This window comes from Elephas maximus, chromosome 1 (genome assembly GCF_024166365.1).
Source record: "Elephas maximus indicus isolate mEleMax1 chromosome 1, mEleMax1 primary haplotype, whole genome shotgun sequence".
NCBI lineage: Eukaryota > Metazoa > Chordata > Mammalia > Proboscidea > Elephantidae > Elephas > Elephas maximus.
In genome coordinates, this window is record NC_064819.1 from 113,430,842 (window position 1) to 113,502,930 (window position 72,089).

Below are 72,089 nucleotides of genomic sequence, written 5' to 3' on the forward strand. Positions count from 1 at the left end.
TTCACCTTTTGATTTTCTGTTTATTTAGGGATGTAAGTCATTATTTCCCATGGAAAAATCTTAGGAATTCACTTGAAAAGGAATTTGAAGGGACAGAGAGCTGCGGTACCCAAGTGACATCTCTTGGCATACCTCTAGTTCAACCGCAACTCTGTGGGGCTTAAATTTGTCTTGTATTGTCAATGTTCCACCTTAGATTGAACCACCTATCTTCTTCCCTCATGTTGCCTTAGGTTGTTCTCTGATACCATGAGATACTCTTGCATGCCAGAAAAGTCCAGAAGTGTAGAGGAGTTACGGCTTCCAAAGATAACTCTTGAACAATTGGAGATGAGAGACGGGATAAATGTTTCAGCCTCCTGTCTATCAAGCAAACAATTCTGGGTGGCACTCTATACATTTCTCAGAGGTCCTATCAGAATTGAGGACTCATTACCTGCAGCAAGAACCTTTTTTATGCAGTTGTTCTCTCTTTCTGTCTTTGAATGTTTCTTCTTTGCTTCCTTACTTTCTCAGATTCCTTATTCCTGCTTCCTGAGATCACATGCCAAATAACTTTTCTGCATCCAGGCCCTAACTTCTGCTCTGCTTTTGGTGGGATCCAAACTAAGAAAGTGCCCTGATATGACATCACTCTATATGCCAGGGTTATATCTTTTCATCATTCCTATTCAGCCTGCATGCTGAGTAAAGAATACTAGAAGCTAGACTATATGATGAAGAACTCAGCATCAGGACTGGAGAAAGGCCTGAGTTATGCAGATGAGACAACCTTCCTTGCTGAAAGTGAAGAGGACTTGAAGCACTTACTGAGGAAGATCAAAGACCACAGCCTTCAGTATGGATTACACCTCAACATAAAGAAAACAAAAATCCTTACTACGGGACCAATGAACAACATCATAATCAACAGAGAAAAGATTGAAGTTGTCAAGGATTTCATTTTACTTGGATCCACAATCAACACCCATGAAAGCAGCAGTCAAGAATTCAAACAACTCATTGCATTGGGCAAATCTGCTGTAAAAGACCTCTTTAAAGTGTTGAAAAGCAAAGTTGTCACCCTGAAGACTAAGGTGGGCCTGACACAAGCCACGGTGTTTTCAGTCGCCCCATATGCATGTAAAAGCTGGGCAATGAATAAGGAAGACCAAAGAATTGATGCCTTTGAATTGTGGTGTTGGAGAAGAATATTGAGTATACCATGGACTGCCAAAAGAACCAACAAATCTGTCTTGAAAGAAGTACAGCCAGAATGCTCCTTAGAATCAAAGATGACGAGACTATGTCTCACATACTTTGGACATGTCATCAGGAGGGATCAATCCCTGGAGAAGGACATCATGCTTGGTAAAATAGAGGGTCAGCGGAAAGGAGGAAGACCCTCAACGAGAAGGATTTACACAGTGGCTGCAACAATGGGCTAAAGGATAACAATGATTGTGAGGATGGCACAGGACCGGGCAGTGTTTCATTCTGTTGTACAAAGGGTCACTGTAAGCCAGAAATGACTCGATGGCACCTATCTTAGTCATCTAGTGCTGTTAGAATAGAAATACCACAAGCGGATGGCTTTAACAAAAAGAAGTTTATTCTCTCACAGTCCAGTAGGCTTGAAGTCTGAATTCAGGGCACCGGCTCCAGGGGAAGGCTTTCTCTCTCTTTCGGCTCTGGAGGAAGGTCCTTGTCATTAGTCTTCCCTTGGTCTGGGAACATCTTAGCACAGGACCTCAGGTGCAAAGGAAGCGCTCTTCTCCCAGCACTGCTTTCTTGGTGGTATGAGGTCCCCATGTCTCTCTGCTTGGTTCTCTCTTTTATGTCTCAAAAGAGATTGGCTTAAGACACTATCCAATCTTATAGATCTCATCAATATAACTATCGTTAATCCATCTCGTTATATTATAGTGATAGGATTTATAACACATAGGAAAATCATATCAGGTGACAAAATAGTAGACAATTATACAATTCTGGGAATTATGACCTAGTCAAGTTGATGCATATTTTGGGGGGACACAATTCAATCCATAACAAACAACAAGGAGATATTTTCCATTATTCTTAAGTCTCAGTTCTCTCACTGATTCAAAATTCACAGCGCTTACAGCGAAGTCATTTTTCAGATAAAAATGAGAGATTTTTCATGTAGTTATTAATAATTCTTCTTGACTCCTAATGACAAGAGAATCACATTTTAAATTTCTAGCTGAGGTTAAGGCAGCAATATATATATGTCCGGATCACAGTTGACTAAATCTAAGATGCCAGCCTCACTAGCACTACACTGGAAATAACTGAAATAAGAAGTCTGGGTATATATACCTCCTCCACACACCCCCAGCCTTACTGTTATGATTCAAGATTTAGTCTGTTGGCTAGGGCCACCACTAAACTTGATAAACATTATTATTGCCATTCATATGGTCATATGGACTCAAGCTAAAACTGATGGAAAATGATGTTTTGAAATTTAATTGAAAATAATAATCAAATAATGGCACATTCTATAATCTATAATCATATTAGACAACAAATACACTAAAATCTGGGCCCCAAATCATACAATTGTGATGAGTTCATCTGAGCTGAGGAGTAAATAACATCATATCCAGTCTAAAACCAAATTTAAACTATCTCCTTCTTACACAACAAAAATAACGGCCATCAAAATGCTGAATTTTGTAACATGTTATTGTTGTAGTTAGTTGCCATGGAGTCAGTTCAGACTCAGGGTGACCACACGTGTGCAGGGTAGAACTGCTGTATAGAATTTTCAAGGCTGTGACCTTTCGGAAGCAGATTGCCAGGCCTGACTTGAGAGGCACCTCTGGGAGTGTTTGAACTGTCAACCTTTAGGCTAGTAGTCTACTGCTTAACCGTTTGTGCTACCCAGGTAAGACAGGAAGCAAAGGCCCTGAGGGCAGACGGTGCCCATTTGAGAAACAGTGAAGAGACTGGTGTGGTTAGAGGAGAAGCAAGTAAAAGAGAAATAGACTATACTATCAGGGAGGTAATAGGGTTTGAGTGTGGAACCTACAGACTTAATAAGACAGAGAACAGAGGGGCCCCCAAATCCACAGAGTAACAAGAAATGGGCCGGAGCACAGAAACAAAGCCACTCCCCAGAACAATGGGGCAGAGTATCTAAAAACAGCATGCAAACTTCTTTCAAGTTGCCTTTCAGAAGCAGCTAGAGAAAACCAGGCCCAGGGACACGGGCAGAACATCCACCTATGAGCACTGTGTGACCTTCCAGCAGGGGCAGTGAGGGGCTACAGCCCCAGCCAGGGAATCAAACCCAGGGAGCGAGAGACTGTGTAGGCACAACACCCCATAATAAGTCCTCCTATGAATCCCAGAGGCCTCTGGGACAGGAGCCATCTTGGAAAGCTGCTGCTCCATACACCTTAGTTAACATATCTCTGCCTGTGTCTGTGAATAAACATGAATCTTTCCCCGCCCAAAAGCTTTTAAAAACTCAGGCCTGTCTTTTGTTCTGTGAGACAGGAGTATGTGTTGCTCTAGGCCCTCCTTGTCTCCACTTTTAAGCCTCTTCAATAAAGCTTTGCTCATGTGGAAAACTCTATATGCCTTACCTGCTCATTCTTGACCAGAGAGAGGCAAGAACCTTATTCTGGTAACGCAAGGACCTGCATTTTGCAGCATGCATCAACTTAATTAAAAATGTTTAGGAAAAGAAATGAAAAACACCTCTCTCTGTGCAAGGGTCAGACAAATGCTAATTTACCGGCAAAGGGCATAGGTAGGAATCAGTTAACTGACTGAGCAGAAAGCTCCTAAAAGCCCTTCTGTAGAAATCTTTCATTACTAATAAGTTTTTTTTCCTCCAAAAAATATGAAGGAAAACCTCTACATGTAAATATATATCAAGTTTCCTGTGGTCAGAACCTACTATCTCTGAAATCTCCTAACCTCCCTGGAACCACAGATTCATCTAGCTTGATGAATAGCTTCATCTGAGTTTCTCAGAAATGAATTGTGGAAACAATAAACTCACATTAAAATTCCATTGGCTTTCAAGAGGAAGTAAGGAACTTGCAGAAAGAAGTAGAAGTGTTTTTATGAACTGTAGACCTTACTGTGCTGTGCAAAAGGTCAGTTCTCCTCTGAGAGCAAAATATCCTGTGATACTCTCTGGGGAGCAATCAATTGTAGAAAGTGATGGGGGGAAAAAATGTATGTTTGTGTACATGAGGGTGTGTAGTGGTTGGAAGGGAGAGGGAAGAGGCTCAGAGAAGTTAATTATATTTGATAAATTATCACAAGATAGCAAAGACATTATGTTCATGACTTAATATACCTATCAAAGCAGCAGTATGAAATAGGTGCTATCATGTTAGTTTTCTTAATGAGAAAACAGAGATTCAGTGAGATTTAGAAACAATAGAAGTTACAAAACTGTTAAACTATAGAAGCTAGGTTCAAATTCTTGCTCTGTATTCTACAGCATGCAACCTCTACTCAGTTAAGGCAAATCAGTTTTCAAATGACATATTTTCAACTGCAGGGCACCATTTCCATAAGACAATTTTTTTTTAGCTGAGCTGCAGTTCTTTATAAATTAATAGGCACTATCTATATTTTAAGGAAATATATGGAAAATTAAACCAGGGGGGAGAGGAAAAACTGTACTTTTTTTTTTTTTTACATGTTAACATTTATATCTAATGATGAAACATTGCAAAGGGAAAATGGAGTAAGCAAAAATAAACAAATAATGAAAAGACTTGGGAGAGTAGAAGCTTGAGGAAAGCAAAGATTCTCTGCCTGGTGTTCCCCTTGATTAAAATTGTGAGTTTCCCCAAAGGTCTCTTGACTCTTGGTTCAGTACTAGAGAACTGACACAGTGTTCAGCCAACTAGCTCTTTCCTGTTATTTACAGATAATGAAGAACATTTATCATACAATGGGGAAGATGCTCCCGCCTAGAAAAAAGGTTGCTAAGAAGAAAGAGTTTGTTTCTCTTTGCTTTTCTCCTCTAAATTATTACATGACCTTGTATCAGCCATGAATCTCCTTACTTCTGGATTGCTTTCCATGCTCAGTCTTGAAAGTGGAGATTCTGTCTGCCCTTCCTCCTCCACCAAGTACTGGTAAATTAACAATATATTGCTACATAACAAATTCACCACCTGCCTGTCAGTTAGTTGTATTAACTGGTAACTGGTAACTTGCGCGTTGCTATGATACTGGAAGCTTTGCCACTGCTATTTCCAATACCAACAGGATTGGACGGGTTTTAAAAGAGCTTTCAGACTAAGACAGACTAGGAAAGAAGGTCTGGTGATCTACCTCTGAAAATTAGCCAGTGAAAACTTTATGGATGACAACAGAACATTGTCTGATTTGTTTGCTTTGGAAACATCACTAGGAGGGATCAATCGCTGGAGGAGGACATCATGTTTGGTAGAATAGAGGGCCAGAGAGGGCAAGGTAGACCCTCAGTGAGATGGACTGGCACAGTGGCCGCAATGATGGACTCAAATTTGTTGGCAATTTTGGGAATGATATAGGACCAGGCAGTATTTCATGCTGTTGTACATTGGGTCACCATCAGTCAGAGCTCAGAAATGGGCTTCAGATGTTCAAATGTATGATAAATGTTCAACAACGACAACATAACAAATTACCACAAACTTGCTGTTGTTATTAGGTGCCCTCGAGTTGGTTCCGACTCACAGTGACCGAAACACTGCCCCATCGAGCGCCATCCTCACAATCATTGTTATGCTTTAGCCCATTGCTGCAGCCACTGTGTCAGTCTTTCTTGTTGAGGGTCTTTGTCTTTCTTGCTGACCCTCTACTTTATCAAGCATGATGTCCTTCTCCAGGGACTGATCTCTACTGATAACATGTCCAAAGTATGTGAGACATAGTCTCACCATCCATGCTCCCAAGGTACATTCTGGCTGTACTTCCGAAACGGATTTGTTGGTTCTTTTGGCAGGCCATGGTGTATTCAATATTCTTCCCCAACAGCTTAATTTTAAGGAATCAATTCTTCTTTGATCTTACTTATTCATTGTCCTGGTTTCACACGCATTTGAAGCAATTGAGTCTCATGGCTTGAGTCAGGCATACCTCAGTCCTTAAAGTTACGTCTTTGCTTTTTAACACTGTAAAGAGGTCTTTTGCAGCAGATTTGCCCAATGGAATGCATTGTTTGAATTCTTGACTTCTGCTTTTATGGGTGTTGACTGTGGATCCAATTAAAATGAAGTCCTTGACAACTTCAATCTTTATATATCATGATATTGCTTATTGGCCCAGTAGTGAGGATTTTTGTTTTCTTTATGTTGAGGTATAATCCATATTGAAGGCTGTGGTCTTTGATCTTCATCAGCAAGTGTTTCAAGTCCTCTTCACTTTCAGCAAGCAAGGTTGTGTCATCTGCATAATGCAGTTTGTTAATTAGTATTCCTCCAATCCTGATGCTCTGTTCTGTTTCATATAGGCCAACTTCTTGCATTATTTGCTCAGCATACAGATTGAAGAAGTATGGTGAAAGGATACAACCCTGACACACGTTTCTCCTGACTTTAAACCATGCAGTATCCCCTTGTTCTGTTTGAACAATGTACAGATTCTTCATGAGCACAATTAAGTGTTTTGGAATTCCCATTCTTCACAATGTTGTCCATAATTTGTTATGATCCATACAGTCCAATACCTCTGCATAGTCAATAAAACACAGGTAAATATCTGTCTTAGTCATCTAGTGCTGCTGTAACAGAAATATCACAAGTGGATGGCTTTAACAAATGGAAATTTATTCTCTCACAGTCTAGTAGGCTAGAAGTCCAAATTCAGGACATCAGCTCCAGGGCAAGGCTTTCTCTGTCGGCTCTGGAGGAAGGTCCTTGTCATCAACCTTCCCATGGACTAGGAGCTTCTCTGTGCAGGAACCCCAGGTCCAAAGGATGGGCTTTGCTCCTGGAGCTGCTTTCTTGGTGGTATGAGGTCCCCCATCTCTGCTTGACTCCCTTTCCTTTTATCTCTTGTAAAATAAAAGGTGGTACAGGCCACACTTCAGGGAAACTCCCTTTATGTTGATCAGGGTTGTGACCTTAGTAAGGGTGTTATAATCCCACCCTAATCGTCTCTAACATAAAATTACAATCACAAAATTAAGGACAACCACACAATACTGGGAATTATCACTAACCAAGTTGACACATATTTTGGGGGGACACAATTCATTCCATGACAATGTCTTTCTACTATTCTCTGCATTCAGCCAGGATTCATCTAACATCAACAATGATATCCCTGGTTCCAAGTCCTTTTCTGAATCTGGCTTGAATTTCTGGCAGCTCCCTGTCAATATACTGTTGCAACCACTTTTGAATGATCTTCAGCAAAATTTTCCTTGCATGTGATATTAATGACATTGATAATTTCCATTTTTGATTGGATCACCTTTCTTTGGAGTAGGCATAAATATGGATATCTTTCTGTTGGATGGCCAGGTAGCTGTCTTCCAAATTTCTTGGCATAGATGAGTGAGCACTTGCAGTAATGCCTCTGTTTGATGAAACATCTTAATTGGTATTCTGTCAGTTCCTGGAGCCTTGTTTTTTGCCAGTGTCTTTAGTGCAGATTGGACCTCTTCCTTCAGTACCATTGGTTCCTGATCATATTCTACCTCCTGAAATGGTTGAATGTTGACCAATTCTTTTTGGTATAATGACTCTGTGTATTCCTTCCATCTTCTTTTGATACTTCCTGCATTGTTTAATATTTCCCCCATAGAATCCTTAATATTGTAGCTCAAGTCTTGAATTTTTTCTTCAGTTCTTTCAGCTTGAGAAATGCTGAGTGTCTTCTTGTCTTTTGGTTTTCTATCTCCAGGTCTTTGCATATGTCATCACAGTACTTTGTCTGCTCAAGCTGCCATTTGAAATCTTCTGTTCAGCTCTTTTGCTTCATCATTTCTTCCATTTGCTTTTGCTAGTTGATGTTCAAGAGCAAGGTTCAGAATCTATTCTGACATCCATTTAGGTCTTTTCTTTCTCTCCTGACTTTTTAGTGATCTCTTGCTTTGTTCATGTTTGATGTCCTTGATGTCATTCCACAACTCATCTGGTCTTGGGTCAGTAGTGTTCAATGTGTCTAATCTATTCTTGAGATTGTCTCTAAATTCAGATGAGATATACTCAAAGTCATACTTTGGCTCTAGTAGACTTGTTTTAATTTTCTTCAGCTTCAACTTGAACTTACATGTCAGCAATTGATGGTCTTTTCTGCAGTTGGCTCCTGGCTTTGTTCTGACTGATGATATTGAGCTTTTCCTTCATCTCTCTACACAGATGTAGTCGATTTGATCCTGTCTATTCTATCTGGTGAGGTCCATGTGTATAGTCGCCATTTATGTTGTTGAAAAAAGGTATTTGAAAGGAAGAAGTTGTTGGTCTTGCAAAACTCTTTCATGAAATATCCAGCATCATTTCTATCACAGAGGCCAAATTTTCCAACTACCAATCCTTCTTTTTTATTTCCAACTTTTACATTCCAATCACTAGTGATTATCAATGCATCCTGATTGCATGTTCAATTAATTTCAGACTGTAGAAGTTGGTAAAAATCTTCAATTTCTTCACCTTTGTCTTTAGTGGTTGGTGCTTAGATTTGAATAGTAGTTGTATTAACTGGCCTTCCTTGTAGGCATATAGATATTATCATATCCCTGACAGTGTTATACTTAAGGATGGATCTTGAAATGTTCTTTTCGATGATGAATGCAATGCCGTACCTCTTCAAATTGTCATTCCCGTCACAGTAGACCATATGATTGTTCAGTTCAAAGTGGCCAATGTTATTCCATTTCAGCTCTCTAATCGCTAAGATATTGATATTTAGGCACTCCAATTCATTTTTGATGATTTCCAATTTTCCTAGATTCATATATTCCAGTTTCTGATTTTTAATGGATGTTTGCAGCTGTTTCTTCTCATTTCGAGTCATGCCACATGAGCAAATGAAGATCCTGAAAGCTTGACCCCATCCATGTCATTAAGTTCAACTCTACTTTTAGGAGGCAGCTCTTCCCCAGTCGTTTTTTGAGTGCCTTCCAACCTGAGGGGTTCATCTCTAAGCACTATATCAGACAATGTTTCACTACTATTCAGATGGTTTTCACTGGCTAGTTATTTTCAGATGTAGACCACCAGGTCCTTCTTCCTAGCCTGTCTTAGTCTGGAAGCTCAGCTGAAACCTGTCCACCATGGTTGGCCCTGCTGTTATTTGAATACCAGTGGCATAGTTTCCAACATCACAGCAACATACAAGCCCCCACAGTAGGACAAACTGACAGATGCATGGGGGCCACAAACTTAGTGGCTTAAAATATACATTTAGTATCTCACAGTTTCTGTGAGTCACAAGTCAAGGCATTGCTTTGATGGTCCTCTGCTTTAAGCTCCTCACAAGGCTAGAATCAAGGTGGCGACCAGGACTTGAGTCTCATTTGAAGTCTTGATTTGGTGAAGGAACTGCTACCAAGCTCCTGGAGTTGTTGGCTTAATTCAGTTTCCAGGGGTTGTTGATCTGAGGGTCTCAGTTCATTGTTGGCTTCTGGCCAGGGGCTGCCCTCGATTCCTTTTAGCATTGGCCTCTCCAACTTGGCAGCCTGCTTCATCAGAGTATGTGAGCTTCAAAAGTAATAGACCCTATTAGCAAACAGAATTCACAATCTTTTGTAGCCTAATCATGGAAGTGATATCCCATCACCTTTGTTGTATTCTGTTGGGTAGAAGGAATTTGCTAAGTCAGCTCACATTCAAGGGAAGGGGATTACAAGAGGCCACAAATACCAGGAAACAGGGGCCATTGGGGGCCAAATCATTCTGTCTTTCACATCAGGCAATTAAAAAAAAAAAAAAGTTGATCTTTTGCTTAAGGTAATGGTTGAATAGTTGATGTGATTGTCACAATAGATGTATAAATATCCTGCAAATTGAATAATCTCAGGGGGACATAAAAATCAAAGGGACTGAAATATGCTTTGAGGTTCTTTAAAGAAAGAAGTTTCAGAGATTCTATGTACTGTTTGTCTGTAGTTTTTAGTGCACCAGTAAAAGAGGGCTTATAAATTGAAAGAGATACTGTCTCAATTGTTCTTTAGCCTCACATATGGCACATTCATTTCAATAATCAACAGTATTTATCAATTATATTTTGGGCATAATACAAGTGAATTGAAGGATACAATCACCTATGAGATTAGAATTGGCCTTTAGGAACTAATAACATAATAGCAGAAATAACACAGAAATATAATCACAATGCGAGGTGTAATGTGATAAGCACTGCATGGGTGGTAAATGCACGATAACACACAGACACACACCACACACCACACATGCTTTCTATCATAGTTCCAAGGATGGAGAGACCGTGAGGGCTGAGGCATTCAGAGAATACCTTAAATAATAGGTAGGACTTCAAACTGATCTTGAAAAATATTTAAGTGTGCAGTGGTTAACCAAAAGATCAGCAGTTCAGATCCACCAGCTGCTCCTTGGAAGCCCTAGGGAACAGTTATACTCTTTCCCATAGGATCTCTATGAGTCAGAATGGACTTGATGTCAACGGGTTTGCTTATTTATTTATTTATTTTAATAACAGGTATAGAAAGGAAAGGCAAGCATTTAGCCAGAGAAAATGGCAAAGGCAAGTGTACATTGATATGAATTCAAATGTCATGTTTTAAGGAAAATGAGAACACTAGGCTACTGAAGTAGGATTGTTTGGGGAAGCAATAATAATCACTTCTATTCATTGATTGCTTTCTATGTGCCAGGCATGCTTGAAGTGCTTTATGTACATTAACTCATTGAATCCTCACAATAACCTTTTGAGATATGTAATATGATTTTTTTTTCACTTTGTAAGCAAGAATAGTAGACCCTGAGGGCTTAAGTGAATTGCTAAGTTTATATAGCTAAGAACTGACAGAAACAGGCTTCACATCCAGGTATCCTGGCTCCATAATTAAAGCTCTCAAAGCAGGTTAAATTCAGTTATGTATTGCCATGAATGCAGAATCTTCTCGCATTTCTTCTCTGACTTTGTTAGTTATTAATCATGTGACCAGGGGAAGTCACAGAACCTATAGTCTTTGGTTTTCTATTCTGTAAAAGTAAGAAGTTGGAATAGATGGTCCTTAAGATCTCTCCAAGTTTCAAAATTCCAGGATTCCAATATTAAAAGAAAAACTGGATTTTAGCCTGAAGACAGAAGAAAATTATAAAAGCTCTCTCCATCTTCCTCTTTCTCTCCCTTACACACACACACACACACACACACCAGAGTTTAATCAGGGACCACAGGTATATCCTAAGCACACTGAATCAACCTGAGTCCCTCAGGTTTCAGCTAAATGTCATAGATCTGGTTATTTAGATTTGAAGGAGTGATAAATGCACTGGACTGCTCAAGTCATTCCCTAAATTATAACCTCTTTGATTTGTTTTCTTTCTTCTGGTATTTTTGCGATCCAGAAAATCTGAATTTAGTTCCAGATATGCTAAAAATACTTTCTGACATTCCACATCTGTGGTTATCAACTAGAGGACTGTTGGCATTTTAGGTGGAATATTTCCTTGTTGTGCTGGAATGCTGCATACATTTCAGAATGTTATCATCACTGACCCCTGCCCTAGTGCTTCAAACCCCTTTTAATCATCAGGACAAACAAATCGTCCCTACATTTTCCACATGCCCTTGCTTTTGGAGTACTGTGTTGGTTGAGAAATATTATCTAAGACTATGAATTAGGCTCTTCATAGCTCCAATACTCTGTTGTTAGAATGGATAGTTATGCTGTAAAAGAGAAAGCAAAGCTGTTGTTGTGGTTGTTAAGTGCCATCCAGCCCATTCCAACTCATAGAGACCCTATAGGACAGAGTAGAACTGCTCCATAGAGTTTCCTAGGAGCGGCTGGTGGGCTTGAACTGCCGACATTTTGGTTAGTAGTGGAGCTCTCAGCCACTACATGATCAGGGCTCCAGAAAGTAAAGTAGCACGTAAGAAACATCAGATATTATAATTTCAGCACCCAGATCCCTTTTCAGTTTTAACTAGATCAGACAAGAGATACTTCTCTTATAATCAAGAAGAGGTCTGCAGTGATTGGAGTATATACCTCCTTTTAGAAATGTATCTTAGGTATTTTAGGCTTGAGCATACTTTGTTATTTATTAATTCACTCATTCCACATATACTTATTAACACTTTGTACTCTGATAGATGCTGGAGTAACAAAGGTGAAAAACAGTCAGCCACAATAATACAAAAGCTTCTTTTGAACACAGATACCGTCTGAGGGAGAAGAAGTGGTGAGTTTAGACTATTAAGCCTTAAAATGTCTTAGAAATCACTGAATTTGTGTGAGTTATCTGAAAGTGATCAATTTATTGTATTCTTTTGCATCAGACACAGTGCATCTAATGTAGTAAGGAAATCTAGTGATAGAAAAAAAATACAGCAATATTTTTGCAGTTGAGTTTGTAGACTGAATCTTTTGACTGCGAAATTTATTCTCACTTCATAGAATTCTAAGTAGTCTGATTCTGTGCACTCTGAGCAACCTACTGATTGTTTGGCTTCCCATGAAACCTAATAAAGGGAGAAATATAAGAGTCAGACTGAAGAATGTTAAGTGTAGTTGATCATTATATTTTTTGTAACTTTGTACATTTACATTCCTTTTATGTACATTGAGTTCTTAAAATTTTGTTAATGTGTGTCAGCATTCTTTAGTCTCATCGATACTGGGTCCCTGAAGAAGTTACATCTTTGGGCCTGTAATGCTGAGGACCAGACATCAGACTAAGAAGAATCCAGTAGGGAGATGCTACCTCATAAAATGCATAACCTCTCCTTGTGAAGCCATGGCCTGCCTGCAGGAGTTTTCTTTTAGAATGCCTACATCTGTATTAGCAGACTCATCTAGGGCTATGGAACATGTATCTAACAGCCCCACCACACAGGTTCAATTGGACATTCCATAGATAAGTCAAACACTTGTCCAAACTTGACTCGATCTCTTCTCCTAAGTTGATTTTCCCTTAGTATCATTTGTATTTTTTTATTTTATATATATATATATATTTATCATTTATATTAGTTGTGACCACAAACTGTCTTCATAACCAAGGCAGAAATTTTAGAATCAACCTAGTATCCTCCTTCTGACTAATTAAAGCCAGCGTCAACTGCCATCTAGTCAGTTTCAACTCATGACCACACAATGTGTGTCAGAATACAACTGTGCTCCACAGGGTTTTCAATGGCTGACTTTTCAGAAGTAAATCACCAGGCCTTCCTTTTGAGGTACCTCTGGGTAGACTTCAACCTCCAAATTTTCAGTTAGCAGCTTAGCACATCAACCACCTGTACCACCCAGGGACTTTCACTAATTACCTAATACACAATCAACCAATTAATCAATCCAAAAATTAGCTGGTGAATCTATTAAACATGCCAAGAATATGTCTCCTTTACTACAGTAATTCAGGCTGTGACTGTTGTGATGGTCTCCTAAACTGGGTCCTGAGCCTCCAGATTTACTTTCTTAAATTTACCCTCCTCACAGCAGGCAAAGTTATTTTTAAAAAAAAAAAACAAAATACGACCATGCTATTTCCCAGCTTGCATTATCTCAATAATCCTGAAAGCTTTCAGCAAAAGTTTCAAACATTTTAGCTTAGCACTTGAGAACCTTCATAATCTGGCCACTGCCTTTCCTTCTTACCTTAGCTTCTACCATTTCGGCAGTACGACTGCTTCTTCACCTGTAAGGTCCTATGCCTATATCCTGTGCCGATGTAAAGCGTCCCTTCTAGTTAATAGCCTCCCTCCCAACTGTACTTGCTGAGGTCACCTCTGGTCATCTTGTCTGTGAAATCTGCATCCTTTTATTTTCCTATTTGTGAGGCTGATTGAAGATTACCAACATTGTTTTAGTCATTCTATGATGTTGACCACAGGAATTCTCACCTTCTCTCTCTTCACCATGTTAGAGTGCAGGGACTTTGTAAGGCTGCTCTCAAACTTATCACTTGCCATATCTTGAGTTCAAGGACCAGAAGTAAAAATTGCATATCTATCATAAAAGGGCCTGTGTATTTCAAACTAGACCATGAATGCATGAAACTGAAAATAAAATGTTTTTTGCTTTGACTGGATTAAAAAAAAAGTCAGATAATTTTTATGCTTTAGAATCTTAAGAAAGTCTTTCAAAAATGGAAATGAGTGTTTTTTAAGAATGTCTTGATTGCTATGTAGTACCTTTCAGTACATACAGACATGATAGATTCTCCTCTGTGAGAGAGAAAAGGTAAGCCCAAAATGTCTTTATAAATTGACTTGACAGTTTACCTAAATAAAGATGAAAGAAAATTCAATAAGATTTCTACCAAATTTTTTACAATCTACATTGTTTGAGATTCTGAAGTTTTTTTGTTTTTTGTTTTCTTTTGCTGTGATAATATATGACCATTGTCTGGAAATAAACATTTTAAAATAAGATTATATAGTCCTATTTTGTACAAAAGCACTCCCTGGTTGCTCAGTGGTTAGTGCTTTGCTGCTAACCAAAAGGTGGGCAGTTGGAATCCAGCAGCTGCTCTGCAGGAGTTAGATGTGGCATCTGCTTTTGAAAAGATTACAACCTTGAAAACCCTATGGGGCAGTCCTATAGGGTCGCTATGAGTTGGAATCGACTTGACGGCAATGGCAATAGGTTTGGTTATTTTTTTAATAGTTTACAAAAACATAGACCCTTTTAAGTATGCAGAAATTACTGAAGTATGTTGGTATACTCAAATTGGGTATTGGATCCAATTCTGCTAGTATATTAGCTTTGTGGAAAAAACATTGACTTTGGATATGGGTTCAAATTTTGGCTCAGCTGCTTACCAGCTGAGTGACTTTGGAGCAAGCTACTAACCTGTTTGACTCTCATGTCTTCATATCTGTGGGAGTTTTCCTACTTATACGAAGCTCCCTTACTAAGTCTCTTTGTGCTGTTCATGGGTGTATTCTACTGACTAACCATAGGAATGAGTTACAAACTAAATTTGGGTCTTAAAGATGTGTGTAGTAGACTCTCAAACTCTAAAATTTGCAATGCTGGCTACCTTGAAATTTCCTTTGGGTTCTCTAGTAACGTAAAGAGTTTCAATTGTTAGACAGAGACTGTAAAAGTTCATGGGGGTCTCCAGCTAATGCAGGTGTTTAAGCACTTGACTACTAGCCTAAAGGTTAATGGTTTGAACCCACCCAGAGGTACATCTCAAGACAGGCCTGGTGATCTACTTTTGAAAGTTCACAGCCTTGAATACCCTATGAAGCAGCTCTACTCTTCACACATGAGGTTTCCTGCCATGAGTTGGAATCAGCTTGAGGGCAACTAACAACAACTACATAGAGTTCATGGGTAACTGCCCCACTCTTGCAGTGTGCTTTGTTATGGCTGTGCCCTTGAAGAAGGAGTCACCAACCTCTCTTGAAAGGCATTGTTACCATCACAATGAAGTTAAATGGAAGTACCTTTATAGTGTGAATATTTCTGAAGGCTTTATTGGGCTTACCCCTAATTGCTTTGCTTTTTGTGCATACTGATTATTTGTGATGGTTCTCTCCTCTAGTCATCTCTAGGGAATTGCTCAATACTTCATCATCTGATTCATTTGTGACGGGGTATTGCATTCACAATTGAGTCTCTCCCATCATTTTGAGCAACTCTTTTTGGACATCCTACCTAACATTTCAGGTTGACCTCTATGGAAATATTTTTCACAGAGTCATTTTTAATCATGAAAGAATAATAATAAAAAAAAAAAATACTGAGGCTAATATCACTGGCCTTCTCTCTGCAAAGAACTTCTGTGAAGCTGGTAGCATTTTCGAAGATCTAGCATTCCCTCTTTTATCCCTGGAGTCACTCAGTGGCAGACAGTGTAGAGTCCTTCCTTAGGTATCCAGGGTGTACCAGACCACTCCAATGGTCCCTCAGCCCGTAGGGCACTGAAACCACTTTAAGCAAATTAAATAAAATTACTATAAGAGGAACCAAGAGATTCACTAATTGACCTTCCTTCAGAGCCAGTAATGGTAGAGAGTCAAGAGATTCTGAAAGAGATGGAAGAAAGGACACAAATTTGTTAGGAGAAACATTAAAAAATATAAAAGGCACTGTCTGTTCCCAGACATCTCCTATATTTACATAAATATAAATACCCCCATTAGCGGGATTTCAAAATCAGCTATCTAAGAGTCTAAAAATCTGTGTTTTGTTTTTAAGCTACTGTTTTAATTCATTCTATTGCTTTTGGTTTTCAGTTATTTTTTATTTACTCCATTATGAATGGTAGGCTCACCGTATTGCATATGTCTGTGCTTTTGTATGTGATTGTAAAAGTGAAAATGCTTATCTGCTAAAGGCATATTTGTTCCACTTTGTCCTGACCCAGCAAAGAAGAGATAGTGTTGTAACACAGCAGTGATCCACAGAGACGCTCAGAATATATGCTGAAAAATGTAGCCTGGCCCTCCAGCTGGCCAGGAACAGCCACCAGGAAAAGATAGATAAGTCAAAAAGGTTCCATGTTGCCTTTGCCTGATACATATGCTGATGGATTCAGCCAGCATCTCTCCCCAGTTGCTGTAAGCTGGTGACTAAGACAAGAAGCCCTGCAACAGAGGAGTAGCTTCCTGTAATAGGCTATTTTGGAGAGAATTGGTTATTAGGACAATTGCTGAGCTTGACTCTTCTGAAATAAGACAGTATAACTGTGGTTGAGTCAAAGTGGCTACAGCATGAAATTAAGATCCAGGGAGAGAAGTCTTTCCGCTGGTTTCTGGGAGAGCTAAGGAAGAAGCCTGTCGCAGTAAGAATAGTAAAAAAAAAAAAAAAAAGAGAGAGAGAGTAATTAAAATTCTATACAAACCTAAGAGTTCTCTGGCAGGTTCCCAAACTAGACTAATGCTTATAAAAATAACAAAGCTGAGTAGGAACGACTTATAAATTGAATATTTCTGAAAATGCCATTGAATTCTGTGTTCTTGTTTACATAAAACAGACTGTGCAGAGTAAAATAGACAAGAGAATTTCTCTAGAGTTAAAGTTTACTGCAGATTGTTCTGTCTGTCTATTTATTCATCAATTATTCTTTAGTTCTTGGACCTTAATCCTGACTCAGTTTTAAGAATAAAGAGCCAGTAAGAATTTGGACCTAAGTATCTCTGGTAATTATAGGAAATGAATATGCTAAAGCACATTTATAAATAATGTGTATTAAAGCATGATAAAATAGCATAGGGCTGATATGTATTTAATGGAAAGAAAATTCAGTTCCCATTTATTCATAAGACTATGAGTATAATTAAAGTTGATATAGCACTTTGTATTTTACAGAGTTTTTGCCTTCATGTCCCTCACAAGAAACGTGAAAGGGAAAAATGACAGGTTTTGTTCTTAGCTTTGGGATCTGGGGCCTGGGGGCTTATGTGACTGGCCTAAGACACATGTTGTGCATGCAACGAAGCCAATATTTGAACCCAAATTGGCCCTCATCCAAACCTGGTGATTTTCTACCATTTTCCACTGTCATTCATGTAAAGTTTTCAGCAAATATCTATTTCAGTAGGCAAAATGCTGTCTTAAAAAGACCACCACTCAGTATGTCAGATAAGTGTTAATGCAGGGCCAACCTTTCTCTCTTGTTTCAGTAATCAAACCGGGTCTTCTCTAGGCATCAATACTGAATTTGCGGCAACTGGCTGCCCGTTGTAGATTGAAAGGCCCATGTCACTAACCAAAAAAAAAAAAAAAAAAAAATTGCAGTTGAGTCGATTCCAACTCAAAGCAACCATATAGGAGAAGTTAGTACTCCCCATAGGGCTGTAAATCTTTACGGAAGCAGACTGCCACATCTTTCTACCCCGCAGCAGCTGGTGGGTTTGAACCACTGACCTTTCAGTTGGCAGCCAAATGCTTAACTACTGTGCCACCGGGGCTCCTTCCCATGTCACTACTGCAGTTAAATTATACACATTATATTGGGATAGTGCTGATAGAAAAGGGATACTGTTTTAGCACTGAACAAAAACTCTTTTTGTTACCAGAATAAGGTTCTTAACTCTCACTGGTCAAGAATGAGCAGGTAAGGCATGTAGAGTTTTCCACATGAGCAAAGCTTTATTGAAGAGGCTTGAAAGCGGAGATGAGGAGGGCCTAGAGCAACGCATACTCCTATCTCACAGAGCAAAAGACAGGCTTGAGTTTTTTAAAGTTTTTGGGTGGGGAAAGATTCATGTTTATTCATAGACACAGGTGGAGATATGTTAACTAAGGTGCATGGTGCAGCAGCTTTCCAAGATGGCTCCTGTGCCAGAAGCCTCTGGGATTCGTAGCAGGACTTTTTATGGTGTGTCGCACCTATGCAGTCTCTTGCTCCCTGGGTTTGATTTCCTGGATGGGGCTGTAGCCCCTCACTGCACCTGGTGGAAGACTCACACAGCGGTCATAGGTGGATGTTCTGTGCGTATCCCTGGGCCTGGTTTTCTCTAGCTGCTTCTGAAAGGGAACTTGAAAAAAGTTTGCGTGCTATTTTTAGATACTCTGCCCCATTGTTCTGGGGAGTGGCTTTGTTTCTGTGACCTGGCCCATTTCTTGTTAATTTATTTGCAGATTTGGGGGCCCCTCTGTTCCCTGTTTTACTTTTATGCAGAGGTTTATAGTGTAAAATACATCTACATAGGCATTAGACATTTTCTGATTTAGTTTTTACAACCACAGGGGGCAGTACAGTTGTCCTCATTGCACAGTGAGTAAACCAGTAGGGCACAAAGGCAGAAATGAGCCTCAGAGCCCTGAGGCCTCTGGTTTCCATAGTTATCCACCACCCACCAGGCCTCTCCTGTATTTCTCCAAGAACTATTTATTCATATCAAAGCCCTTTCCTTGCTGTCTGCTACAGATGCCGCTTTCATTCCGCTTCCATCGGTGGTTGTGCTCCTGTGTCTGTCACATTTACAGAAGTCTCTTTCTCCTCTCTTCCAACTGTGGAAACCCTACTGTCTCTATAATGCTCAGTTTACAATATGTTTCTATACAGATACTTCACACCACATCTATATATATACATAAACCCATATATATATATCTGGAACCCCTGCTGGTATAGTGGTTAAGCACTATGGCTGCTAACCAAAGGGTTGGCAGCTCGAATCCACCAGGCACTTCTTGGAAACCATCTGAGGCAGTTCTACTCTGTCCTATAGGGTCGCTATGAGTCGGAATCAACTCGACGGCAATGGGCACGGATATACATATATTTGCTGTTGCTGTTCTCTGCCTTTAAGTTGGCCCCCAACTCATGGAGACCACATGTGTTACAGAGTAGAACTACTCCACAGGGTTTTCTTGGCTATAATCTTTACAGAAGCAGATCACTGGGCCTTTCTTCTGTGAAGCTTCTGGGTGGCTTCAGACTGCCAACCTTTCTGTTAGCAGCTGATTGAAAACCCCTTGCACCACTGCACCACCCAGGCTCATGTATTACATGTATTAATGTTTTGTTTTACTATTCTTCCAAATTAAGTTATAAAATCTCCGAAGGGCAGAGTATGTCTCTTCTGAGACCTGAAGAGTCTGGCTCAATGCCAGGCATATCAAAGACAACAAATAGATGTTCGCTTTGAAATGTTTTCCATGTTTTATCTTTCAGAAGGAGGTATATCTTTAAATTCTTCACTGTACAAGCACATTAAAAACAAAACAAAACAAAAAAATTACCTTCGAGTTGATTCTGACTAATAGCAACCCTATAGGACAAAGTAGACCTGCCCCATAGGGTTTCCAAGGCTATCAATCTTTATGGAAGCAGACAGCTGCATTTTTCTCCCCTGGCGCAGCTAGTGGGTTCAGACTGCTGACCTTTTGATTAACAGCCGAGTGCTTAGCCACTGCGCCACCAGGGCTCTATTTACAAGTGCAGAGTTGTTGCTTCTTTTAGATTTAATGTCTTTTCCAGTCCATTAATATTAATTTTATGATATTTAGGAAGCTGTCTGAGAGACTTCATATAGATCTACTACTAAACTTCACTATTTTATGCATACTTTATATTTTTTTTTATATAGTATGAAAATCTATATGGAAATATGACTTTGGTATAATATTGGTGTAATAATATTATAAACCCGCTCAAGCTGGCTTAGTATTAGTTTTTCTGTCACTAGGGTGGGGAAAAGGAGCCCTGGTAGTGCAACGGTTAAGCAATTTGATGCTAACCAAAAGGTCAGTGATTTGAATAGACTTAGCGATCTGCTCTGGTAAAGATTTCAGCCTAGGAAACCCTACTGGGCAGTTCTACTATGTCATACAGCGTTCCTATGAGTCAGAATCAACTCAACGGCACACAACAAGAATAATGGGGGATATGGTACATTTTTATGGTACAATCACAATCTGTCACTTTTTTTTAACATACTCCCTTTCTACCCCAATTATATAAGTTATGTTGTCATCGTGGTCATTTAAGGTCTGGCAACAGAGACAAAAATTTACTTATATCATAGTTTTTAAAAAATTATGAACTATCTCCCTGCTGCTTCAGCCATGGAATGAAGCTGAATCAGAGAAAACAGAGTTCAGAAAGGCCTTGTTAGTGCATAGTCTTATCTCCTTTGACACCATGAGAACTTTCAGGGTAATACGTTTTCTAATGTGATGAGGAAATGAGTCAGCACTCTCACACAGAGGGAAGTGTCCCAGGTCTGCTTTTCTTGATTTACTGTCAGCTTCTATTTGAATTAGACTTTGGGTCAAATACAAAACAGGACCTTATTTTTCCCCCTAATCATTTCTAGGATCTCTGGCAGTCTGCTTACTGCTTAGGGCAAGATAAATGAAATAGAAAAATGGCAGAAAGGACCCTTGACACGTGCACACATATCACCATGAAAACTTCCTTACCAAATCCTAGAGATTCCAGAGGTGTAATAAACTATTTAAGGCGGGGGGGGGGGGGGCGTAAAAGAGTCCCTGAGGAGCCTAGCGGTGCAACGGTTAAGCACTTGGCTGCTAACTGAAATGTTGGTGGTTTGAACCCACCCAGCAGCTCTGCTGGAGAAAGACCTGGTAATCTGCTCCTGTAAAGATTACAGCCTAGAAAACTCTATGGGGCAATTCTACTCAGTCACATGGGGTCGCTATAAAATGGAATCAACTCTAGGGCACCTAACAACAACAACAATAAAGGAGTCTCTGAGTGGTGCAAACAGTTAAGTGTGCCAAAAGTTAGCTGTTCGAGTCCACCCAGAGGCACCTCGGAAGTAAGTCCTGATGATCTACTTCTGAAAAATCAGCCACTGAAAACCTTATGACGTACAGTTCTACTCTGAAATGCATGGGATCGCCATGAGTCAGAATCAAATCCATGGCCACTTTTTTTTCTTGTTTTAAAGGGCAGCAGTCCTGAAATCTACAGGGAGGGAAAGAGTATGTTTACAAGAATTGTTCTGTTCCAAGGTCCTAGGCTACTGCTGAATGTCCTTTCTTGCTGTCCTGTCTCTCACTGCCCTTCTTTATAAAGGAAAGTAGAGTGAAACCGAGTGTGACAGATTTTAAGTTCCAAAAATGGCCACAGTAATATCTCCAGACTCACATGTCCTTCTAGATCTCTGCCAATCTCCTTCCCTCGAATCTGGTTAGGATTTTGTAACTGCCTTCATGACTGAAATGTTGCTGAAGTGACATTGCTTGACTTCCAAGGCTAGATCATAAAATAGGCTTCCACCTAGATCATGCTTGTTTTCTCTCTCTCTCTCCCTCTCACTCATCATCAAAGTCTAGCCACCATGCTCTGAGACAGCCCAAATGGCCCCCACAAAGAGCCCTAAGTTGCGAGAAACTGAGACCCTGGCCAAAAGACAGCATCAACTACCAGACATGGGTGAAGGGGCCCCCACATGATTCTAGCCTTCAGCCTAGCAATCTTCCAGGTGAGGTCAGAGTCAACATAAATTAGAGACAAGCTGTTTTCACTGAGCCCTGTCCAAATTCTTAATCAACAGTAATGTTAGCATAACAAATGGTTATATTGCTCTACTACATTTTAGAGTAACTTATTATGCAGCCAAGATAAAAAAAAAAAAGCAGATTTTGGTACCTGAAAGTGTGGCATTTAGTAAGGAAACCTAAAACATCAGGCTTTGGGACCATGTGACAGGAAGAAACTGACTGACCTTGAGGAGAGTGAAAGCCTAAAGGGCCTCAAAGTGACTGTTAATAGAAGCACAATGGCCTTCAAGAAGACTGTAAGGGGAGCCTTGAAAGAAAGTGAGGATAATGATTTAGTAAGATTGAGCAAAAGGGACTTATTATATAGTGGTCGAAAGTTTATGAAAACTTTGTTTTACTTGCAGTAACAAGGAAAAGAGAAAATGTACCCGGTGAATTAATGAATCTAGCTAAGAAAAATTTTAGACGGAATTTGGACAGTACTTTCTGACTTTTTTCTCACTGCCTATGATGAAATGAGAGCAAAGAGGAGCTAAAAAATGGAATTGTTCTGTTTTCAAAAACATTTTAGAGGACATGTGAAGGAGTCAGTGTTCTTAGAATGGTTTTAGGAAGCTGGATGATGTCCTCTGTCAGATAACACTCTTAAGAAGCTAGATGAGAGTAATGAAAAATTGAAGGCTTGTTCTTCTCTTTATAATTAAAAAAAAAAAAAAATTAAAAGGGAAGGGGTGTAAAAACTCCAAAGAAAACAAAGATTGAATTTAAAAAATGGTTTAAATATAAAGGGTGGGAAAAAAAAGTATCTGTAGCATGATATTAATCAGTTGATAAAATGCATGAAATTTATTTTTTTTAAAGTGGTAAAATATAAAATTCTTAGCATTTAAACCATTTTAAAGTGTATAAGTCAGCGGCATTAAGTACATTCACAATGTTGTGCAACCATCACTCACCCCAGTGCTGTCGAGTCAATTCCGACTCATAACAACCATCACTAGTATCTAATTTTTGTTACAGGGAATATTCTTCATTAAAAAACACAGGTTTGGAGATGTGGAAAACATATCCTTATGCATAGCTCCAATCTCCATATTTACGGACCAAAAACCAAACCCATTGCCATTGAGTCAATTCCGACTCATAGTGACCCTATAGGACAGAGTAGAACTGTCTCATACAGTTTCCAAGGAGCAGCACCTGGTGGATTTGAACTGCCAACCTTTTGGTTAGCAGCTGTAGCTCTTAACCACTATGCCACCAGGGTTTCCTCCATATCTACAGGCCTAATTATTCATTCTACAATAAAAATGGTTTATATAAGTATACTCTTATAATTATCATTAATGGTTTTCATATTTTTAGAATCATTGTAGAAATTGAGAAGATTTTATTATAGTTACAGAACAAAATATCAATGTGATTATATTTTACTTTTAAAAGTAATGCTCTACCTAATATAAGTAGGAGAATTGGGGAGAAGATCTGAAATCAAAGTTTAAGTGCTGTTTCCTCATCATAATAGTAAAAGTGCACTGATATTCTTTAAATTTATAATTAAAAAATAGAGGTTTTAATAAATTATTTAAATTTGAAAGGACAACTATTAGAAGAAATTAAACATAACCAAAAAATGGAATAATGACAGGGAAATTTTTTTTTTTTTGGAGTAAACTAAATTTCTCATCTTTCATAGTGTAAAATCAATAGACCCTTTTTAAACTTGATAGATCAAAAAGAAAAAAGCCTGTACAGTATTGAAAGTAGTACAGGTAAGCATCCTTTTTATAATGGTATGTACTTGGCCCTTAATAGGTATGTGTAGAGTAATCATAAAAAATAAACATTATAGATGCCTTTATTATAGCAACCATCACCATGATAACTAAGTATAAAGCATCAAACAGTAATACATTATATAATCTTGAAGTTTATTGCTTCCTATATGCATGGCAGAACTATGTTATGAACACTTCTATAAGAACTTTTGTTCAAATGAATTCTTCATGTAATTAGCATAGAGTTAGATACATTGGATGACATTTTTACTGCTCGAAATGGAAGCAAATCATATGTGGAGAACGCTTTAGAAATTACAAATACATAAAATTTGAATTTTATCTCTACACTGTGGGGTATGTATTATTATGCTATTCCTATATTTCAGAAAAGAAAAATGATAATTAGAATGGTTTTATCTTGCCCAAAGTCACAAAGTTATTAAGAGGTGAAATCCAATTTTGAACCCAGTCCTCTTTTACCAAATGACTTATAATTTCAGATAAATATACCAGGCACTTTGAAGTCATGATTCTGTTTACTTCACATCAGAGGAAGGAATGTTCTTTGATACTGAGAAGAGAATGTAAATGATATCACAATTGAAGATGCCAAAGTAAAGGACATCTCCCAAATGACAAGAACATCCAAATATTCTATTGTTGTTATTAAACACACATATACAAATATTTAAGTTAATCATTGAGTTAACATTGCCTATTTAATCATGGGAAACCCTGGTGGCGTAGTGGTTAAGTGCTACAGCTGTGAACCAAAGGGTCGGCAGTTGGAATCCTCCAGGCGCTCCTTGGAAACTCTATGGGGCAGTTCTCCTCTGTCCTATAGGGTCGCATGGGAACCACAAACTTAAAATCTTAAAGTTTATTTGTTAACGAGTAAATTGCAAGGAAGAGGTTCAAGACGGTGGAATAGTCAGATGCTTCTTGTCATTCCACTTACAATAAAAACCTGAAAAAACAAGTGAATTGGATATATACATATATATAAATTTAGGAACCCTAAGCATCAAAGACAAGGCTGAAGAATTGGACTGAGTGATGGGTAGAAGGAGAAACAATTCAAAAACAGCAGAAACAGAGAATTACAGATCACCAGCACCCTGCTAGCTGAACCTGCACAGCACAGACATATTGAGACAAAGTAAGCACCCTTCCTAGTTGAAATCCACTTCACCTGGTGCAGCTAAGCAGGAGCAACTCAGCATGTACATACAGATCCAGCCAGGAATGCTTCCAGCCCTGGAAAAGTTAAGTGCACACATTCCATCTACTGCACACACCTCAGCCCCTCCCATGCCAGAGTTCCATGGGCCTGGTGTGTATACCCACTCTTCTCACCCCTTTCCTCTCCCCAGCCATGACTGCAGTCCAGAGGCATTCACTGCTGCCATGCCCCTAAGCCAGGAGCTCACAGTCCAGTCCAGAGGCACCCACCCCTTCACCCAGCCACTAGCCCCAGGGGTCCATGGATTTCCAGCACCTTCTACCTCCTCTGACCACCTGTGCTAGCATTCTGCTGGCTGAGCCAGCACAGCATGGCCATACTGGGACAAGGTGGGCAGCATTCCCAGCTGAAGCCCACTTCATCTGCCACAGCTAAGCAGGAGCAGCTTTGTGTTCAAGACAGGAGCCAAACAAGAGTGCTTCCAGCCCTGTGAAAGTTAAGTGCACGCACCCCTGCACACTGTGCACACCTCAACCCCCCTCCCCAACTGGATGTCCACAAGCCTGGGGTCCACTCCTACCCTCCTCACTCATCCCCTCTCTCTGCTTGAGGCTGCAGTCCTCTGGCATTCAACACTGCCCCACCCCCTAGGCCAGGAGCTCATGATCCAGCCCAGAAGCACCTACCCCTTTGCCCAGCCACTGGGATGGGTCCACAGACTTGCCACACCTTCTGCCTTCTTGGTTACCTGCACCAGTGCCCTGCTGACTGAGACTGCACAGCACGGCCATATTGAAACAAAGCAAGCAGTATTCCCAGCTGAAACCCACTCCGCCTGTTGCAGCCAAGCAGGAGCAACTATGTACTCATGGTCAGAGTCAAGCAGGAGTGCTTCCTGCCCTGCAAAACTTAACTGCACCCATCCCATTCACCATGCTCATCCCAGGCTCCCATGCTTGAGGTCTACGGGGCTGGGGGTTATTCAGATCCACCTCACCTATCCTCCCTCCCTGTTCACAACTGCAGCCCAGTGTCATTCACCACTACTCCACCCCCTAAGCCAGGAGCTCAGCCACCCACACTGGGGGTGGGGGGTCTTAGGACCAGTGGTGCCACCCATTCCAGCCAGCTGCCTGTGCAGGGGCCTAAGGGCTGGTGGCACCCCTAATACTCTCTAAGCAATGGCCCTGGGCAGCCAAGGATCAGCTACACAACCTCCCTCATTATGCACTCCAGTGGACAAGGTCATACCCTCCAACCAGGCACCTGTGGGTAGGTGACATTCCCTCTGCCTTGCACCACACATCCCCCCTCCCCCACCCCAGCAACCAGAGGCTTGTGCCAGCTCCAAACACCCCTGCACAGCCCTGCCTGCCCAGGATTGTTGATGAGAGTCTCTGCACAATCTACCCAGTGACCAATGACCTGGACACCTTGGCCCCAACCGACCAGTAAGAGGCAGAGCACACACACAACACCCAACCCAACAACCAGGGAGAACGTCCTGTGCACCCACAGCCAGGTGACTAGCAGGACAGATACATCACCTCACCAAAAATGCCACCTATATCCTCAGCAGTCCTGTGAGACCAGCAAACAGGGACCCATGCTCACACACCCAGTAACTCTTCCACCCACCTGGAGGCAGGAGGTAAGAGTTTCAATGAGGCCAGATTAGTGACGAGAGTTAACACACATGCCCAACCTACTTGGATATAACAAAACAAAACAAACAAAAAAATCAGGAGTAGCAAACATAGAAGAAAGAAAGAAATATAATAACTTCTGGATAGCTCAGAGGCAACAGACAATATCAAATCACATAAAGAAGCAGGACAAGATGGCTCCAGCAAGCAATCAAAATAAAGAACCAGAAAACCTTTTGGAGGAAGATAAGTCAAAGGAGCTACCAGATAAAGAATTTAAAAGAATAATATACAGAGTTCTCCAAGAAGTCGAGAAAAAGATCAGGGGAAACACAGACAAAACCAAGGAAAACATAGAAAAAAAAAAAAAAAATCAAGGAATACACAGACAAAATAAAGGAAAACACAAAGCAATAAAAGAACTCAGGAAAATAATACAAGAATAAAATGACAAAATAAATACACTATTAGAAACCATACAAAAACAGCAACTAGAAATCTGAAAGAGGAACAATAAAATTTCAGAAATAGACAACTCAGTGGAATACATAGAAGCAGAAGATAGAAGACAGAATTAGTGAAATAGAAGACAAATCCCTGAGCACCAATATGTTTGAGGAAAAATCAGAAAAAAAAAACAATAAATGAAGAAACCCTAAGAATTATGTGGGACATCAAAATCAGAAAAAAAAAAAAAAAATAGATGAAGAGAGCTGAAGAATTATGTGGGACACTATCAAGAAGAAAATCTTATATGTGATTGGAGTTCCAGAATGGTCAGGGAGCAGTGGTAGACTTAGAAAGAATTGAAGATTTGCTGGCAGAAAACTTTCCTAATATCATGAAATACGAGAAGATATCCATCCAAAAATCTCAGTGAGCCCCGTACAGGATAACCCCCCAAAAAGTCACCAAGACATATCGTAATCAAACTTCACAAAACCAAAAACAAAGAAAGAACCCTGAGAGCAGCTAGGGAAAAACAAAGAAGAACCAATAAGACTAAGCTCTGATGACTCAGGAGAAATTATGCAGGCAAGAAGGCAATGGGATAACATATATTAAGTCTTGAAGGAAAAGAAACTGCCAGCCAAGAATTATATGTCCAGCAGAATTGTCTCAAATATGTTGGCAAAATTAGGACATTTTGAGGTAAACAGAAATTAAGGGAATTCGTAAAATCCGTATCAAACTTAGAAGAAGTATTAAAGGGAGTCCTCCAGTTAGGGAACCAACAATATCAACAACAATCCAAGATTAGGACATAGGACAGATCAAATAGATACCAACCCAGATAAAGACTTCTCAAAAATAAAACAAAGCTAAAAGACTGAAAATAAGAAACCAGAGATGTAAAAAATGACAACGTCAAAACACAAGAGGGACTAAACAATGTAGTTACAGACCTTCCACATGGAAAGGAAGTCAAGGTGATGTTAGGAAATAAAAGACTGCTTTAAACTTTGGGAAATAAAGGTAAATTTTGAGGGAACCACTAAGGGAGCTAACGAATCTACCCATCAAAATAAAAAAGAAGAAAATCATAAAGAAAAACACAAAATCAACAGTAATGAAAGAAATGAAAAGAAAATCCATAAACAAAAAGAACTCAGCACAGAAAATTAAGTGGAACAAAGAAACCATCAATACCACAAAAAAAGTAAAACAAAATGACAGCAACACACTCACATCTATTGAAATTATGCTGAATGTAAATGGCTTAAATGCATCAGTAAAGAGACAGAGAGTGGCAGAATGGATTAAAAAAACGTAATCCATCTATATGCTGTCTATAAGAGACACACCTTAGACTCAAAGACATAAACAAACTGAAACTCAAAATATGGAAAAAAAAGTATGAAGCAAACAATAACCAAAAAAGAGCGGGAATGGCAATATTAATCTCTGATAAGGTAGACTTTAAAGCAAAATCCACCATAAAGAATAAGGAAGGACACTATATGATGATTAAATTGTCAATACCCCAGGGGGACATAACCATAATAAACATCTATGTGCCCAAAGACAGGGCTCCAAAATACATAAACTCTAACAGCATTGAAAAGAGAAATAGACAGTTCCACAATAACAGTAGGAGACTCCAACACACCACTTCTGATGAAGGACAGAACATCTAGTGAGAAGCTCAGTAGAGATACAGAAGATCTAAATGCCACAATCAACCAACTCGACCTCATAGACATATGTAGAAAACCTACCCAACAGCAGCAAAATGTACATTCTTTTCCAGTGCACGTGGAACATTCTCCAGAATAGACCACATTTGAAGCCACAAAGCAAGCCTCAACAAAATCTAAAACATCAAAATAATACAAAGTATTTTTTTCTGATCACAATGCCATAAAATTAGAAATCAGTAACAGAAATAGCAAGGAAAAAAATCAAACACATGCAAATTGAACAGCACCTTGCTTAAAAACCACTGGGTAAGAGGAGAAATCAAGGATGGAACAAAAAAAAATTCATAGAATCAAATAAGAATGACAACACATCTTATGAAACTTCTCGGATGCAGCAAAAACAGTGCTCAGAGGTCAATTTATAGCAATAAACACACACATCAAAAAAGAAGAAAGGACCAAAATCAAAACATCAACACTGCAACTTGAACAAATAGAGAGCAGTAAAAGAAACCCGCAGTCACTAGAAGGAAATAATAAAGATTAGACCAGAAATAAATGAAATGGAGAAAGGGAAGCAATAGAAATAATCACCAAGACCAGAAGTTTCTTCTTTCAAGGAATCAACAGAATCGACAAACCATCAGACACACTGAGAAAAGAAAAGCAGGAGAGGAAGCAAATAATGCAAAGAAGAAATGAAATGGGTGATATCACAACAAAATCAACTGGAATAAAAAGGATCACAACAGAACACTATGAAAAATTGTACTCCAGCAAATTTGAAAACCTAGAGAAAACAGTCAAGTTTCTAGAAACACACTGCCTACCTAAGCTAGAACAAACTGAAGTAGAACAAAAGAAAAGAATGAAGAAGTAATTAAAAAAACTCCTCCTCACCCCGTCCCCCCACAAAAAAAGCCCTTGCCCAAACAGTTTCACTGGACATTGCTACCAAACATTCAGAGAAGAGCTCACACCAACACTGCTCAAACTGTTTCAGAGCATAGGAAAGGAAGGAATACTGCAAAATTCATTCTATGAAGCCAGCAGTATCCTAATACCAAAGCCAGGCAAAGACAACACAAAAAAAGAAAATTGAAGACCAATATCCCTCATGGAAATAGACTCAAGCATTCACAACAATATTCTGGCCACTACGATTCAACAGCATATCAAAAAAAATAATACATCGTGACCAAGTGGGATTCATACCAGGTATGCAAGGATGGCTCAACATTAGGAAGTAAGCATAATCCACCATGTAAATAAAACAAAAAATCACATGATCATCTCAATTGATGCAGAAAGGCATTTGCCAAAATCTAACACTCATTCCTGATAAAAACTCTCAGCAAAATAGGAACAGAAGAGAAATTCCTCAGCATAATAAAAGGCATTTATACAAAGCCAACAGCCAACATCATTCTCTATAGAGAGACACTTGAAGGCATTCTTCTTGACAACAGGAACCAGACAAGGATACTCTTTATCACCACTCTTATTCAACATTGTACTAGAAGTCCTATCTAGAGCAATAAGAAAATAAAAAAGAAATAAAGTGCATCCAAACTGGTAAGAAAAAGGTAAAACTATCCCTATTTGCAGATGAGATGATCAAATACATAGAAAACCCCGAAGAATTCACAAGAAAAGTACCGGAACTAATAGAAGTTTTCAGAAAAGTAGCAGGATACAAGATCGACATACAAAATCAGCTGGATTCCTCTACACCAGCAAAGAGAACTTCAAAAAGGAGATCAGGAAATCAATAGCATTTACAATATCCATTGCCACTGAGTTAATTCTGACTCATAGCGACCCTATAGGACAGAGTAGAACTGCCTCATACGGTTTCCAAGGACCAGCTGGTTGGATTGAAACTGCTGACCTTTTGGTTAGCAATGGTAGTTCGCAACCACTCTGCCACCGGGGCTTGCCTTTTACAATAGCCCTTCCCATTCCCCCGCAAAAGATAAAATACTTATGAATAAATCTAATCATGGGTGTAGAAGACCTATACAAAGAAAAATACAAAACACTACTTCAAGAAACCGAGAGGCCTACATAAATGAAAAAACATACCATGCTTATGGCCAGGAAGACTCAACGTTGTAAAAATGTCATTTCAACCCTAAGAGATCTACCGATATAATGCAATCCTGATCCAAATACTAAGAGCATTCTTTAACGAAGTGGAAACACTAATAAAGAGGCCCCAGACAAGCAAAGCATTATTGAAAAAAGGACGAAGTAGGAAGCCTCACCCTACCTGATCTCAGACCCCACTATACAGCCAAGGTAGTCAAGACAGCCTGGCACTGGTAAAACAACAGAAGTATAAATCAAAGGAACAGAATCGAGATGTAAATACATCCACCTATAGTCAGGGGATCTTTGGCAAAGAACCAAACTCCATTAAATGGGGAAAAGACAGTCTGTTTAACAAATTGTGCTGGCAAAACTGGATGTCCCTCTGTAAAAAAATGAAATAGGACCCATACCTCACAGAATACACAAAAACTAACTCAAATGGATCAAAGACCTAAATATAAAATCTAAAAACATCATGAAAGAAAAAACAAGGAAAACGCTAAGGGTCCTAATTCCTGGCATAAATAGAATATAAACCATAACTAACAATGCAGACATACCAGAAGAGAAACTAGACAACTGGGAGCTCCTAAAAATTAAACACTTATGCTCGTCAAAAGACTTCACCAAAAGAGTAAAAAGAGAACCTACAGCCTGGGAAAAACTTGGGGCTACGACATAGCTGACAAAGGTCTAATCTCTAAAATCTATATTGTACTTCAATACCTCAGCAACTAAAAGACAAATAATTCGATTAAAAAATAGTCAAAGGATATGAACAGACCCTTAACCAAAGAAGACATTCAGGTGGCTAACAGACACTTGAGGAAATGCTCTTTAGCCGTTAGGGAAATGCAAACCCAAACTGCAATGAGATACCCTCTCATCTCGACATTACTAGCACTGATCAAAAAAACAGAAAATAACAAATGTTGGAGAGGTTGCAGTGAGATTGGAACTCTCCTGTACTGCTCCTGGGAATGTAAAAGCGTGACTGATTCGTTCAGGATGGAACTCCTGCTGAGGATTTGCATTTCTAACAAGTTCCCAGGTGATGTTAACGCTGCTGGTTAAGGGACTAATTCCGAGAACCACTACTAGAGCAATTGCTCTCGAAATTTATCACCCATAAGCATCACTTGGGGATCTTGCTAAAATGTAGATTGTGATTCAGTAGATCTGGGGTGGAAATGCAAATTTTCGGCAGGGGTTTGAACGAGAATGAACTGGTTTGAAGCCCTGATAATAACTTACAAAAAAGCACTACATCTGAAAGCATTTTAGTGATGTGAAACAATTGCTGTGAAAGTGGTCTTGGCAAAGCAGAGATTTTTACACATGGCTGAAAAAAAAAATGTCGTAACTAGAGAGTCAAGTTGTCGTAGTTAACATTATTGTGCTCTCCCTAATGTCCTGGTAATTAAAAAAATTTATGTAGAGGATACATTACATGTAAAAGCACTTTGCTCTTATAATGAGATCTTTAATTACACTTCAAGTGAAATTCAGATAGGATACAGAAATTAGTACGGAGCTTTCCCAGGCTTGCATGTCCTTAAGATCCTACTTCTATTCAGAAATATCTGACTTTTTTTTTTCTTAAGGAGTTAGCAGAAGGCAAACTCATGAGACAAAATAGTTCAATTTATTTAGTAAGATTTTCCCACACTTCTGAACATCTAGCTAAATGGTTCTTTTCTGTGCATCGTAAAGATTCCCTTACCATAAACCCTGATTGGGCTGTTTGATTCGCTGTCTAGGCACCGCCCAAGGTTGTCTCTGAGGTCCGAGCACCAAGGAATTTGAGAAAATTTTCTCGTTAAATAGAATGTGGAAGGCTTACCTTTCTGTCACAACTGAGTGACATTGTCAGAACCATAAACCAGGAATTTTATAAATTTTATTTGTAATTCTCATCATTATTCTGACAGGTAGTTATAATTTTCCTTATTTTGTAATTGATGGAAATGAGGCTGAAACCTGGACACTTAGCTAATAATATTAGACAGAGCCAAGGAACGCGTCTGTATCAATCTGACCTTAAAGTCCATATGCTTTAAAACAGTACTTGCTTATCTTAATAAAATGAAACACACCTTCGGGGGGGGGGGAATTATAATGTCCCACATGAATTTAAAAAAATCTTCCCAAAGTTATTTTTATGAGGATAAGCTCTTTAACTCTACAGAAGATATAATTGTCTCTTTATCTCTGAGCATCATGGATTTTGCTTGCTGTGCTGAAGGTATTATATGGATAAATATCCCCTCTTCCTATGGATAGCGTGTGTGCAAGGCGGGTTATTAAGCAGTATCTTTATGTGTACGAACGTGTGAGTGTGTATGTGTGTGATAGCTCAAAGGGTGACAGTCGCATGATGGAGGTACCATGGTATACTGAAATCTTTTTATAGCATTCCTGACAAATTTTGATCAACGGATGAAATGTACTTTTGTCACAAGTGAACATATATATTTTTATAGCAACACCTGTCATAACAATCACATCGTTGAGTGAGGTACAGGACATGCTGCAGCACAATAACCACTTGAGCACCTGAGAGATAAGATATAACATCAAGTTGGCAGCAAAGAAATAAGATGTTTGGGCACTCCACCTCCTGATTATATGGGAGAAAATCTTGACATTTGGTTTGTCACAGGCCTCAGAAATGGCTGTGTAGCATGATGACTCTAAATAATTTTTTATGATTTTGTGAATGCTCTGTTTTTTTGGAAGGGGGGCATTTAATTCCTTCAAGTACAACCTCATTTATTCTTATACTAAAATATGTCATAAACACACACAGAATGAGTTGGAAATTACTTCTGTCTGTACAGTCCCTTACTAACACCCTAATTCCATCTTTCAAAAATCCAGGAAAAATTTCTCAGTAGGAGTGGTCACAGCAGTCCTCTTCAAGGAACACAGCAATGTTTGCAGATGCAGCTGCAAAATATAGAGACCTTGATGGCACTTTCTACGCTTAGGGTTGTAAGTGGCTGCCCTCTTGCATTCCTTATCTTTTCATGTAGTACAATTCAATCCTCCCCAGATTTTGCTTTTTAATACCCCTTCGGGCCATTTCTCTCTTCAGAAACCTTGGATGGCTTCCCATTTCCTAGAGAAAAATATCCAGACACCCTAGCCTTTATGAAATTCAAGTTCTTACCCAGCCTGTGTTTTCAGCATAGCCCCTCATTTCTCAGATTAACAAACTACTGTGGCCATCATTGCCACTTTAGGCATGTCCACTATTTTCCCATTAAATTTCCTTATATTTTCCATATTCTAAGCCAAAATTATTTACTGTTCAGGTTCCAGCTTAGAGTCATTCTCAGTTCTAACACGCAGTGCTTTCTTCTAACCCAGTTTAGAATTCTTTTTCTTTGCCATTTGGTATCCTGTTAAGTTCTCCTCAACAGTTTTTTCTTTCTTCTATTGATGTTTAATAGTTTTTCTCCCTAAATGGGAACAGTATCAATATGCTAATTGTCATAGTGGTGGTCTCCAGTTGTGCTCGCTGTGTTAACACAGTGGACTGCACATAGTAGCTGATTAACAAATTAGACAGTTAAGTTGTTCATTCATTCATGTATTCAATACGCTGAGAAACAGGGTGCCTCTTGTGCCAAATGTTACTCAGCCACAGATAAAAATTATTTAGATCAAACGCAAAATAATAAAAAGGGGGAAATGTCATGATATCAGTAGAACTACAGTGGGTATAACCAAAAAAAAGAAAGAAAGAAAATGAGATCAGGAGAGAAGATTCAGTAACCATGGTTTCAGGATACACTGATTCTGTAAATGATAAGGACTGCTATTTTTGTTTGCCCGTTAATCTACTTGACGGCACTGGGGTTTTAGGGATTTATTTTTGGGGTGTAAGGTAATTAGGAAGGGACTAAAGGAGTCAATACCATTTCCTAGATATTAATTTCATTCACCATAGTTTATAATTCATTTTTTTTTTTAAATCACAAAATCACTTTAAGAGATGATATCTGGGAAATAACTAGAAATTTTAAAGCCTTATACTTGGGCCTTTGGAGAAAGGTATAGAAATGGTAAAGAATTTGTGTAGAACACAGAAATTAGTGTCAGAAGTCTTCACCTGTCCACATTAGCAACTCATACCTAATGCAAACTTCAGCAACTTTTGGCATCTCATATTTAAAATGGTGATAACATTAAAATGTTAAAATTTTTAGAATTATATGGTAAACTAAAATCTAGCTATACAAGGATTAATAGTAATATCATTAACCCTTGGTTTAACTTTCTTTTTAAATCATTATCAAAACTTTTAACAATAGTGAAACTGACTCATTTTGGGTTCCTCTTGCTTTTCCCTTAACTTGGCCCACATTCTAGTGGAACTACTAATGCCTTTTAAAGAGCTAGAAAAGAATTTTGCTAACATAAACATGACGTATAAAAAGAAAACAAATGGAGCTAGATTTTTTTTATTACCTTTGTTAGTTACGAGTAAGAATCAACGTCATGGCAATGAGTTTTCTTAGTTATACATTTTCTTCTAAATTTAAAGAAAATATTTACTCCTTAAAGACAATTTGGTAGATAAATTATGAGGAAAAACAAAATCACCCATACTCCTACACTCAAAAGTGAATTATTTAACACTTTAATCCTTTTCCTTCTAGTCTGATATAATGAATTTTTGTGCTATGTTGACTAAGCACAACATATGTCATCAGAAGAATGTCACCCCTTTTTTTCTGTCACCCATTTTTATTTTATTCAGTAAGAAAGATTTTCCCTAGATATTGGATAAAACATCATCAGATCCATGATATTTTTCTCAGTCTAAGGTAATAGTCTTTTCAATTTGCAAAAGAGTCCCTATTCATAATTTCAGTGTTTCATATAATATAATAAACAGAATTCTGAGCTTGATTTACCTCTAATTACTCTTCTCATCCCAAGTTTAGAATTTTGCAATCTCAGAAAGGGGATGTCTTCTCATCCTCCCAAGTAGCTCCTCCAAAGTTGCTATTTGGATCTGAAGCCCCTCTGACACTAGAACTTGGGGAGGAAGGAAAGGAAAAGGAGAAAAAAGGCCCTGCTTGAAGCAGTTATCAACAAAACCAGCTCTATGCTTTGTAGTCTGACGGAGATATTAAGCTGAATCTTCCTCTTGGGAGGCACATTTATGAAATCTCTGAAGATTTCTTGCTGAGTTCTCTCTCTTGTAGATAGATCCCTTGACTTGAGTGAATACACTTCTATCCTTGGCAGTCTCTTGAGAATCTTCCTCAGGCCAGAGTTTTCACCTGCATTTCTTGTTGCTGATGTTCCTTCAAAGATGATCTCACGCTGGCTTTTTGCTGTTGGCCAACATCTGGCCCATGCATCCTTTACTCAGAAGGATGCAGGTCAATCCCGACATAATAGCACTCTTAAAGTTCTTCTCCCAAACCTGCTATGAGCTCTTCTCCTCTCACCTGAATTCATGAGTATTTCTTTAGTACAGACTCTGAAAAGTAAAGGAACAAGGTCACTATTTTGAAGTGTAAATTCGTATTTCTTTTCAATTGCTCATTGAGAATATGACTTTTTCTTTCATTTTTCCGTGTTTTAATTTGTTTGCCTTCATATTTGTTATTTAGCTATCTGATTGAGATGATTTTATTTTTTAATAATCAGATCTAGCTATCTTTGATTTTTGTGGTTATTTCTGCTTAGAAAGTCATTGCCATGCAGAGAACAGATAGACAGTCTTTTATATTCTGGGGTTTATCAAACATTATTTTTTCTTTGCTTCAGTGGCATCACATTCTCCATATTTTCCTTCAACATCTTTGGCTTCTTTAACATCTCTTTTATTTGACCTTAATAATTAATTGTTAGAGCTCCTTGTTCTATTTGAGGTACTCTTTCTGTCTCCCAGGGGAACCTCATCCATTCCCATGAATTTATTTGCTATCCAGATACAGATAAGTCCCCAAGTTTTATCTCCATTGCAGATTTTTCTCTTAACTTCTAACCCATGTATTTAATTATTCTATTTAACCTTATAATCTGGCCAAATCACATGTACAAAATTTAAATAATTATCCCTTCCTTCCAGTTTGCTCTTCCTCTAATGTTTGCCATTTCAGGAAACATCTCAACAAATACCTTTTTCTTAGTGTACCCAGGATTTGTATTTGATACTTTGTCCACATTTAACTCCTAGATTCAGTCGATCGCCAAGTATTAATTTCCTTGTCTATGTATCTCTTGAGTTCATTAATTTCTCTGCGTTTCCTCTACCTTTATTCTAACCCCTATTGTCATTACTTACCTTGATTATTGCACCATCCTCTACCCTAGATCGATTTCATCAGCCGCTCTTTCTCCTTGAAAATAATTTTCCACAATGTAATTAAAACCCAACCCAACCCAACCCATTTCCATCCAAGTCAATTTCAACTCTACAGGACAGAGTGGAACTACACTATAGGGTTTCCAAGGAGTGGCTGGTGGATTCAAACTGCTGACTTTTTGGTTAGCAGCCTTAATTCTTAACCACTGTGCCACTAGGACTCCACAATGTAATTAGAGACTTGAAAAAAAAAAAAATTGATTGTTTTACTTCTCTAAAACCCTCTAATTGTCCTCTGCTTTCATTAGCGTAAAACACCAGATTATTAACATGACCAACAATATGATAATGTCCAAGAACATAAATCAGGTTTATCGCTCACCCATCTCCTCATGGAATACATTCCACCTTTAGAGGGCCATTTTTCTTCCCTTTGTGTTCTTTGTAGTCTCAACATCTTTGCCTTTACTACTGCCTTATCTGAATCACATACTACCAGCATTAAGTTACCCCCTCATTCAACATTTTACACACACAGTTTATTTAAAAACTACTCACACGCTATGTAACTTCCTTAGGGAAGACTCCTCTGAATCCCAGAGAGGTTTGGTCTTGCCATCAGTTATATCCATTTCTCCCTGCACCTCTCATATATACTAGTTTGTTCAGTGTGTCTCTAATGTTGGCTGCAAGGGTATGGACCAAGAGTATTTTATTCATCACTGTATGCCCAAAGCAGCTTAGCCCAAAGTAGATTCTTGAATGTGTTATTGGACAAAATATAGCTTTAAAGAAAAAAGAAAATTTTTTTTTTTTTCAATATAGGCAAAGAGGTGAAAGGAAACAGTAGTTGGTATAGTTGCTGTGGGCTGTTACAGGAACATATAAAACAGTTTCCAGAAGACTTTTTTTTTTTTAACCTTTTAGTATTTGGAAAGCTGACTAGTAAAGTTCTGAAACTAGAAAAATTCAAGTCCACCTTTAGTATACTTTCCTGCAAGACAGCCCACCGCATACCACCAGATTTAATGAACTCTTACATGTTTATCTGGAGTCCCTGGGTGGTACAAATGGTTAATGGTCTCAGGTGCTAACCCAAGGTTGGAGGTTCACCCAGAGGCACCGCAGAAGAAAGACCTGGCAGACTACTTCCAAAAAAACAGCTATTGAAAATCGTATGGAACACAATTCTACTTAGATATGCATGTGGTCACCATGAGTTGGAATCGACTTACTGGCAACTGGTTTTGGTTTTGTTTCTATGTTTATCAATCACTCTGTCTATCTAGCTAGAGAAATAAAGAGATGAGGAGAAAAGAGAACATAGTATTTAACAGATGCTACCTCTGTGTGGTAGAATTTAAAGCATTTAAGAAAATATTCTTTATACATTTGGTATTTTACATATGATTACATACAAATACACATGATTAATTTTATAATTATAAAATGTTAATGCAGACAAAGTATTATTAAACAAAACACTAGACCAAACACAGATGTTTATTTGAATTCAACTGTTGTTGCTATGTGCCATTGAGTTGATTCTGACTCATGGCACCCCTGTATGACAGAGTAGAACTGCCCCATAGGTTTTCCTAGACCATAACTCTTTCCAGGAGCATTTTGCCAGGTCTTTTCTCCTTTGGAGTAGCTAGTGAGTTTGAACTGCTGACCTTTCTGTTAGCAGCCAAGCACTTAACCATTGTGCTACCAGAGCCCTCCTCAACTGTTTATTACATATGTGCTTTGTGCTAGCAATGTGTTAGGTTCTCTATTAGGCCAAATTTTATCACTTTTGTTTTGAATCTAAAATCCTGCCACTATTTATCGCCAAGGGAATCCAGGAGATAGTACAAGAAATTGGAAAATTAATTTTTCTTTTTATGTTATAATGAATTGGAAGGACAAATGTTGCTCTGCAGAGACTTGTAACAGACTGGAAGATTAGAGATTCTGTCACAGAATATCACCCTTGAGAAAGAAGAGTGTGTGGTTATCCCAACAGTTTAGTTATTTTTTAAATATATATTTTATTTAGATTTGTAATAAAAGTTTAAACACAAAGACATCTTTAAGCTGCAATGCTGCTCAAAACAGAAAACAAAAAATGCCTGAAGATTGATATGTCACCACTAATCATTAAGAAATTTGTAACTTCTAAAAAATAATGTGAACTATTCAATTTTAGTTATTTCTGTTAAAAGGGGCATTTTTCACACATTCTCTGCTTTCTTACTTTTTTCCATCCTTCCAGTTAATACGGCAATTGTGTCCTCTGGTGGAGGTTAGAATGAACATAAACTCATTAGCATTGTGTCTATTCCAAATCATAGTGACCCTATAGTACAGTAGAACTGCCTCATAGGGTTTCCAAGGAATGGCTGGTAGTTTGAACTGCTGACCTTTTGATTAGCAGCCATATCTCTCAACCGCTGCACCACCAGGGCTCCAGAAAGAACATAAGAGGATATAATTTTAGGATCCATATACTCTATTTTGGATATAACTCATTTAAAAACTTTGTTGAAAATATCAAATAAATCATTTCTGTTTTCAAGTTAAATCATATTTGGGATGAACATTGAGATAGACATATGTGATGTCATTGCACTGTATCTATTCATATTTTCTCTGGATAAGCAGTATTTTGATTTGATTATTGCCATAATAATAACCCCATCACTAATTTCAGCCGTGGAACTTTTATAGAACTGATGATTCCTCTTGTTTTCAGTGATGTCTCTGTTTGGTAACGTGTTCATCCTTTTTTACTTCTGGGCTATACTTATTGATTCAGGAATGGAGTAATACAAAATTAAGTCGGTCAACTCCTTATCTTCCCCATGGCAGTAGATCCAGTTGTATACACAAGACCTCTGCCTTCCAGTCAGGATAAGTGACTGGAATTTTGCTGGAACTGCTGAGGAACAGACTATCAGCTCTTCCTTGCTGATTATAAACCAAAACCAAACAAAAAACCAAACCTGTTGCCTTCGAGTTGATATTGACTCATGGTGACGCTAAAGGACAGAGTAGAACTGCCCCATAGAGTTTCCAAGGAGCTGTTGGTAAATTTGAACTACCAACCTTTTGGTTAGCAGCTGAGCTCTTAACCACAGTGCCACCAGGGCTCCCTCTACCCAAAGGTAACCATTATTATTAGGATAGGCCAAAATTAAGAGGGAAAAAAAGGTAAAGAGATAGAAATAAAGCATGTTTTGGCTGGCATCATGAGCTATCAGAAGCCATATTGTCTGAAGCCCGACCTCAGTACGTACATTTACATGAATGTTTATTTACCTTTGTTGTTGTTGTTGTTAGGCAGTTTGAATAAGGTAACCTGTTACTTTTGTCTAAAATAACCAAGCTGCTCAGTGAACCAAAGCTGTTCCTTTTATTTTGGCAAATATTAATTCTATGTGGTTAAAGTACAAATGTAATAATCAACTGTCTGCATTTAGCCAACAAAGAGGAACGAAAATGTGTAGAAGCCATACTCACTTAGAAGCCAAGGGCATATTATACATGCTCACATGACATTGTTGGGAAATCCAGATGCACAGCTGCAGCTTAGTGGCAACTCTATATCAGGACAAGGGGGACATGAATTTCAGCTAATTATTTTTGTCAAAGAGTTATTAGTCTGTAGATAGTAGCTGTTGACACACAAATGTGTGAAATAATTTAAAGGGAAAACATAGTTTGAAAATTGAAGGAAACCAAGGACATAGCCTTGGAATCACCAACAGTCAGAGAGGTGAACCAGAGGCCACAGGAGAGGATTTCAAGAGAAAAGGGCGTGACGATCTGTCAGATGCTTCAGAGAAGTCAAGTCAAATAGGACTGAAAAGCAGCCTCTGACTGGCAATTAGGAAATCAGTGGAGAAGTATCTGATTGTAGTGGCTTGACGAGTAAATGGAAGATGGAGAAGTGAAGCAATTGAGGATACTTCTCTCTTAAAACTTGTGTTGACAGAAGAGATAAATATAAACTGGTAGATACAGCCAATATAGGGTTCTTTTCCTTTTTTTTTTTTTTTTAATGTGGAAGAGAATTGAGTGGAGGCAGGGAAAAAATAGAATAAATAATAAGAGCACTGTCAGATTGTGTCAAGAACATGGGAGAAAATCATATTAAAGGCACATACGGAAAACTCAACCTTGAGCAGGTGTAGGTACCCCACTTCCTCTGACACTGCAGGAAGGGTGAGAGGTGCAATTGATTTATGGTGTAATGAATGGATGGAATTTGTGTTTTTTTATGATGTTCTTTATGAAGTAGATGGTTAGAGTCATTTATTGAGAGAAGGAAGGGCATCAATGTGGGCCAGAGGAAAGTAAGACCTGGCATATTGAGTAGGGGAGTGGAGAAAACCAAAAACCCAAACCCATCTGATTCATAGCGACCCTATAGGACAGAGTAGAACTGCACCATAGAGTTTCCAAGGAGCGCCTGGTGGATTTGAAGTGCAGACCTTTTTGTTAGCAGCCATAGCTCTTAACCACTGCACCACCAGGGTTTCCATGGCCAAGACAAACAGAAAGATTGCTGAACAAGGATTGGATGGAATTTAGGCTCTCTATTTCAGTGTTCACTTAAGAAAAATAAGAACAGTGATATTTGTCCTACTGTCTTCATATTGTTATTGAGATAATTATATATAATAAGATATGTGAAAGTAGATCTCTGTTAAGGTAAAGACTCACAGGAATAGGGATACTTGATATAAATTAAATATATGATTAGCTTTCAATCAAATTAGATATCTGTAAAATAAATATTAAATGTTGGATATATTGATCATTAGATAAAAGGGAAATATACTTAGGTAAAATAAGTAAAGTTGGAGAGTAAAACTGTAGAGTTCACAATTAACCTTACCCCCAAAATTTGATCTTTCTCCTTGGTTCCTGAGAGATAATTCTAAACCCTCGGAATTTCCTGAGTAATTGAGGTGCCTTTGGTATCTATGGAAATCCTGTTGGCATAGTAGTTAGCTCCTATGACTGATAACCAAAAGGTCAGCAGTTCAGATGCTCCTTGGAAACTCTGTGGGGCAGTTCTACTCTGTCCTATAGGGTCTATATGAGTCGGAATCAACTCGATGGCCGTGGGTTTTGTTTGGTTTTGGTATCTATAGGCCTCCAGACCAGATCTGATAGGCTATGTTAATGAGGTGGCTTAGGTGGGGACTGGCCAGGCCAGAAAGACTACATTGTCATATCAGCTGAGTTCAGGGGAGGTGGATTGATTCAGTCTATCATGACTATGTAATGGGTACCCCGTAAAGGCTCTGGACAAGCTTCTTGATTCTCAAAAGATATCGATACTGAGTATACCACTTTTTGGTACACAGAAGCTCCATATTGGGAGCCCTCCCAGACCTCACTCTTCTTTATATTGGTCCTGAGTTGAATCTTTTTTGCTGTAATAAAACTGTAATCCTAAGTATAATGCTTTAGACTTAGAACATGAGTTCTGGGAGTCCTCCTCGTGAACTATCCAACCCAAGGGATTAGTGGGAACCACCAGGTCAGAAGTGAGGGATGATGAGAATCCCTAAGCTTATGATTTGTATCCTGAGAGGGCAGAGTTGTTACTGTTATCATCTAATTTTTAAATATTGGAGGAGCTGAATGATAAAATAAAGTGATTTTTTTAAAAAATAAAACTGATTAAGAGTTTGGAAATTAATTATGGCTAGAGTATTACTCCTCGATTGGCACTTCATGCTCAAATTAAAACATTCGATATGGTGTCAGGAAATAATTAGTCTTACACTATTAATTACAGGTAGTTAAAATAAAACAATTAGCATATGCATTTGTCACTGAGTCCATTATGTTATAGAGACAGTTCTATTTCAATCAGCGTAGTCAGAGCCTGGAATAATGCCTCTAGAACAAGCACAATTATTTTAAAGAAAGAATAGATGCCATTTAGATGGTGTCTTTACACTAGCAAGTCATATATTAAGAGTTGGGGAGGGAAAAAGGTGGGCTTATTTCTCATGAAATATAATTCTTTGGCTTTTTCATTATTGCTTCCTTTCCTGAGGCAGAAGCTGTATTTCTCAGCTTCTTTTGCTCTTATTTGCCACTGAGTCGGTTCTGGCTCATAGCGACCCCTGTGTACAACAGAACAGAATACTTCCGGGTCCTGCAGCATCCTCACAATCGTTTGAGTGCATTTTTGCAGCTACTGTGTCAGTTCATCTAGTTGGAAGTCTTTCTCTTTTTCACTGGCCTTTTACTTTACCAAGCTTGAAATCCTCTCCAGGGACTGGTACCTCCTGATAACACATCCATAGTATATGAGACAAAGCTGTTCTTGCTTCTAAGGAGCACACTGGCTGTACTTCTTCCAAGACAGATTTGTTTGTTCTTCTGGCAGTCTGTGGTATATTCAATATTTTCTGCCAACACTATAATTCAAAGACATTAAATCTTCTTTGGTCTTCCTCATTCATTGTCCAGCTTTCACATGCGTATGAGGTGGTTGAAATATCATGGCTTGGGTCAGTCACACCTTAGTCCTCAAAGTGACATCTTTGCTTTTTAACACCTTAAAGAGGTCTTTTGCAGCAGATTTGTCCAATGCAATACATTGATTTCCTGACTGTTTCTTCCATGGATATTGATTGTGAATCCAAGTAAAATGAAATCCTTGACAGCTTCAATCTTTTCTCCATTTATCATGATATTGCTTATTGGTCCATTTGTGAGAATTTTTGTTTTCTTTATGTTGAGGTGCAATCCATACTGAAGGTTGTGGTCTTTGATGTTCATCAGTAAGTGCTTTCAGCAAGCAAGATTGTGTCATCTGCATATTGCAGATTGTTCATGAGTCTTCTTCCAATCCTGATGCCCCGTTCTTCTTTGTATAGTTCAGGTTCTTGGATTATCTGCTCAGCATACAGATTGAATAAGTCTAGTGGAACGATACAACCCTGACCAGGGACAGGTTATCCAGTAAGCAAGGCACACACAGGCTTAATTGTGTGTACTTACTAAAATGTAATACACAATTTCACCACATCAAATATTTCATTTTTGACAGCTTCCAAATTTCCTAGATTCATACCTCGTACATTCCATATGTAGCTTATTAATGGATGTTTATAGCCGTTTCTTCTCATTTTCAGTCTCGCACCGCATTAGCAAATGAAGATCCCAAAAGTTTTACTCCATCCACATCCTTAAGGTTGATTCTCCTTTAAGGAGGCAGCTCCTCCCCAGTCCTAATTCAAGTGACCTCCAACCTGCGGGGTCCTCTTCTTGCACTATGTCAGTGTTCTGCTGCTGTTCGTAAGGTCTTCACTGGCCAATTTTTTTTTTTTTTTTTTTCAGAAGTTGAGGCCCTGATTTTGTAGTCAGCAAGTCATAAGTTAGGTGTCGTGTGGCTTGTAAGCTTATGGCTGGTTTCTGAGGTTTTGGGCAGACTTGGTAGTCTAAAGGACAATGTCCTTTGACTTGAGAGATCTGACCTAGGTGCAGTGGTTAGGCTCACAGAGAGAAGTGCTTCAAGGCGAGCCGGTGTCAGAACAGAAGTGGCAGAGAAATGAAAAGGGGGGATCATTTGTTTCACTGTAATTTGTGATTCTACTTTTGATCCTCTACCTGTACGTAATAGTCCTACAGGTCACAGGGTAGGCTGTATAAAAGTGCTAGCAATTCACATCCATCATCCGCTTGCTAAGTATGATAAAAGAATGTTCCATGAAGTTAATTCTCTATTTTGGCAAAGCCTAAAGCTGTGCAAATAAGTATAATGCAAACTTAATCCATTCTGTTTATAGTCTTGCTGTCATTTCATGGTCCTTTTGGGATGCCATATGGACTGGTTTATTGCTTGGATGAAGTTTACAAATATGAATGAATAAGTAATTTTGGGGGTTTCTGCTGAATTAAATTAACTTGGATACAATATCAAGTAAACAGCAAGCATTACTTCACATAGAAAATTAGGATTTACTATCACTGAGGAAACAAATTCCCAAAATATATTTTACCAGATAAGCAAAAATGCTTGTATCCACTGTACTTTATAATGCTTGTATCCACTGTACTTCATATCTACCACTTAGTTTAAGAGTCATATTTTGTACTAAAACAAATAAATAAAATAAAAAATACACCAATTTGTCATGTATCAATTATCTAGTTATACAACATTTCACATTTATGCCAATAGTAAAAAATCTAGTATTCGGCTAGTTTGCATATTAAGGAAGGGCCCAGTGAGAGGGGAGGAAAGGAGGAGAGCGAGATTTCTGAGGAGCAAGGCCCAGCCTTGCGTTTGGCATTTCCTACTACCCTGGTAGGAAAGTCTGGTGGTATCAGGCTGGTGGAGCCCGGCCTGCCTTCGGCAATTACCGGTGGGCCACACATAGCAGGCAGTGGTGGCCGAGCCTCGGGAGGTGGCAGGACCTGGGGCTGCAGAAGTCAGGCGGGAGGCTTGGAAGTTTCTTCTTCCAAAGAGGCCTTTCTACCACCTCCACAGCGTCTCCTGGTCCGGGCATCACCCACAGTCCTGTGGCCGCCCATTGCCAAGGCTCATCTCTGGGGCTGTCAGAACCGGAAAATGGGGATGAGAGGCGCGGGGGTCCACGCGGAGGCCTGGAGCGCGGCCAGGTGATGGTGGGTCTCTGCTGCTCTGGAGTCAGTAGGCAACCCCGGACCACAACTACCACCACCACTCCCCTACCCCTGCAGGCTTTGCAGTGGGGAGGGAGGAGACGTGGTGAAGACTGGAGGCCCGCCTGGGGGAGCCTGACGGGCAATGAGTGACTGGCGTGGGGGGCGCCAGGGCGGAAGATACGCATAGCCCCAAATCTCCTATAATGCTGATTCTCACATAATGACATGGTATTTGGAACCTAACCATGTCCGTAAATAAAGAGTGGGTGTAATCATTTTCCAGTGAGTTACTCTGTCTTCTAATCTGCTAACAGGTCTTACTTACCCTTTTGAATTAAAAAAAAAAAAAAAAAAAGGCTGTCGAATCATTCCAATTCATAGCAACTTTATCAGAGGAACTGCTTTAACTACAGCACCACCGGGGCTCCTCCTTTTGAATACTCTGTAACAAATGCAACCATTCTGCACTGTTAGTATCTTCTAAAATCAGGTTCTCAAATGGGCGACTAGGTGATGATTGACAGCTCTAGCTTCCTTACTAGTGAGCTATTCAAGACAAGTCAGATGAATATTTTAAAACAAAATTTTATTTTTCATCAAGAAGAAGAAGGGATCATTGGATGTGTAGCTGAAAAGGAAATGTTTGCTCGTCCTAAATGCATACCTTCAGAAAGCCGGGGGCGGGGGGAGGGGGGACACACAAACCAGAAAATTATTCTATAACAATTGGGGAATTATTTTCATTAAATTGGGAAAATCATCCAAGAAAAATACATAATAATAGGTGAGTATCATATTAAAGCATAGATATCTGAACTGTGAATGTTAATAGTGGATTTATCTCTCTTCTTTGTCCACCTAGTGTTACTAAAGGATTAATATGTCGTGAAACTTCTGATTGACCTTTATATCATTATTCAGAAAATTAAATGAGATTTAAAAAAAAAAAAAAAAACCCAAAGCCATTGCCATCGAGTTGATTCTGACTCATAGTGACCCTATAGGACATAGTAGAACTGCCCCACAGGGTTTCCATGGAGCGCCTGGTGGATTCAAACTGCCGACCTTTTGGTTAGCAACTGTAGCTCTTAACTACTAAGCCACCAGGGTTTCTGTCATTATTAAAGTAGTCCCCATTTCTAGAAACTTTTCAATTTACAGTTTGCATTTGGATATACTGCCTCGTTGGCTTAGCAAGAGTTCTATGAAGTTGATGGAAATATGATATTATCCTTTTTGTTTTAAAGATTGGAGAGATGGAGGTGAGAGAGGTAAAGTTATGCAGCCTTGTACATCACAGTCAGAAGCCACAACTTGGTCTTTGAAATCCAGATGTTGTATTCTTCCTGTAGACCACAATTTAAAGCTTATATCTGTTAATGGCTTACAGTTAACAACAAAATACTTTCTTATGCATTATTTTCTGAATAATTATAAAATAACCATCAATAGATCCATTTGCAATTGATACTTTTATACCTAGAAGAATTAAGTTTTATTTCCAAATGAACTCTATAATCAATTTAGGTTGTCCACTGTTTCACTACCATTTTCTGTTTAATTAGTTGATCTGTGATTGCAATGACTCATAGTTTCAACATCTTCCAGGAATGCACCTCCCACTCATAAACCAAGGTTTTCCATTAGATAAGCCTGAGGCTATCAATAAGATTCAACACTACATAATCTAAGAAAACCCTACTCAGTAAAACATACTAAAGTTATATTATTTTTACCTTGAATAATTAACAGTTGAAGAATTAAGTACATGGTAGAATCTATCCTATTTAAGTTAAATGCTTTAGTTATATCCTACTATTCAAATCTAAAAATTCCCATTGTACGATGCTTAATCGTTTTTATTCGCCCTCCATTGTGTGGGAAGCCATTAAGGATTTGCATGGGAACAGGGAGTAAGTATGTAACTGAGTTTGTGTACCTTCTAGGCATTCCCATTCACAATATTTTAACATTTTAGTTGTGGAAAGCAAGCAAGCAGTTATCAGTATTGGAGCTCTACTAACTAGCTACTTTCTAAGGAAAGTTAACTAACTCTTATGATAAGCATAAGTATTTCTCTGTACAAAATGACTCCATTACTGAGTAATCAGGAAGCAGGTTCTTCATTGCTATGATCTGTCTTGCATTCTTTTCATTCATAGTTACCTACTGATATTACGCCTATTCTCTCTTGTACACGCTCAAAGTTATATTGCTTCTTCTGTGTTAGGATGAAGAAAGTGACATTATATGCTCTTTCAACAGCCAATGCTGTACCTACTATGGAAAGAATTAGACTCTGTAATTCTGTATTTTTTTTTTTTTGCATTTTATTTTTTATTTCTTTTATTGCACTTTAGATGAAGGTTTACAGAACAAACTAGTTTCTCATTAAACAGTTAGTACACATATTGTTTTATGACATCGGTTAACAACCCCACAACAGGTCAACAATCTCCCTCCTCGACCTTGGGTTCCCTATTACCAGCTTTCCTGTCTCCTCCTGCCTTCTATTCCTTGCCCCTGGGTAGTTGTGCCCCTTTAGTCTCCTTTGTTTTATGGGTCTGTCTAATCTTTGGCTGAAGGGTGAACCTCAGGAGTGACTTCATTACTGAGCTAAAAGGGTGTCTGGTGGCCACGCTCTTAGGGTTTCTCCAGTTTCTTCCAGGCCAGTAAGTCTGGTTTTTTTTTGTGAGTTAAAATTTTGTTCTACATTTTTCTCCATCTCTGTCTGGGACCTTCTGTTGTGATCCCTGTCAGAGCAGTCAGTAGTGGTAGCTGGGTGCCATCTAATTGTACTGGACTCGGTCTGGTGGAGGCCGTGGTAGATCTGGTCCATTAGTTCTTTGGATTAATCTTTCCCTTGTATCTTTAGTTTTCTTCATTCTCCCTTGCTCCCAAAGGAGTGAGACCAGTGGAGTATCTTAGATGGCCACTCAAAGGCTTTTAAGACCCCAGATGGTACTCACCAAAGTACAATGTAGAACATTTTCTTTATAAACTACGTTATGCCAATTGAGCTAGACATTCACTGAGACCATGGTCCCCACAGCCCTCAGCCCATCAATTTGGTTTCTCAGGGAATTGGGATGTGTCTACGGAGCTTCCATGACCTTGTCCTGTACAAGTTGTGCCGAATTCCCCGGTGTTGTGTACTATCTCACCCTTCACCAAAGTTACCACTTATCCATTGTCTACTTAGCATTTGTCCATCCTCACCCCCTCCTTCCTGGTAACAATTAGAGATTGTTTCTTTTTGTGCGTAAACCTTTTCATGAGTTTTTACAGTAGTGGTCTCATACAATATTTGTCCTTTTATGATTGATTTGTTTCACTCGGCATAATTCCCTCCAGATTCATCCATGTTATGAGATGCTTCGCCAATTCATCATTGTTCTTTATCATTGTGAAATACTCTGTTGTGTGTATGTACCATAGTTTGTTTATCCATTCATCTGTTGCTGGGCATCTAGGTTGTTTCCATCTTTTTGCTGTTGTGAACAATGCTGCAATGAATGTGGGTGTGCATATGTCTATTCGTGTGATGACTCTTACTTCTCTAGGATATATTCCTAGGAGTGGGATTGCTGGATCATATGGTATTTCTATAGCTTTCTACAGAATCACCATATCATTTCCAAAAAGGATGTATCATTTTGCATTCCCACCAGCGGTGCATAAATGTTCCTGTCTCCTCACAGCCTCTCCAACATTTGTTATTTCTTGTAATGCTGGGGTGAGATAGTATCTCATTGTAATTTTGTTTGCATTTCTCTAATGGCTGGTGATCTTGAGCATTTCCTCATGTGTCTGTTGGCCCCTTGAATGTCCTTGGTGAAGAGTCTGTTCATTTCCTTTGCCTATTTTTTAATTGGATTATTTGTCTTTTTGTTGTAGAGGTGATGGACTTTCTGGTAGATTTTAGAGATTAGACCTTTGTCTGATTTGTAATAGCCAATTTTTTTTCCCCAGTCTGTAGATTCTCTTTTTACTCTTTCAGTGAAGCCTTTTGATGAACATAAGTGCTTCATTTTTAGAAGATCCCAGTTATCTAGCTTATCTTGAGTTTGTGTGGCATCAGCTATGGTTTGTATCCTGTTAATGCTGTGTATTAGGGGCTCTAGTGTTGATCCCATTTTTTCTTCTATGATCTTTATAGTTTGGGGCTTTATATTTACGTCTTTGATCCATTTTGAATTATTTTTCCATATGGTGTGAGGTATGGGTCCTGTTTCAGTTTTTTGCTGATGTACATCCAGTTTTGCCAGCACCATTTGTTAAAAAGACTGTCTTTTCCCCATTTGATGGACTTTGGGGCCTTGATCAAGTGACCTTAGGTAGATGGATTTACATGTGGGTTCTCAATCCTGTTTCATTGGTCAGTGTATATGTTGTTGTACCAGTACCAGGCTGTTTTGACTACTGTAGCTGTATAGTAGGTTCCGATATCAGGTAGTGCAAGTCCTCCTACTTTATTCTTCTTCTTCAATAGTGCTTTATTTATCCAGGGCTCCTTCCCTTTCCATATAAAGTTAATCATTAGCTTTTCCATCTCTTTAAAGAATGTTGTTGGTATTCGGATTGGTATTGCATTGTATTTGTAAATCGCTTTGGGTAGAATTGTCATTTTCACAATGCTGAGTCTACCTATCCATGAGCATAGTAAGTTTTTTGATTTATATAGGTCTCTTTTGGTTTCTTGCAGTAGTGTGTTGTAGTTTAGGTCTTTTACATCCCTGGTTAGATTTATTCCTAAGTATTTTATTTTTTTAGCGGCTGCTGTAAATGGTATTGTTTTTGTGATTTCCTTTTCATCTTTGTCTTTATTGGTGTGTAGAAATCCTACTGATTTTTGTATGTTTATCTTGTATCCTGCTCCTCTGCTGCATCATTCTGTTAGTAACAGTAGTTTTCTCTTGGAGTCTTTTTGATTTTCTATGTATAGTATCGTATCGGCAAATAGGGACAGTTCAAGTTCTTCATTACCAATTTGGATGCCCTTTATTTCTTTTTCTTGCCTTATTGCTCTAGCTAGGACTCCCAGCACAATGTTAAATAGGAGTGATGATAAAGGGCATCCTTGTCTTGTTCCAGTTCTCAAGGGGAATGTTTTCAGCCTCTGTCCATTAAGAATGATGTAAGCCATTGGTTTTGCCCAGATGCCCTCTATTATGTTGAGAAATTTCCCTTCTACTGCTATTTTATTGGGAGTTTTTATCAGGAATGGGTGATGGACTTTGTCAAATGCCTTTTCTGTGTCGATTGAGATGATATGTGATTTTTTTCTTTCCTTTTGTTTATATGGTAGATTACATTGATTGCTTTTCTAATGTTGAACCACCTTTGCATACCTGGTATGAATTCTTTTTGGTTGTGGTGTATTATTTTTTTTGATATGATGCTGAATTCTATTGGCTAGAATTTTGTTGAGAATTTTTGCATCTATATTCTTTAGAGATATTGGTCTTTCGTTTTCTTTTTTTGTGATGTCTTTGCTTGGCTTTGGTATCAGGGTTATGTTGGCTTCATAGAATGAATTTGGAAGTGTTGCATCCTTTTCTATGTTCTGAAATAGTTTGAGTAGTAGTGGCGTAAGCTCTTCTCTGAATGTTTGGTAGAATTCTCCAGTGAAGCCATCTGGGCCAGGGTTTTTTTTTGTTGGGAGTTTTTTAATTGCCTTTTCAATCTCTTGTTATGAGTCTGTTTAGATTTTCATCATCATTTTGTGTTAGTTTGGGTAGGTAGTGTGTTTCTAGAAATTTGCGATTTCCTCTAGGTTTTCTAATTTACATTACAACAGACTCAACTGAAATAAAAATGATCATAACAGAGTATTTTTTTCAAAATACTCTGTTATGATCATTTTTATTTCAGTTGAGTCTGTTGTAATGTTCCCCATTTCATTCCTTATTCGGGTTATTTGTGTCCTTTCCTGTTTTTCTTTTGTCAATTTGGCTAGTGGTTTGTTGATTTTGTTGATCTTTTCAAAGAACCAACTTTTGGTTTTGTTGATTCTTTCTATTGTTTTTCTATTGTCTATTTCATTTATTTTTGTCCTGGCGTTTATTATTTCCTTTTTTCCGGTGGCTGAGGGCTTTTTTTTTTTTTTTTTTCTGTTCTCTTTGTTTGAGGTGTGTAGCTATTGTTTTGATTTTGTTCCTTCTTTTTTGATGTGTGCATTTATTGCAATAAATTGGCCTTTGAAGATGACTTTGCTGTGTCCCAAAGGTTTTGGTATGCTGTATTTTCATTCTTGTTTGATTCTAGGAATTTTTTTATTCCGTCTCTGATTTCTTCTATTACCCAGTAGTTTTTAAGCAGTGCCTTATTCAGTTCCCATGCAATCGATTTTTTTCCTTGCTCTTCCTGTTGTTAAATTCTACTTTGATGACATTGTGGCCAGAGAAGATACTTTGTATTATCTCAATATTTTGCGTTTTGCTGAAGGTTGCTATGTTTGAGTCTATGTTATAGCCACTATGTCAATCCAATTTGTTGAAGGTCTTCCTTTTTTTGACTAATTCTCTATTTTACCAAGCTTCATGTCCTTCTCCAGAGACTAATCCCTCCTGGTAACATGTCCAAAGTATGTGAGATAAAGTCTCGCCATCCTCCCTTCTAAAGAGCATTCTGGCTGTACTTCTTCCACTACAGATTTGTTCATTCTTCTGGCAGTCCATGGTACATTCAGTATTCTTCACTAACATCATAATTCAAAGGTGCCAATTCTTCTTTGGTCTTCTTTATTCATTATCCAGCTTTCACATGCATATGAGGTGATTGAAAATACCATGGTTGGGTTAGGCGCACTTTAATCCTCAAAGTGATGTTTTTGCTTTTTAACACTTTAAAGAGGACCTTTACAGCAGATTTGTCCAGTGCAATATGGTGTTTGATTTCTTGACTGTAGCGTCCGTGGGCATTGATTATGAATCCAAAGAAAATGAAATACTTGACAACTTCAATATTTTCTGTTTATAAGGATGTTGCTGATTGGTCTAGTTGTGAGCATTTTTGTTCTCTTTACACACATAAAAAAAAAAAAAAAACCCAGTGCCGTCAAGTCGATCCGGACTCATTTATACACATACACATAGTTAAAAAAAAAAAAAAAAAACTAAAGTTCTTTTCCCAGTATGTAGAAAGTATGTAGAAAGCCACAGAAGAACTTCCTTCCTTAGCAAAAAGAAAAAGCCAGATAATCTGCACAATCTCAACTTTTCTTCAGCATATCAGAGACTTGAAATTGGAAGGCAGCTTTGTAAAATACATTCCAAAGGGTGGAAAGTCCCTTTTAGGAGAAACAGAATACCCAAATCTTTTCACTTTGTTAGGGTGTGGAGCACAGTTGGAGATGTTGGTGCCATGAAAGTGGTTAAGAACTGTTAAATATAATAAACACTCAAAGATATTGAAACATAAGGTTATTCTGAGCAGTTATTCTGTATGCATATGAGGACATCATTCTGATTCCAAAAATAAGCAAATGGCTCAAAGTAGGCTTGTTGCAATGGAGTTTCTAGAGAGAAGAGAAAGGAGAAGAATAGATTAACCATTGGCTAATTGAACATGATTGATTGAACCCTGCCCTCCCTGTTTTACTGAGATCAACTGACCTCAGGTCACAAGGTGGTCTCTGGCCCTCCACGCACCCACAGCCATGATATCTTTTGAAATTTAAATTAAGTAATCCTGGCTTTGAACAGGATTAAAGGATTAGCAATACTGGGTGAAAGAAAGCTTCTGGCAGGATTAATTTGAGGTCAGGAAGCTTTGCAGTTAATATTTAGCTTCATGGGTAAGAAAAACCTTAAAATCAAAAGTCTGTTATTAATCTTTCTCTTTGACAGACAAAAATAGAAGAATTGTGGAAGCTCCTGAAACAAGGAAGTCTGCACTTACTCTTAGGTCTTTGCTATGGAAGACTCCACTGAGAGCTCTTGGGAAAGATTTGGGACAGTGCAGGATACCTGAGAGAGTTCTTTTCAGTGGCACACAGGTATGTAAACCTGCCTTCTTCCTGGGTCCTTCTGTCACAGAATGAAAGGTCAAAGTGAAGGAGAAAGCGCTGACATTCCTGGGGCCTAGGCAAAAGTCCACTGCCTGTAGAATCCTGTTAACTCCTTGCTGTGGAGTCAATTCTGACTCATAGTGATCTTGTAGAATAGGAGTAGGAACAAAACCCGTCTGCCCCTTGAGGAAAGGTAACACACACCTCACACACTCCTCCCCTCACCCCACACGCACACCTTCTATGAGCCTTACACCAAGGAATAAGCAATAGCAGCCTATTGCTGAGAGGACAGAAGACCTTTCTGCCATTGGTCTCAGGTAAAGGTATAATTCTGCTGAAGGAGAAGACCATATCAGAAATATATGATCATCTCAATAACAACAACAACAAAAAAAAAGCATTTTACAAAATTAACTTCTGTTCATGCTAAAAACCTTCAGTAAATAAGAACAGAGGGGGACTTCCTCAGCCTGATACAGGGCTTTTCCACAAAACCTGTAGCTAATATTATACTTAATGGTATAAAACTGAATGCTTTCGCCGTGAAGTTGGGAACAAAACAACAATGTCAGCTCTCCCCACTTCAATTCCATGTTTTATTGAAGTGCCTAGCAAGTTTGAATAAGACAAGCAAAAAATAAAATATTAAAAATAAAAAGATGCATATTTGAAAGGAAGGAAACAAAATTATTTAAGAAGACATGAATATCTACATAAAAAAATCAAAGAATTTACAAAAAAAAAGTCTGGAACAATGAGTTTCACAAGATTGAAAAAGATGAGATGAAAATTAAAACAAAAAAAATCAATCATCTTTCTATGTAATAGAGCCCTGATTGTGCAGTGGGTAAGAACTCAGCTGCTAACCAAAAGGTTGGCAGTTGGAATCTACCAGCTGCTCCCTGGAAACTCTATGAGGTAATTCTACTCTGTCCTGTAGGGTCATTATGAGTTGGAATCAACTCGACGGAAAAAGATTTTTTTTCCACATAGTATCAACAAATGGCTGCAAATTGAAATTTTAAAAATTACATTTAGAACAACATCAAGAACATATTGAAAAATTATGTGTAAGATTTTATGCTAATGCTATAATTGTAGAGAAAAGTAAAAGGACACCTAAATAAATGGTGAGGTATAGAATTTTCATTGGTTTGAAAACTGGATATTGTTCGGATGCCAATTCTTCCTAAATCAATGCAATCACACTAAAAATCCAAACATGATATTTATAGTATGATAAATAGTGAATAACTTAGTAAAATTTGAAAAAGAGATATTGTCATTATATACCTGAAAAGTTTGATGTTTATTCAACTCATGCATAAATAATTTAGACTTATGATAAAATAGTTTGGCTCCAGACTCTTATCATTATATATAGATTTTTTTTTTTCATGACCATAAATGTCTTCTTAGAAACAGGACAATTTTTCACTGATTACAACTGTTCTACACATTGTAGGATGTTTAGTATTCCTCTTTTCCATTTGCTAAATATAACAGTGCCCTACCCAAATCTTGCATCAAACAAAAATATTCCACAACTTTCCAAAATATCCCTTGGGAAATCTTCCTGTCACCATTGAAAATCATGGCAATTAGAGCTATAAATCATAGTATTTAAAAAAATGGATTCTATAGTCTTCAATCTAATATTTCTTGGTTTATAAACCCATTTCCTTATCAGTAAAATGATATGATAATATGGTACTCACTTTGTAGGGTCTTTGTGGTATGGCTGTGAATTCAAATAAAATAGTACCTTGCACTATGACTAGCACATTGTAGACTTCAATAAATGCTAGTTATAACTTTTAGAGTTGGTTAGATTCTTGTTTGTATATTGCAATGATCAGTGGTGGAGTTTGCAGAAGCCTTCAAGAGGATTTACCATTAATTTTTTTCCTGATTTTCATGGAAGAAATACCATCCTCACTGTGTTTCCTTGTCTTTCCAGGAAAATGAAAGAAGGAGAAATGACGCACCTCTCTGCTTCCGAAAAGTATGTTTTAGATCAGTTGAGGTGTTTTCTCTGGGACAAAAAGCGATATAAAAGATAGATATTGTCTTGGAAAAGAGATCCTAAAATACATCTCCCATCCTGTCCTTTCCTAAGCGAGATGGAGCAGAGATAGACAATTAAACAAATAAAGAATATGGAAGCATGAAAATATTAAGACTATTATCTTAAGAACTTATGACTTAGGCTCTGATGTGTCACTTCTCATTTACGGAAAACTTGAAGCTTTCTAGAAGCATTATAAGAATGATTTATAAATAACTTCATTTTCAAAATGCACACAGAGAGAGCATTTCATACAGCTCTTAAGTACTTGATGATCCTTTTTATTGCATTCTATTCTGCCCTAGATGTCTGGGTTTAAGTCGTTCCTGATCTCCCTGCCTTGTCACGTGTCTGAAGCATGATCATGCTAGCTGTGATCTTCCTCTTCTCTACATGTTTAGGTCAGGTATGAAAACTGAATGCAGCAGGGTCCCATTAGCTTCCTGAAAATCTGTGAAACCAGGGCAGTCAGTGTTTTCAGTTCATTTTTGTGTCTGAGCTGGTTGAGAGTGTGAATGCATTTTATCTTCACAAAAGCAAAGGGAGGAAATCTAAATTAAAATAAGTAAATAAATGACACCAAGGACTTGCTATTTCCAACATACTTCCCAATGTCTTACTATTTTTCCTGGGTAGCCTTGTACACAGTTTATTTAGACTGATGAGTTTGGAGGAGCATGGAGCAGAACTGTGAATGTCATATCATATGAATGCATGGTGATGAAAATATCCACAGATGCGTAAACCTTACACACACTGCCCTCTCATATACTGGCAATTCATAGAATACATAAATTTTAAGTCCTGACCCTTTGGACCTGGAGGGAGAGTAGTAGAAATGAACTCCCCTTGGATCATCTGTGAGAGATCCTATCCTTTCTAATTTGGAAAAATTGAAAGGACAAAGGGGTAAGGAGAATTTGTTGAGTACTTATCAGGTACTTGGCAGGTTTCTAGGTGATTTACATGTATCACCTCGTTGATTCTACACAGAAATCCTCTAAGATGTTTTCTCATGTAACTGAAGTAAATATAGCTAGATTATGCATGCCTGTTACGTGACCTAATTGCCCTAAATAACATAAAACTGAAGTACAAGAAGAAAAAGAGAAGGGAACTCACAATTACTTAGATAGTCAATGCATTGTCAAGCAGTTTCCCCACAGAAACTCTGAGGTCAGTATCATCTTCCTAATGTGGCAGATGAGAAAACTACAGCCCCAAGAGGCTACTTATTCCTTCCCACCTCCCTACCTGGAAGTCTTCTTAAAACCAAACAATAAAGGTTACCTTAACTGGTAAAGAATGTCTGCCTTGAGCTTGTACTCTTTTAACATCTACCTATATTGCATCGAATTGACAACATCAACTTGAAAGATTAAATAGACACCTTAGGAGGCAGAGAGTTTATGTTAACGGGGAAGAAACAACTTGGAAATGAAGGGTGAGAATGGTTGTACAACTCAAAGAATGTAATCGATGTCACTGAATTGTACATATAGAAATTGTTAAATTGGTGCATCTTCTGCTGTGTATATTCTCAACAAAAACAACAAAAATAAAATAAATTAAAAAAAAAAAAAAAAAAGAGGCTACCTATTCCTACCCATGGAGTCCATGGTGTGGGGAAAGGGAGTTTGCTCCGATATTGCTGCTTGAGGAGGTACGTTTGCTTACCAGCTTCATCTGAATTTTATATCTTAGCGATGAAGAGAATATTTTTATTATTTTTGAAGTTTGGGTAAATTGTCTACCATTGATTTATTATTGATTATGGTTAATTTAGAAAGCATTTTTTTGTTTTTATTTCTTTTTTTGTCTCCTCTTTTAAACATGTAACAGACCACTTTTTTTTTTTAATTAATTGCTTTACATAGGCAGATTTTTCTATTTTATTTTAACCAAGTGCTTCTGTTTCCACTAATTCTAAGAGAGATGGCTAAGAAGTAAGAAAGAGAAAGAAAAGATGAGGAATGTTTTAAATAAACTGAGACATTGAGTCAAATTAAAATGCCTGCTCTTTAAAGTATTCTTATAGATAAAACAGGAAATACTTTTCACTGTTTTTACTACTTCAGAAATTGGCATTAACAAAACACATACTTTTTTATTTAAGTACTGAAACTATAAATAAACCTGTGTGTGCTCTAAATTCAATGAATAATCAAATGTATAGATATGTATATGTATATAATTTTTATTCCGACTATATCATGATTTTTTATATGAGCTTGAATAAAATACCTCACTGCAAAATTGTTAAGCTTTAAGCAAAATTCCTGGAAAATTGTCCTTTTTTCTTCCCTAAACACATTAAAAAAAAAAAAAAAATTATAGCCGGTGAAATCTGCACTATTTTGGGGGAGATAGAGTCAAATAGGAAACCCTGGTGGCATAGTGATAAAAAGGTACGGCTGCTAATCAAAAGCTCAGCAGTTTGAATTCACCAGGCACTCCTTAGAAACTCTACGGAGCAGTTCTACTCTGTCCTATAGGGTTGCTATGAGTCGGAATTAGCTCGATGGCAATCGGGGTCAATGGGGAAGGGAGAGACAAATAGACTGTTTTACTCCGTTGAAATGTATAATACTTAAGTTTATTCCCCATTTAAGTGTTGGAAATACTCTGAGTTTGTAAGCAGTAAGTTAGAGTACTTGAAGCACTTACTGATTAAGATCAAAGACTACAGCCTTCAACATGGATTACGCCTCAACATAAAGAAAACAAAAATCCTCATAACTGGATGAATAAGCAACATCATAATAAATGGAGAAAAGATTGAAGTTGTCAAAGATTTCCTTTTACCTTGACCCACAGTCAATGCCCTTGAAAGCAGCTGTCGGGATATCAAACTATGTATTGCATTGGGCAAATCTGCTGCAAAAGACCTCTTTAAAGTGTTGAAAAGCAAGGATGTCACTTTGAGGACTACAGTGTACGTGACCCAAGCCATAGTATTTTCAGTCGTCTCATATGCTTGGGAAAGCTGGGCAATGAATAAGGAAGACCAAAGAAGAATTGACGTCTTTGAATTTGTTGGCAAAGAATATTGAATATGCTGTGAGCTACCAGAAGTACAAACAAATCTGTCTTGGAAGAAGTACAGCCAGGATGCTCCTTAGAATAGAGGATGGCAATTATATCACTACTTTGGACATGTTATCGGGAGGGCCAAGTCCCTAGAGAAGGACATCATGCTTGGTAAGGTAGAATGTCAGTGAAAAAGAGGAATGCCCTCAATGCGATGGATTGAAACAGTGGCTGCAACAATGGGTTCAAGCATGACGATTGTGAGGATGGCTCAGGACCAGGTAGTGTTTCGTTCTATTGTACCTAGGGTTGCTGTGAGTCGGAACCAGCTCAACAACCCTTAATAACAACAAGTTATTTGGATTATCTCGTAAAATAAAGCAGGTCAGCGTTTTTTCACAAGCCTTTAGTGGAACTTCACACCTCCTACCTACCACATTTAGGACAGTGTGTTATGTGTTCTAAGCTGGCATATCTCAAATTTTAATGTGAACAGAAATCACCAGGGAATCTCATTAAAATGCAGATTTCCACTGATTCTAAGAAAGATGGTTAAGGAGTAAGTGAAGAAGAAATGGGAGATAAGAGATTTTGTCTAATGGTTTCACAATTTCTCATTTTGGTGGGTTGTCCTGTTTAAAAAGACATCTTTTAAAATCTAACCTGATTACTCGCTTTCATGTTACTGTTTTCCCTCTAGCCAGGCTGGTTCTGTGAAATCTCCTGTAGAGCTTCACAACCCACTCAGGATTTTAGAGAAATCATTTATCATATTTTATCTACACAGCGATATGTGCGTTTTAATATTTTAACATCTCTGAAAATCATGATGAGTCTTACAATTGGTGGCATTTTATAATTTAATTTAACTTTTTTCTTTTATCTTTTTTTAGTTTTATAAGAATTGTGGCCCCTCTTACAATCCATGGGATCTTAGATTCCAAAAGCATGGCTGCTGTTGACTGCATTCTATGTGTCAGTGACCATCTCCTACTCTGCAGACATGCAGCTTGGGCTCTGATGGCTTGTGGGAGCAAAGGATGCTGTGGATTTTGCTACAAGCAGAAGCTGAGCAGGACTAAAACCATGCAGGGCACGAAATGGCGAAAGGACAGGGATCTCATTTAGGATTCTCCACAGGCTTCCCTTCTGAGCCAATGAGGAGCAATTGTGGACCTGCAAAATCAAAGAGAATTTTCCTCCTGCTCTTCCAGCTTGAGATTCTGTGTTCCAAATGCAGCTTACAGCCTGTGGGGAGGTGAATCAATGGCCAACACAGCTCTGTGGGAATGGCGGTTGCTCCTCTTCTGAACACATAGTTGGCAAATGTTTAAAGGCATTTTTTGACTCCTACAATAAGGGCCTCTTGTTAGGCTGGGGGACCCAATGACTGAAGAATCTCTTTCTCTCTGTCAACTAGTATAGGTTTACAGATCTGCATTTTCCTCCCCCTACAACAAATAAACAAGAACCAAAGAGTAACTTTGAACAAATTCCTATGGGTAATATGAGACAAGTTTCTGGACTTAAGGTTCCAAATTTTAGAAAACACTTAACCTGTTTCTCTTGAGTAGATACCAACTGATATCAACCCTATAAGACAGAGTAGAACTGCCCCATAGCGTACGAAGGCTTTGTGTAAGCAGATTGCCACTTCTTTCTCCTGTGGAGCGTCTGGTGGGTTCAAACTGATGACCTTTCAGTTAGCAGCAGAGCACTTAACCACTGTACCACTAGGGCTCCTCAGAAAATACTTATTTTTAAATCACATTCGTCATTTTTATCTGTATTTGTTAAGGATATCTATGCAGTGTGAGGAATAACTCCACCTCAATTACTCATTCTTATGACAAATTATTGGTGATAGTTTAGCCTTTTTATGTTTCTTACAAAAACGAAAGGCAAAGCCTTGAAGGACAAATAAGAGCACGTATAAATAGATGCCCTGATGCTCTGAATTGGCTTTGATTCCTGAGAAGGGCAAACTAGACTTCTTATTCTGCTGTTTTCAGGCTCTTTCAGGGTGTGTGTCATTATTGGTCATAGCAATATTTCAGCCCCTCTGAATTAAGTAAAACTAATAGGCACTAAAGAGTGACATTGCAACTTAAGAAGATTAAAAAATAAAAATTGCCAAAACAATACACTAGAATTCCTTTTTTTTTTTTTTCTTCACTCAGTTGTTCTTTATTTTAACATTCACTGTGTGTGGAGCACTGTGCTGCACACTCAGGTTTGTTTTTTTCCTTTTTTTTATTGTGCTTCAGGTGAATGTTTACAGCTCAAGTTAATTTCTCATACAAAAATTTATGTACATATTGTTATGTGACGTTAGTTGTAATCCCTTTAATGTGACAGCACACTCCTTTCCATCTCGGGTTTCTTGTGTTCATTCAACCAGTTCCTGTCCCGTCCTGCCTTCTCATCCTGCCTCACTGCAAGAGCCACCCATTTGATCTTATGTATCTGATATGACTAAGAAGCACACTCTTCACACTTTAAGTTTTATAAAAATAGTCCACTCTAATCTTTGTCAGAAGAGTGGGCTTCAGGAATGGTTTTAGTTCTGGGTTAACAGAGCATCCAAGGGGGTCATGACCTGGGGGTTCCTCGATTCTCAGTCAGAGCATTAACTCTGGTCTTTTTACGTGAATTTGAGTTCTGCTGCACACTTTTCTCCCACTCCGTCAGGGACTGTCTGTTGTGTTCCCTGTCAGGGCGGTCATTGCTGGTAGCCAGGCACCATCTAGTTCTTCAGGTTTCAGGCTGATAGAGTCTCTGGTTTATGTGGCCATTTTGTCTCTTGGGCTAATATTTTCCTTGTGTCTTTGGTCTTCCTCATTCTCGTTTGCTCTAAATGGGTTGAGACCTATTGATGCATTTTAGATGGCCACTCACAAGCTTTTAACACCCCAGGTGCCACTCACCAAAGTGGGATGCAGAGCATTTTCTTAATAAACTTTGTTATGCCAATTGACCTAGATGTCCCCCGAAACCATGGTCCCCAGACCCCAGCTACTCTGTCCATCAAAGTGTTCGGTTGTGTTTGGGAAACTTCTCAGCTTTTTGTTTAGTCCAGCTGTGCTGTCTTTCCCTATATTGTGTGTTGTTCTTCCCTTTACCTAAGATAATTCTTGTCTATCTAGTTAGTGAATTCCCCTCTTCCTCCCTCCCCACCCTGGTAGACATCAAAGAATGTTTTCTTCTGTGTTTAAACCTTTTCTTGAGTTCTTATAATAGTGGTGTCATGCAATATTTGTCCTTTTTCAACTGACTAATTTCACTCAGGAAAATACCCTCCAGATTCATCCATGTTGTGAGATGTTTCTCGGATTCATCATTGTTCTTTATCATTGCATAGTATTCCATTGTGTGAGTATACCATAATTTGTTTATTCATTCATCCATTGATGGGCACTGAGGTTGTTTCCATCTTTTTGCTTTTGTGAACAGTGCTGCAATGAGCATGGGTGTGCATATATCTAGACTTGTGATGGCTCTTATTTCTCTAGGATATATTCCAAGGAATGAAATTGCTGAATTTTATGGAACTTCTATTTCCAGCTTTTTACAGAAGTGCCAAATCAATTTCCAAAGTGGTTGTACCATTTTACATTCACACCTGCAGTGCATAAGTGTTTCAATCTCTCCACGACCTCTCTGACATTTATTATTTTGTGTTTTTTTGGATTAGTCCTAGCCTTGTTGGGTGAGAAGGTATCTCATTGTAGTTTTGATTTGCATTTCTCTAATGGCTAATGATTGTGAGCATTTCTTCATGTATCTGTTAACCACCTGAATGTCTTCTTTGATGAAGTGCTTGTTCATACCGTTTGCCCATTTTTTTAATTGGTTTATTTGTCTTTTTGTTGTTGATGTGTTGCAGTATCTTGCAGATTTTTAAGATTAGACCTTATTGGATATGTTGTAGCCAAAATTTTTTTCCCAGTCTGTAGTTTGTCTTTTTACTCTTTTGAAGAGGATAAATGTTTGATTTTTAGGACCTCCCAGTCATCTAGTTTGTCTTCTGGTGTTTACAAATTGTTACTTATATTTTGTATATGGTTTATGCCATGCATTGTCCCTATTTTTTCTTCCATGATAGTTATCATTTTAGATTTTATATTTAGGTCTTTGATCCATTTTGAGTTACTTTTTGTACATGGTGAGAGGTATGGGTCTTATTTATTTATTTTTTTTGCAGATGTATACCTGGTTATGCCAGCACCATTTGTTAAAGACACTGTTTTTTTTTTCCCTATTTAACAGACTTCAGGTCTTTGTCAAATATCAGCTGTTCATAGGTGGGTGAATTTACATCTGCATTCTCAGTTCTGTTCCATTGGTCTACGTATCTGTTGTTGTACCAGTGCCAGGCTGTTGTGACTACCTTGACGATATAATAGTTTCTAAAACCAGATAGTGTGAGGCCTCCCACTTTGTTCTTCTTCAGTAATGCTTTACTTATCAGGGACCTCTTCTCTTTGCATATGAAGTTGGTGATTTGTTTCCTCATCTTGTTAAAAAAAGCTGTTGGAATTTGGATGAAGATTTCATTGTATCTGCAGATCACTTTGGGTAGAATTGATATTGTCACATCGTTGAGTCTTCCTATCCATGAGTATGGTATGTTTTTCCACTTACGTAGGTCTCTTTTGGTTTCTTGCAGTAGCGTCTTGTAGTTTTCTTTGTATAGGTCTTTTACGTCTCTTTTTTTTTTAAGATTTATTCCTAAGTATTTTGTCTTCTTGAGGGCTACTGTAAATGGTATTGAGTTGGTGATTTCCTCCTTGATGTTCCCTTTGTTGTAGAGGAATCCAACTGATTTCTGTATGTTTATCCTGTATCCTGATACTTTTCTGAAATCTTCAATTATCTTCAGTTTTTTTGTGGATTCTTTAGGGTTTTCTGTGTATAAGATCATATCATCTGCAAATAGGGATACTTTTACCGTTACTTCTTCCTTACCAATTTGGATGCCCTTTCTTTTTTTTTTTTTGTCTTATTGCTCTGACTAGGACCTCCAGCACAATGTTGAATAAGAGTGGTGATAAAGGACATACTTGTGTGGTTCCCATTCTCAAGGGGAATGCCTTCAGACTCTCTGTTTAGGATGATGTTGGCTCTTGGCTTTGTATAAATGCCTTTCATTATGTCGAGGAATTTCTCCTCTATTCCTATTTTGCTCAGACTTTTTATCATGAATTGGTATTGGACTATGTCAAATGCCTTTTCTGCTTTGAAAGATAAGATCATGTGGTTCTTATATTTTCTTTTATTTATGTGATGGATTACATTAATTGTTTTTCTAATGTTGAGACACCTCTGCATACCTGGTATGAAACCCACAGGGTCCTGATAATTTTCTTTTTTGATATGTTGTTGAATTCTATTGGCTAGAATTTTGCTGAGGATTTTTCTGTGTTCCTGAGGAGTATTGGTCTGTAATTTTCTTTTTTGTTGTTGTTGTGGTGGTGTCTTTACCTGGCTTTGGTATCCAGGTTATGTTGTCTTCATAAAATGAGTTTGGGTGTATTCCAACCTTTTCAATACTCTGAAACACCTTTAGTAGTACTGGCGTTAATTCTTCTCTGAAAGTTTGGTAGAATTCTCCAGTGAAGCTGTCAGGGCAGGGCTTTTTTTATGGGAAGTTTTGTTTTGTTTTGTTAAATTACTTCAGTCTCTTTTTTTTTTTTTTTTAATAGGTTTATTTAGTTTTTCTACCTTGGTTTGTGTTAGTTTAGGTAGGTAATGTGTTTCTAGAAATTCAGCCATTTCTTTTAGGTTTTCAAATTTGTTGCAGTACAATTTTTCATAGTATTCTGTTATGATCCTTTTAATTTCAGTTGAGTCTGCTGTGATATCGCCCATTTCATTTCTTATTCTGGTTATTTGATTCCTCTCCTGATTCAGGTTATTTACTTCCTCTTGTGTTTTTCTTTTGTCAGTTTGGCCAATGTTTTATCAATTTTGTTGATCTTTTCAAAGAACAAGCTTTAGGTCTTGTTGACTCAATTTTCTGTTCTCTATTTCATTTATTTCTGGTCTAATTTTTATTATTTCCTTTCTGTTGGTGCCCAAGGGCTTTTTTTTTTTTTTTTTTCATTGTTCTCTTTCTATTTATTAGAGTTGTAGGGTTAATGTTTGGAATTTGGCCCTTCCTTCTTCTTGGATGTGTGCATTTATTACTATAAATTGACCTATGAGAACTGCTTTTGCTGTGTTGCAAAGGTTCTGGTAAGATGGGTTTTTGTTCTTATTTGACTCTATGAATTTCTTCATTCCATCCTTGATTTTTTCTATAACCTAGTAGTTTTTGAGCATGGTATTGTTCAGTTTCCATGTATCTGATTTTTTTTTTTTCTTGCTTTTTCTATTATTGATTTCTACTTTTATGGCTGTATGGTCAATAAAGATGCTTCGTAATGTTTCAGTGTTTTAGATTCTGTTAAGACTTGCTTTGTGGCCTAAACATGTAGTCTATTCTGGAGAATGTCCATGTGTGTTGGAAAAGATAGTATACTTGGCTGCTGTTGGATGGAGTGGTCTATATATGCCTATGAGATCAAATTGGTTGACTGTGGCATTTAGATCTTCCATGTCTTTATTGAGCTCCCTTCTAGATATTCTGTCCTTCACTGAAAGTAGTGTGTTGAAGTCTCTTACTATTATTGTAGAGCCACCTCTTTCTCTTTTCAACACTGTTAGAGTTTATGTATTTTGGAGCTCTGTCTGTCATTGTGTGTATATATATTTATTGTGTTTATGTCCTCCTGGTGTATTGCCTCTTTAGTCATTATAAAGTGTCCTTCCTTATCCTTTTTGGTGGATTTTGCTTTAAAGTTTATTTTATCAGAGATCAATACCCCTGCTCTTTTTTGATTGCTGTTTGCTTGATGTATCTTTTTCCATCTTTTGAGTTTCAGTTTGTGTCTTTGAGTCTGAGGAGTGTCTTTTTTAGGCAGCATTTTTTTTTTTTTAAATGTAGACAGATTTTTTTTTTTTTAATCCATTCTGCTACTCCCTGTCTCTTTATTGGTGCATTTAGTCCACTTATATTCAATGTAATTACTGATAGGTAAAAAAAAATAATAATAAATAATAATTTTTTTTTTTTTTATGACTTTAGTGCTGTCATTTTTATGTATTTTATTATTTTTTTCTGGTGCTGACAATTTCTTTGTTCCACTTAATTTTCTGTGCTGAGTCATTTTTCTTTAAGTATTTTCTTTTCATATTTTTTCATTATTGTTGATTTTGTATTTGCTGAGTCTTTATGCTTTTCTTTTATTTTGATGAGTAGATTTGTTACTTTCCTTTGTGGTTATCTAAAATGTACCTCTATTTTTTTAAGTTTAAAGCCATCTTTTATTTCTTGATATTGCCTTAGCATCCTCTCCATATGAAAGTTCTATGACTACACTATTTAGTCCCTCTTTTTTGTCTAATGTTATCATTATTTACATAATAATGTCTCTGTTTCCCAATTTTCAGTGTTTAACTTCGACTCGTTTTTGTGACTTCCCTGTCTGGGCTGATACCTGGTTGCTCTGTCCTATGTTCTAGTCTTGACCTGTTGTTTGATATTGTTGGTTCTCTAGATGAAGGACCCTCTTTAATATTTCTTGCAATTTTGGTTTGGATTTTAGCTTCTGTTTATTTGGAAATGCCCTAATTTCACCTTTATATTTGTGAAACATTTTTGCTGGATATGTAATTCTTGGCTGGCAATTTTTTTTTTTTTTTCTTCAAAGCTTTATATGTGTCATCCCATTGCCTTCTTGCCAGCATGGTTTCTGCTCTGTAGTCAAAGCTTTGTCTTGTTGATTCTCCTTCATAGCTGACTTTTTGTTTATCCCTAGCCACTGTTAAAATTCTCTTTATCTTTGGTTTTGCAAGTTTATATCTTGGTAACTTTCTTTTAGGGTCTACCTTGTGTGGGGTTCAATAAGCTTCTTGGATAGATATCTTTTTGTCCTTCACAATATAAGGGATGTTTTATGCCAGCAAATTTTCTACAATTCTCTGTATTTTCTGTTATCTCTCTCTCCCTTTCTGGTACTCCAATCACTCGTAGGTTAGTTCTGTTGATAATGTCCCACATAATTCTTAGGGTTTCTTCACTTTTCAAAATCCTTTTATCTGATTTTTCATCAAATTGATATCAAGGGATTTATCGTCAATCTCAATAATTCTGACTTCCATTGCCTCAGTTCTGCACCTCTGACCTTCTATTGAGTTGCCTGATTCTTCATCAAATTGATATCAAGGGATTTATCATCAATCTCAATAATTGTGACTTCCATTGCCTCAGTTCTGCACCTCTGACCTTCTACTGAGTTGTCTGATTCTGAAATTTTATTGTTAATCTTTTGGATTTCTATTTGCTGTCTCCCTAAGGATTCTAGCAGTTTGTTAAATCTGTCATTCTTATCTTGTATTGCTTCCTTGAATTTCTCTGTTACTTAGTCTGTGTGTTCCTTGGCTTGGTCTGAGTTTTGCATGATCTCCTTCCTGGTCTCTTGAAGAGCTCTGTGTATTAATCTTTTGAATTCTACCTTCAGTAATTCCAAGACCATATCTTCCTCTGGAGGGTTTCCTGGTTATTTGTTTTGGTCACTTGCTGGAGCCATGGTGATCTGGCTGTTTATGTGATTTGATACTGACTTTTGTCTCTGAGCCATCAATAAGTTCTTATATTTATTTGTTGTATGTTTGTTTACTGTGTCCTAGCTTTTTGTTTTGTTTTGATATACCTAAATAGGCTGGGTTTGTGAGCTACTTTGATTATTGGCATCTTTGATGCTCTCCTGTCCTATCATCAGATGGTTAGAACTGCTACTAAGTGTGTGAGCCCAGGAATCCATTTACTTTTCTTTTGTGAATTCAGCTCAAGTGTCCAGGTCAGTGAGTGTGTGGTGCAGACTCTCAACTACAGTCCTAGACGGGCAGGGCTACATAAGGGTGATTGGAGAAGGCACAGATATCTGGCTGTAGTAGGGGGATATATACTGAGCAAAGTATGGGCCTGATGGCTGTCCCCGAGTGCCTAGGTGAAAGGGAAGTCCCTGTCCCCTGGAACACATAAGTGAGTAGGTTTTGCAGCTGGACTTTGAGTACCCAGTGCTGTTGGCTGTAAGGACTGGGAGGCACCACTTATTCTCGGACCCCTGTTGTAGTTGGCTTGGTGAAATGGATGAAATCACCAGTCCTTAGGCCCCTAATGTGGGTGAGTGAAGACACTGCTTAATGGGCAAGGTAGTGTCAAATGTCATGACTCTACCACAACCCCTTGGCTGCTACAGTTGCAAATAGGCTTCACTTATATAAAAAAAAAAAAATACTCTGTTGGAAACCCTGGTGGTGTAGTGGTTAAGTGCTACAGCTGCTAACCAAGAGGCGAGAGTTTCAATTCACCAGGTGCTCCTTGAAAACTCTATCAGGCAGTTCTACTCTGTCCTATATGGTCGCTGTGAGTCAGAATAGACTTGACAGCAGTGAGTTTTTTTTTTGGTTTATATACCCTGTTGTTCTATGCTAATGAAGGCCTGTGCTGTTGAATCATCCCGCACAGGTCTAGGGAGGGGTGAAGGGAGTTCGAAGCCTATTGACCCCCTCATGCCTATGCCTAGGCAATGGGGCAGTGCCTGCCCTGAGTTCCAGGCATAGGGGGTGTGGTGATTTTTTAAAGCCAGGAGACTTGTTTGGGTGTGGTTAGCCTGAGTACTGGGCTTAGGGGAGTTGGCTGTTTTTTTCCCTCTCTAAAGCTGTGAGACTGGTTTGGGCTCCATAGCTCCTATTTTCAGCTTAGGAGGCATGGTAATTGTTGAATACTGGTGAACTGGTTTTACAGCAGAGCAGGGAGGGGGTGGGTGAGGGGAAAGAGGTATTTCTCCCCTACAAAAGTCCCAGAGGTGGAGGGATTATTTTGATCCCACACGGTAGGTTATACTCAAAGTATGACCTTGAGTATATCCCACCTGAATTTAGAGAGTATCTCAAGAACAGATTTGATATGTTGAACTCTGATAACCAAAGACCACATGAGTTATGGAATGACATCAAGGACATCATACATGAAGAAAGCAAGAGGTCATTAAAAAGAGAAGAAAGAAAGAAAAAAACAAAATGGTTGTCCAAAGAGACTCTGAAACTTGCTCTTGAGCATCAAGTAGCTAAATCAAAAGGAAGAAATGATAAAATACTAGTTGAACAGAAGATTTCCACAGGTGGCTCGAGAAGACAAAGTAAAGTATTACAATGACATGTGCAAAGACCTGGAGATGGAAAACCAAAATGGAAGAACATGCTCGGCATTTCTCAAGCTGAAAGAACTGAAGAAAAAATTCAAGCCTTGAGTTACAGTACTGAAGAATTCCATGGGGAAAATATTAAATGACATGGAAAGCATCAAAAGAAGATGGAAGGAATACATAGAGTCATTATACCAAAAAGAATTGGTTTATGAACATGCAACTATTTCAAGAGGTAGCATATGATCAGGAACCGATGATACTGAAGAAAGAATTCCGAACTGAACTGATGGCATTGACAAAAAATAAGGCTCCAGGAATTGATGGAATATCAATTGAAATGTTTCAACAAATGGATGCAGCCCTGGAAGCGTCACTCATCTATGCCAAGAAATTTGAAACACAGCTACCTGGCCAACTGACTAGAGGAGATCCGTATTTATGCCTATTTCCAAGAAAGATGATCCAACTGAATGTGGAAATTATCAAACAATATCATTAACATCACACACATGTAAAATTTTGCAGAAGATCATTCAAAAGTGACTGCAGCAGTGTATCAACAGGGAACTGCCAGAAATTCAGGCTGGATTCAGAAGAGGACTTGAAATCAGGGATATCATTGCTAATGTCAGATGGATCCTGGCTAAAAACAGAGAATACCAGAAAGATGTTTACCTGTGTTTTATTGACTATGCAAAGGCATTTGACTGTGTGGATCAAAACAAATTACGGATAACATTGTGAAGAATGCAAATTCCAGAACACTGAATTGTGCTCAAGAGGAACCTGTACATAGATCAAGAGGCAGTTGTTCGAACAGAACAAGGGGATACTGCGTGGTTTGAAGTCAGGAAAGTTGTATGTCAGGGTTGTATGCTTTCACCATACCTATTCATTCTGCATGCTTGGCAAATAATTCGAGAAGCTGGACTATATGAAGAAAAATGGGGCATCAGGATTGGAGGAAGACTCATTAACAACCTGTGATATGCAGATGACACAACCTTGCTTGCTGAAAGTGAAGAGGACTTGAAGCACTTACTGGTGAAAATCAAAGACCACAGCCTTCAGTATGGATTACATCTCAACATAAAGAAAATACAAATCCTCACAAGTGGACCAATAAGCAACATCATGATAAATGGAGAAAAGATTAAAGTTGTCAAGGATTTCATTTTACTTGGATCTACCATCAACACCCATGGAAGCAGCAGTGAAGAAATCAAAAGATGCATTGCGTTGGGCAAATCTGCTGTGAAAGACCTCTTTAAGTGTTGAAAAGCAAAGATATCACCTTGAAGACTGAGGTGTGCCTGACCCAAGTCATGATGTTTTCAGTTGCATCATATGCATGTGAAAGCTGGACAATGAATAAGGAAGACCAAAGAAGATTGACACCTTCGAACTGTGGTGTTGGAGGAGAATATTGAATATACCATGGCTTGCCAAAAGAACTAACAAATCTGTTTTGGAAGAAGTACAACTAGAATGTTCCTTAGAAGCAATGATGGCAAGACTATTTTTCACATACTTCGGACATGTTATCAGGAGATATCAGTCCCTGGAGGAGGACATCATGCTTGGTAAAGTAGAGGGTCAGCAAAAAAAAAAGGGAGAACCCCAATGAGATGGATTGACATAGTGGTCGCAACAATAGGCTCAAGCTTAACAATGATTGTGAGCATGGCGCAGGGCCAGGCAGTGTTTGGTTTTGTAGTACATTGTGTTGCTACAAGTCAGAATCCACTCAAGGTCACCTAGCAACAACAAACAACGATAGGTTAGATGCTTGCAATTAACTTTTGCAGATTCAGTGCCACTTCTCCCTGGCTCCAGAGGCTTGCGTAGGCTGTTCATCACCCAGTCTCTCCAGATGAGGTGAAAAGTGTCCCGAGAGCTACTGCTTGCCTCAGCCCTCGTGTGCCACCTGATCCAGCTTACAGGGTGCCACCTAGCTCAAATCTGGCATTTCTCTGCTGTTTCTGAACTGTCTCTTCCTCCCCTTATTGCTCAGTCTGACTCTTCAACTTCGTCTTTGAAGTTCAGGACTCGTATATCATCATATATAATCATTTCATTTGTTTTTTCGGGTCTTTGTTGTAAGAAGGACCACAGAAAGCCTCTGACTATTCTACCGTCTTAGCTCTGCCTTGCCTAAGCTAGAGTTCTGTATCCCCAAACAGAAAGAACTGTGACCTTATATTTTAAAATGACATCCCAGTAATAAGGGAAAATAATCAGTAGTTCACAATAAATATAACTGAATCTCAGAAGCTGATTATTTGAAGTTATATTTAAAACAACCTGAGCCAACAATCAAAAATAAGTGATTTGTTTTCTCACTAGTAAGGTTTCAAACAATGTAATACATAGGCTGCTGTATTCATCCCTTCTCTTACCTTACTATTTCTACCACAGTCTCTTAAATTAATATTTTACCAGCCACCAAGGAGCCAATCTTGATGGATGACGAGCCCATGTGAGCAGAGTAGAACTGGACTCCATCGTTTTCAAGGCTGAGACTTTTCGGAAGCAGATCCCCCGGCCTTTCTTCCTAAGTGCCTCTGGGTGGGTTCCAGTTGCCCATCTTTGTGTTGGTGGTCCAGCACTTAACCATTTTTGCAACCCAGGGACTCCTTTAAATTTATATAATGGAAGTTTTATTCTTGAGGGAGTTGCACTCTCTTTCTCTCCCCTGGGTAAAAAAGTAAGTGTAAAACATCAGTTGTAAAAACATTAGGGAAACATTAGTCAATGTTCTGAAACACAGTTTCGGGTTATGTTCCACTATGTAGTAAAGTAAAGGATTAATGCATTTGTGTTTTTCCTTGCTTTTTTTTTTTTTTTA